Raw genomic sequence first — 70644 nt, 5'->3', positions numbered from 1 at the left:
ACTGGGTGTGAGGGGGATCACTGGGAAGGGGTGAAGCAAACTTCTCATCCGAAAAAACATGCCAGCCAGAAGAAAATGGAGTAGCATTTTCAGAATTCATCAGAGAAGCCATCTGATGCTCGGTTTCTCACGGTAAGACGTGTTCTCTTACACTAGTTCATTCTCCTGTTCGAGGTCTATTCAGACTTTTTGTTTTGCTTATTCTTCAGTCAGTGTTGGTATTTATGTTGAAGGGACCAACATTTGCCATCTCGGAGTTGCTCTTTTAGCATGCTGGTTTTAAGCTGTTTATGACGAAACAGACTCAGAAAGAACTTTTGACCCTCCCCGCTTTCCTGCCCAAGAGATTCAGACAGAAAAACCTGCTGCAGGAAGGGAATCTTAAGACATCTTGTCTAAGTTGAAATAAGTGTGGTAAGCAAGAATTGTCAGGTAGGGGCCTGTTGGCTACATCCTCCCAGTGTCCCATTGCTTTCTTGCCGTTTTGTTCCCTTGCTCTTCAACTACCTGTCAGTCACCCACTCTCACCCCTGAAATCTGACACTCTCTTGCCGCCTTTTCTCCTTCCTCCGAATTGCTTTTACTCAGCGTTGCCTCACTGCCTTTGGAATTTTCATGGACACATATTAAAATTTTGATTTTCTCCTGTTAATTGGCCTCTGCTAGTCTGATTATTAGCCCAGCCAGAAGAGATTAGAAGGTGGGTGGAAAAGTAGTCATATTTTCTAGGCCCCCCATATGTTTTCCTAGAACTATCTGCATTTCCTCTAAGTTATATAAAATGCCACCATTCCCTTGTTTGTAGCAATCCCTTGTGATACTTTTTATTTCTGTGAGGTCAGTAGTAATGGTCTCTCATTTCTGGTTTCAGTCATTCGAGTGTTCTCTCTCTTTTTTCCTTGGTCAGTCTAGCTACAGGTGTGTCTATCGTGTTCATCATTTAAAAAAAAAGGAAAAGGCTTTGGGTTTTGGTGATTTTCTTTATTGTTTTTTAGTCTCCACTTCATTTATTTCCACTCTATTCTTTATTATGTCCTTCAGACTGAGCGATCCAGTCTGGGTCGCGGCTCAGAGGACTGGTACTTTGGACCTTTGTTGTATGAAGCTTCACATTGCTTTTCCTAAGGAAAAACGTACACAGTCAACCCTTCAGGTACATTCCATGCTGAACGTGTTGAAGTGGCTCCGATGTTTTCATTCACTGGCACACAAAAGACAAAGGTGGGCATGGCATTAACTGAGGTGGTGCGAGTTGTTTTATAAGTGCATCACAAGTGCCACAATCAGGACATGACCATCTGTCGGTCCACCAAGCAGTGTGTGGAAAAAGCCGTTTATTGTGCCCCGCGGAATCATCACTCCCCATCACCGATGTGCTCCTGTTTTGTGAGAACCATTACACGCGGGTAGACACACTCTGCGTGGCAGTGTGGTGTGCATCCTTCGCTGGCTCGGCTATGACCTTGAGGAAACACCTTGGGGTCTCAATACTTCCAACGTAGATAGAAATACAATACACTTCTTACAGTGATCATGTGTCATGTGAGGAGTGTGTGGGAACTTTCATCACTCATCAGACATGCTCCAAATATTGTAGATCGTGGTAGTGTCTGACTGAAACTCTGGAGACATGCACGTCCCCAGGCTGTTAGGTAACCATGCATGTCTGGGGTTTTTCACGATCATCTTTAAAAATAAGCAAAGACACATAACAAGGGGAAAGAGGAAGGAGAAGGACCCTGACACTCATGCATTGGGTGGCTTTGTTAAGCCACAGAACTTCTCTTCACCTTCTTCGAATTACCAGTCCTGCTTCCGGGGCTGAGGTCTGGCTCAGTCGATCCTCCGGCGGCAGCAGAAGAAGTTCAGCTTGCAGACGCCAACCACCTTCTCGTCCTCCGTGCACATCCGTCTGCACTTGCCCCGGCCCAGTCTGCATGACTCACAAGCCGCAAACTCACCTGCACCGAGAAAGAACTGCTCCTGTGCCTTTCCTGGGGCTCTGGGAATGGGGACAAGGCCAGGGGCCACCAAGGGGAGGGGGTGTAGTTAGGATGCAAGAGCGTGTTTTCAAGAACTAGCCTAGATTTTTCAAAGAGCTCTGCTGTTTTCAAAAAGGAGTTGGAGACAGTTCATTTTCCAGCAAGAGTCAGGTAGCACCCCTGTTCTCCTTGTGTTTCTCAGGCTGCCTGGTCAAAGGGCCACCACCGGCATTGCAGAGATTACAGAACCTCACAGTACAGATGTCGTGTTGGAACTTACTGTGCTCCCTGGGGACTACCTTGCTTGTCCCTTTGTGAAGTTCACTGTCAGAGTCAAAGCCATTCCCCCACCTCTGCTCTAGCAAGCCCAGACTCACATCAGCCCCTCTTCTCCTCCATGCTGTGCACTCACCACAACTGGGACAAAAATTCCGGTGGCCTCTGAAACAAAGTCCCTGTGACTTTGCCTCTAGCCTACTTTGGAAACGAGGAAAGACTAAAAACTAAACTTCTACTGAAGACGCCCTTCTGCCAACCACAGATGCCACCAAAAGTCTCCTGATGACACTAGAAAGAACCAGTGTCTCTTCTCTACCCTGTACCTTCTCTGCAATACAATTCTGAGGCTCCAGGGGCCCTCCACTCAATAGCCAAATCTCAGACTCCTCAATTCCTTGTTTACATCTAGCTCCTACTTTTATGATTTTTCTACTGCTAAATGTCCATGTCCTTCCTCACCTGGGATCTTCTGTAGTACCTGCCATGCAGTCCCTGCTTCTGTAAGCTCCACCTCTCTTCACCTAGATTTGCTGAAGGCTGTGCTTTGGGGCCTCAGCCTGTCTTCCTGCGAGAGGCAGGAGAGAATCAGCATTTTCAGCCTTAGATGCAGGTAAGACATGAAATGATGTGGTGTTCCAATCTGGTCTACTCTGCAATACCAGGAATTATCTCTTCAAGGCCATGGGCAGCAGCACAAGAACACCCACTCTTCCCCTATCAGCCTGATAACCCTCTCTGGAGATGTTTATATGCAGGTGGTACCCAGTGGGTTGGGCGAAATGATTCTGAATGACAGCGTCTGCGCTTGTCAGGGAGTGTGTGGTCCGAGTGTTACATCCTGTGCTGCACGGTGTGTTGAGAACTCTGTGTGCTGCCTGTGCTTGGGAGTAGTGTCGGCGCCCTTCTACCTGGCTGAGAATCACACTATTAAAACTGAGGACTCTGATGTCTTCAGTCAGAAGCCTGGCTTAGCACTCATTATTTGTAACACCTGGGCAAAGTTACTTACTAGCTCACCTACTTCCCTGTTTCATTATCTGCAAAATGGGCAGTTATAACAGTACCTACCTCCTAGGGAAGTTGTGAAGATTAAATGAGATAATCCACATCGAGTTGTTAATAGACTGCCAGGTGCATAGTGAGAACACTCAGCGACTAGTATCAGCCTTAATTTTTCTCACTCTGAAATTCTGTCTGAACACTTTTCAATTCTGTTTGCAGTTCCTGAATAACATTATTTTTTTCATTTTGTTTATAATATGCTTTATTCCTGTATGAGTCCACCAAAAAACACAAACAAAAACGCATGGGCTCTCCATTAAGAACAGCCATTCTCTAAGAGGGGGAGTTTTCACTGAATGGTTCTAGAACACTCCTTTGTTGGACCTTCTTAGACCAGTAACATGCATTTGTTTCATGCTTCACTGGATTTGGGAAGGAGCCTGTAAGAGGTGGACAAGCAGTTCCCCAGGTCAATGCTCATCAGTCAGTCCAAGCTTAATCCTGTGACCTGGGTTTAGAGGTCGCCATGAGCTAATGAGAGGAGCCAACAGGTCCAAATCTCTGTGGCCAAGATTAAAATCCAGTCACACAGAGATTTCCCTGGGAAATAGAAAATCCAAGTAGGATGCTGGGAATAGGAGGAAGAAAAGTCAAGCCTTAGCGAAGTTCAGGCAGTTCTATCTTCACTGCTATCTCCATCGCTCGCTTGTCTCTGGAAGTGAGAGGGAGCTGACTGGCCAGAGTCCCTAAAGGAAAATCAGAACACGCAGGACTGAACTTACCTCCTGGGAAGGGCTGGGAATATTCGAGTCCTGCCGGGCACCCTAAATCAGAACAAAGCACATTTTGGAAATCAAGATCAATGCAGGGAATAGCACTGTATAAAACAGTATCCCCAATCCCACAGAGCTTCTGTCAGGGAGAGCCCGCATAGGGCTTGCAGATTGATTCTACTCCTGGTAAGCAGGGAGAAGTGTTTTTTTAAAAAAAGGAATAGCTGTTTGCTCTTAGAAAATTCCACAGCAAGTTCAAGACTTTCCCATGCAAAGCACAGCAGGGAGCTGACCATTCCTCTCAGTTTTAGGGTGGCACAGAGAAGAATCATCAAACCTTATGCTCTGCCATCAAATTCCCACCCATTCCCATTTACCTGGTGGACATTGAACCAACATGAAGAAAAAGACAAAGACAAAATACAACAGCTTCCTGTGCGGGCCCATGGCTGACGCAGACTCTTCAGAACAAGGGCGCAGGGCCTCTTTGAGAGGACAAGCAGCTCACTTATATTTGACAGCAATGTGGTCTGCTCCTGGTCAGTGAAGTGAATCAACAAAGAGAGCACACTTACATGCTCCATTTCCCAAGTTCAAGGGCAGTCATGATGGATAATAGCCCTCGGCCTCCCTCAAGCCTTACATTGTGGGGGACCTGCCTGGGGGAGTGGAAGGGACACCAGGCCAGGAGTTGGAAGACCAGGGCACATGAAGCAGTGCCCTGCTCTCCAGGAAGTAGGAGTGTCACCCTCCTTTACTGACGGAGAGCCCACTGCCTCTCCAGACTGCTGTTCGACTCTACTGTGATGACGAGACAAACGTGGTCAGAACATCTGGAGGGCAGAGAGGGAGGCCTGGCCCGAGCCCGGCAAGGTGAACTGTGCCTGTCCCACCTTTCGTTTCTACTGCTTGTACCTGTCCCACAGAGAAAGGAGGGAAAGCAACCAAGGTAGCCTGAGTCCCTGAGCCTGTAGCAACATCACGCACGATCACCACATCCTTCATGTTCACTAAGAACATGGTATCAGAAGCCGTAGTCACGTCACTGTACCCCCAAATCAGTCCCATCCCGTTGCCCATGCCTGCACAATGCTCCGTCCTTCGTTTCTGGAATAAAAAACAGGGTGATTTACAAATGTAGACTTGGACATCAGACAGATTGACTTTTTAATTACCTGACTTTGAACAAGTCACTTAATTTTTTTGAACCTCACTTTCCTCACCCTTAAAATGAGGATGTAAAAATGATACCTCCTTCATAGGATATGGGAGGGAATTATCTGAGATCACGTGATGTGCTTATCAGAGTGCCTGGCTGTTTCGACTAGGACTCCACTCACTTTTCTCTCTATCCAGCATGGAGCCCAACTGCTCTGTAAACTGCTTTGCAGGTCCACTAATTCCTGAGGAAGCTTTTCTGGAGTAGAGAAATCAACGGAGCCGATCGCTGGGTTTGCTTCGCTGCTTTGCCAGAGGTTCAGCCTCAGGAACACACGCTGATATGTGTGTGCTAGGGGTAGAGAGGAGCCCAATGCTTTTCCTCATGTAGGCATTTGTAGCGACCTGGAGCAGGCAGTCACGATGAATGTGGTCACACAGCCCTTCCCCGCCTTGGAGCTCACTACTCTGCACTCAGTGCGTGGAAATTCTCGAGTTTACCTTCAATGATCTGCTTTGTGATGAAGGCTGATGGGACCAGGAGCACGCTGGGGCCTTGGAGCTTGGCTACCATATGTTCCCATGGTCCTTCCATCCTCACCTTCCTGGGCGGGCTCCCACCCTGTTTCTGGGCCCACATGGCCTCCTCCTTTCTACTTCCTCCCAGGAACAGCTACCACCATTATCTATCCCGGCTGGGACCTGGGTGTCAGGACACAGCAGGGCCTTGATCTAGCCCTCCCTGAGACAGCAGGGCCAGAGCAGGTGTGAGCCTCTCCCTACCCTCAGTTCAGTACTGCTGCCTCACAGGCTGGGCTATCCTTGGGGGCCGCCCTGTCACCATGGTCGAGGTGGCAAGCCCATGGGAAGGAAAATGCCTGGCCTGACTTTCTCTGGGGTGGGGCACACTGGTCCAGCAGCAGCTGGCAGGAGGGGACAATTCAGTAGGCAGTGGGGCCCCACCTATATGCAGAGTGTCAACGTGGGCCCCCCTCCCAGACACCTGTGGGGGTCTGCAAGTGTTCCTCAAGTATCCCCGGGCCGAAGGGAGTGGGAGATTAAGTAGAACATAAAAAATATCTAGAGGAGGGGAGAAAACTTTCTGGGGGGACGGCATCTTTCCCCTGCTTTTGGAGCACGAGACCGTGAAGTTTCACTCTGCACTAGGCCCAGAAAATTATGTAGCTGCTCTTTACCGGGGCTGGACTTTCAGTCTCAGAAAAGTAAGATGGCTGTGGGTGTCTTGAAGCTGCCTGGCTATAAAGACTTGTCCCCACAAGGCTTCCTTGTTCGGTCACTGGCCACACCTGTGCCCTGGAGGTTGTTCCTTGCAGTGTTTACTTCTTTAGCTCAGAGCAACCTGGGCTGTGGTTCCAAACTCAAACTCTTCCATGTCCAATTGCTTTGAGTGTAGAGCAAATAAGCATTTGTTTAGCCATTTAGGGGCTGCCTGCTTTGCCTACGCCCCAAAACTGCACCCGCTCTGTGCAAACCAACCCTGTAGCCGTGGAAGACTCTTGACTGCTGCCACCTCTGAGTTCTCTGACCTCCAGCTCCCACCTTGCTGCTGAGCACCATTGGCTGCACACCTGAGCCCAGACTCTGCTGGGCCTTCCCTTGGCCTTTGGTTGATGGCCTCGGCTCACTGTTTCTAGGAGGTGCCCTTCTGAAGGGGCTGCTCCCCCCATGCAAACCCAATCACGCTTGCTGGGTGACCTCCTCCCCCTTGGTCAGCCCCCAGCCCTGGAACTCACCACACTCCTGTCCAGAGCCTTCACTCATCAAACTAACCTTCCCGTCCGTGGCGAGGTGTGAACAAGGAGGATTGCAGTGCTGTTCTTCCTTCAGGAGGGGGAGGTGGCTCTTTGTGTGAGCTCTGACCCTCTACATTGTGACCCGATGCTTGTGCCACACCCCTCCCCCTTATACTCATACACAATTCTAACATTTCAATCCTGACTCCCACAGTGATGGTGTTAGGAGTCGGGGCCTTTGGGAGGTGAGCAGGTGCTACTCCCTCATGAATGGGATTCCTATCAGGCCCTGATAAGACAGACCCCAGAGAGATTCCTGTCCCCTTGGGCCACGGGAGGACAGAAGGAACAGTTGCAGTCTGCAACCTGGAAGCCTGGCCCCCCGATCTTGCACCCGCAGCCTCTGGAACTATGAGACACAGGTGTTTGGTGTTTATAAGCCGCTGGTGTCTGTTTTGTTCCAGCAGCCAGAACAGACTGAGACAGTGGTCTTCCTGGTTTACAATAGAAGCCACGGGAAATCCTACCATGAAGGGGCATGTCCGTCGCCTGGGGAGCCATCACTGGTGCCGGAGTCCAACTGTATCAGGTTTGCAGCCCTCACTTGCTGTCGGAGACCCACTTTGTGACAGGGGAGATCGGTGAGCCACTGAGGTAATAAGGGAGATAACTGAAGCCGCGTGTAACTGAGACTGTCTGGGGTTTGTCTTTTCCTGTATATTTAACCCATTTTAGTGAGGTCTGAAAGGGAATAGAGAAAACCTGTTTTTTCAGCCTATCATCCTTAACTGGATTGGAATCCATATGCACAGAAAGTGCTTGACGAAAGTGTCATGGCAACAACCAAGGCTGAAGATAGATGGGTTGGATAGTCCATAACAGGCTTTTCAAGTGAAAATGGTCAGTTTGGAATGATTTCAGATTTCCTGAGAAGTTGCAAAGATAGCACCGAGTTCTCATGTTCCCTCCCCCACCCACCCCTAATGTAACATCCACGTTAATAATTATTAATGTTAATAACCGTGGTACCTGTTCTTATGTGAGATTTTGAAGGATACTTAGGTTTATATACATATCTCACAGTTAAAATACTATATATACACACACACAAAATCTCAGTCAAGCATCCACTAAGTTCTCGACTATCCAGGGATCCGTTTGAGAATTAACTGAGGTGATGCATGTGGCATGTAAAGTGTGCAGCACACGGGAGGAGTCACCTTTGTGAAAAGAAATGGTGACGAGAATGCTCAGTGAAGCAATCGCCGAGTGGGCACAGCTCATAAACGCCGTGGCTGGCACGCAGACTCCCCTGAGCCCTGGGCACCCCCTGCACCAATGCCTTGTGGCATCTTCATACACGGGAGCCCACTGAGGAGACGAAGGCGCATAGGAAGGGTCAGGAATCCCTGCTGCCAGGTTCCAGCTCTTGTGTTCCTGCTGACTGACGCACATGTGTAGGCTTGCTTGTCAGTGTACACCCCCCTCTATCCTCCCTCCATCCCCATTTTTGGTTTGGGAAGTTTCCAGAATAAAACAAGGAAACAAAAAATCCTGCTGAGCTGCTGACTGACACCCACTGAGGTCTGTGGGCTCTATGCAGCCGAGCGCAGAGATACCCCAGACACACCTCAGCGATCAAGACAGTGCTGGCCAGAAAGACGTATAAATGTGGGTGTCTGCCTCCCTGTCTCGTGCACACCGAGCTGACCCGAAACCGACTCGGGACCCTGCAAGTCATGAGGACGTTCCTCTTCCTCTTTGCTGTTTTCTTCTTCTGGCCCCAGGTAAAATGAGCGCCTTGGCAGGAGGGTATCAGAGGCGGTGGCCCAGCGAGGGGCTCTGCCTCAGGGAGGACGTGGCCAAGGTCAGCTCTGCAGGGGACCACTAGCTACAGGGGGTGACTGTCCCCTCATGTCTCTCCCATAAATCCTTTGCATTTCCCATTGTTATCCACAAGGGGCTGTCACTGGTGTGCAGAAATGCAGGTGTGCCAGGAAAGACGCCTTTTTTCCCCAGTCTCATGCTTACCATCCAAAAGAAAAAATTGTAAAAAAAAAAAAAAAAGATTAAAAGTGAAGGTAACCATCAGTGAATCTTTTAAAAGAATAGTTGTGTTAAAGATGAAGACACATAAGAAAGACAGAGACAGGAGGAGATGGAAGATGCAAGGAATGGAACTTAGAGACACTCTGTTCACACTGGCCACGGAGGTAGGTGAAAGAGTAAAGCCAGCTACCCTTCCTCAATCACGTGCTGGACTGCTGGACAGTGTGACATGGACTTCACATAGTTCTCCAGTGCCGGTGCCTTTGAGGGAAACTCCACCCTACTCTAGTTCAGTGACATTAGGAGCAACTCTTTTGGTTTGGAAGGACCACATAGCATCCATTTTGCAGACACAGAACTTGAGACACAGAAGGACTAAGCAGTTGCTCAAAGTCCCACAGATATGAAGGAGTGGCCAATGTTCGAGCCCGACTCTGGCTGGCCAAAATGAGGGTACGTAGCCATCCCCATCAGAACTCTCGCCCTTCTCCCTGCTCCTGGGAACCTCTGATGCCTGTAGTTTGGCCTCCCCAAAACTGAAGTCTAAGACTAGACTCGTGCCAGGTTCCAGGGAGCAGAGGAAAGGGCTTTGCAGAATTCACAGTGAGTCCAAGTTCGCACCCGATGCTGGTGAGGTCTCCCGGGCTCAGAGCCTCCTCGCCCACTGTGTGTGCCTCTGGGTGAGTGGATCTGCAGGAAGCCTGTGGGGGTGGGGGTGGGGGGACCTGGGGACCACAGTGAGTCATTCATTCCACTGGCCTGATGCACATTGGAAACTGACCGAAATATCGTTTTCACATCACTCACACTTAACATCTCACTAGTCAACACCATGAAGATACATGATATAAAGCTGCCTGATACAAGTGAAGGAAAACTTACTTACAGGTGTGACTGAGGTAGACACACCTGCACAAACAGCTACATTAACTTCTCGGTAGGAGCCTGGGATCCCCCACTGGGGGCCTTGGGGCCACAGACGCTCTTCCTCGTTCCAGAGCCCTTCTCTTCCCGGGCTGTCCCTGTGAACTGAACCCAAGACAAGGACTGCTGTCCCACTGAGGTCCAGCACCTCTCGCCTGAGACGGCCTCACTGTCAGGAGGGCGGGGGGTGGTGGCCATCGCTCACTGAGCTTTCCAGTACCGGGTTGTTTCTCCTTGTGGACTTGTGTGCTTATGAGACATGCGATTCGTGCACAGGCTGAGACTGGTCTATCGGGTTTAGTGAATGTCACTGCTGCATGTTGACATTAATCTCGGTCTGTGTCCATCTGACCCTTTGGCTGCAAATACCCAAACTAGGCCACTCAAAACTGTGACGTGTCTGTCCTTGACTTGATGTGGCCGCTATGGGTAAAGCCCTCCGGCCAGCCCAGGTCCTCTGTGCAGACAGACACAAGAGGAGGCTTGGAGAGCCCCCGCCACACTCCGCCCCCAGCTCTTGAGCACAGCTGGAGGAAATGGAGAAGTCAGATTGGCCCTTTCTTAGCAGTCTCTTCACTCCTACCACGTCAGTGAAGTTTTTTCTTCTATATATCATATTTATTCCTCTTCACCCCCATCTCGGGCTGTCCCCTCTTCTAAGGCTGTGCTCTCCCCTAACCAAGGAGCACTTTGAGAGTGTTTGGAAAGTTCCTGACTCGGAAGGTGTTCACAGGAATAAATTGAGAATGAATTACCCCCTGACACATTGTGATACAAGAATACTAGTGTCTGTTTCCCCAAGCCCCCAGAACCCTGGGGGGCAAACCTGTTCTTCCTGGGCCGAAAACTCAGGGAGAAATCTTTCCCCTGCCCTCTCCTGGGCTGGCAGGGGAAGGCACTGTGCCAACTTGTAAAGAATCTTCACCAACTCGTTACCTACCTGACTGCGCCTGGTAATGAGGCTTACCTGACAGGAGAATTAATCCAGGTGGCTCCTTCCCTTGTGTAGCCAGGAATGCATTTTTTGATGAGAAATGCTACAAGCTTAAAGGGAGATGCGTGCGTTCTTGTCAGAAAAATGAAGAACTTGTTGCTCTCTGCCAGAAGGCTCTGAGATGCTGCCTCACACTCCAGCCATGTATGAAATGAGTAACCCCGAAGACTGGGCTTCCCAGAGGCCAAGAAGCCCGGCGGTGCCTTCTTTTCCCCCAGCCTCTTCCCTTCCCTAAGACACTTCAATAAAAGTGAATAACTGGCTTTTCTCAGTTTGTCAAATGCTTCACTGAGTCGGGGAACGTGAGTGGCTAAGCTTGGTTGTCCCTCCATCCTGGGTTATTTTTCTGGGTTTGTTTTTTTTCATTTTGTTTTGCTTCTTTTTGGTAAGGGAATGGTCCGAAAGCCATGTGATATTTCTTTTAAAAGGGGACTCCAGCCCTGCCCGGTGTGGCTCAGTTGGTGGTGCGTCATCCTGCAAAGAGAAAGGTCATGGGGTCGATTCCTGGTCAGGGCACAGGCCCGGGTTTGGATTCAGCCTCTGGCCAGGGTGTGTGAGAGGCACCTAACTGATCGATGTTTCTGTCCCTCTCTGTCACCCTACCTCGCCCTCTCTCTAAAATAAATAAATAAATAAATAAATATTTTCATTTTTTGAAAAAGGGGACTCCAGGAGTCTAAAAATATACGAATCTCTGGAACAAACCTCTAGCTTGTTCTCAGGCAGTCAGCCACGAGCAACCCACTGAGATAGATTAGGTAGAGACACATTAGATAGAGATGGAGATGAGATATAGATGGATACAGATGTAGATGGATACAGATACAGATGGATACAGATATAGATACATAGATATACCGGTAGGTAGAGAAATGAACATCTATCAGGATGGATAGTTACACTAATAATAAAGAGACAGATAAAAATCTACTTATCAAAACTCTCATGTGTCACACATCTGTCTAAATTAACATCCTGCCTTTAATTTGAGATATTGAAATATTGCTTATGCATTTTTTCTACGTCGGTAATTCTGGATTCAATATTGCTGATGGACTAAGGGATCGGACCTCTCTAGCTCCACTCACCTGGTTCCTGGTCCAAAATAATTTTTTTTTTTTGCTCCCTGCCTGATCCTTCCAGAATTAGGAAACTATTATTTCTTCTTATTTGTATGTCATTACAATTATTTGCATGAGTTCAATCACATTATGTTCTCCTTGTAACAAGACACAATTGGGTGTATTGTTTATATAACCAAAGCTGTGACTGGAATGTCACGCTGGAGAACTCTGCGTATAGAATCCAGTTCAAGGAACTCAGCCGACTTTATGGAGCTGCGGTGTACCGAGCCCTTGCGGGAACACCAGCCTGGCCCCTGGCTTACGGGCTTCCCAGCATCACAGGTGAGCCACTTCCTGGCAGGCCCAGGAACCTGAGGAAGTTTGGGGGACCTCCAGTCCCTCCCCACAAAAAAACCCTTTAGCCAAACGTCTCACCTCTCGTCCTCCCACACAATTACTCCCACTGACCGACTTTGTCATTTTAGTGACAGGGGACCTCGATGCGGACAAGATATGTGGCTATGGAACCGCCCGCTGCCGGAGGAATTGTAAAGGAGTGGAATTCAGGATTGGAATATGCCCCAACACCTACCTGTGCTGTCTGAAAGGACGGCGCCCCCTCTCTGAAGCCCGGGAGACACCCAAACCCAAGGACTCCAGGCCCCTAGCCACAGCCGGACCCTAAGCTGGACCCTCCCCTTTATGAGGCCTCACAGCTAGAACGTCCAGGTGCCGCCCCAGGCCGGAGCCAGGGCAGCAGGGGGCAGCAGAGCACAGGGTCTCAGCGGTCTCTCCTTGGTGGGAAGGGAGGCTAGCGATGCAGCTGCACTGGGAGCTGCAACACTTTCAAAGCTTAACTGAAAAGCGATCTCATCAGCCACGAGCCTAAGCGAACGTCTTTTTGGGGAATGCAGGGCCAGGGCGGCTGAAGTATACCAATTGATCTTGATAACATTGGTTTGCCGATAAAGAAGTTCTGCTCAGCAGTTACGTGTGTCTTTTGTTCATTAAAATGGAAAATAAATCAATATTAAGTGCCACTCGTTTGGTATACACTAGAATTCCAAACATGAGCTTTCGGGGAGGGAAGAAAATGGTAACAGGATGAGAAGCCGGCAAACTCCGCAGGTGAACCACGCGGGAGTCTGGGAGGCGCACACCCAGCAGGTGGCAGCAGAGAGCAGCGCTGCCCGGGCCGTGCTGGGCGGGAGGTGGCAAACTCCGACCTGGCTTTCTGGTCCAAACTGTATTTCGGGGTAACCAAATGATTTATGACGAAAAGCTTCTCCGCACAAAAGTAGCCCAGCGAATAAATGACGAGAGGAGAACAGAATGAGCGTGTCACTATTTGGCAGGCGCCTAGGGCACTCCGGAGCTAGCCAGCTGCAGGAAACCAGAAGGACCGCCTGGTGCCAGGTGCCTCCCGTTGCGTGTACACAACGCCTCCTGTGACCTGTGGGGGTGACCCGTGCTCTTTGGCCAAACACAGCGGCACAACCTGCCTTCGCGGGGCCATCCGCTCCCAGCCTCATCCCTTGATAAGCTCCGCCTCCCAAGCTATTTCCAACAATACTCAAGATGCCCTCGCGCTCCCTAGGAAAAGGCTTCGGAATCTCTAACGCAGAGGAACGGACTCTGAAATGGAATCACAGTACCACTTCCACGTCCGGCACAAACTAACACCACTTTCTTGATGTAACTTAGTATCCATGGAGTGTTCCCAGGGCCCTGTTTCGTAAGCCAGTGCTGAACATTAAGATCCTAAAAAGGTCCAAGAACGGCGTTTGGTCTTTTGTGTCCAAGGCTTCTTGTTCGTATGGCGACGCCCACCTGCCACAGTGTTCCGCACTGTGCCCGAGACCCAGCGTGCGGTGGAGCCGGTCCCTGGGTCTCCGCCCAGCGGGTACGGCCCCCGAGGCTGCGACGCTCCCACCGCGGGAGACGGAACTCCCTGCGAGAGAAGTTCAGAAAGGAAGGCCGATAATCGTTCGAAACTAGGCTAACAAAAACCACCAGAAGGAAGGCTTGAGTTTGGACATTATTGCACTTTATAATTTAGACATTTTGTGTGATTTGGACATGAGAGGGAGCGAGCACGCAAACGTCCCCTGAGCAGCTCTGCGTCCAGGCCCTTATTGGAGAAGGAGTGCTCAGGGGTGACAGCGCAGACTGGGCCACCCCCGCTCTGGCCCGCCGAGCAGCGCTTGCCGCACCCCTGGAATGCAAGTGTGGGACGCAAGCAGATGCATCGCAGAGCACCATCGCTGGCCGTGCAGCCTCTGCCACTTTACTCTCCCCCATCTCCTTGGCTCAAAGGAATGAAAATCTCACACCCTGAGAGGTTCAGAAAGACAAACAATGCAATTTATCAGTTGCATGGACAAAATAATTTTCAAAAGAGGCAGAAGCAAGGACGAGAATGTTCTCGGACTGGGACCTTCCTGGCTTGCTGTCCCCTCAGGCACATGAAGCAACTCCTGTTACCCTGCACCCCGCTTGTGGCCCTGCTGTTTCCAGGTAGATTGGAACTGTGGCCAGGACCAGGGGACCGGGCTCTCTCTGCACTGGTCACCTTGGGGACAGGCGTCCAGGCTGGGCAGTAGGATGCTGAGCCCCGGGAGCACATTTTCTGGTTGAGATGTTGGGCAGGAGGCTCCTGGCTGCTCATCCCAGTAACACAATAAGCCGATGGCACCAGCTTCGGGGAGACAAGGCTCAAGCCCTGACCCCACTGTCTTACCCTGTAACATTCCCCTTGCCGAGGGGGACTGTCTGTATCAGGAAGAACCTGGCGTTTCAGAGGTCCCAAAAGCTGTGCTGGTGACGACACGCCAGGGAAAGCTATGTTTCCATGAGGTGCTCCGGCTCCATGGGGGGCCCCTTTCCTGGTGTCATTGCCCTCTCTCTCTCTCTCTCTCTCTCTCTCTCTCTCACACACACACACACACACACACACACACACACACGAGTCATTTGTCCCCACTTCCAGCCCACTCCATCCATCCTACACTTCCTCTTTTTCTGTCCAGTTTATTGAGGTGTAGTTATCAGACAAGGAAGAGCGCAGGTTTAATGTTCACATTTGGATGAGTTTGGGCACGAGCCAACACCGTGGTGCCGTCGCACAGCCAAGGGCACAGACCTGCCCAACACCCTCCAGCTTCCTTGTGCCTGTCCGCGTGTTCTGTCTGTTTTTTCTTTTTATCTTTGGTGAGAACCCGTACGGCAAGGTCTTCCCCTCTTAACCTGTTTTGACGCTCACAGCTCCCTACTAACTGCAGGTGCCGAGTGGTACAGCGAGTCCGGGAACTACTCACCTCGCGTAACTGAAACTTGGTGGCCACAGAGCTGCAGCACCCAGCCCACGCGCCCCGGCCTAGACCAGAACCGCCCCTGTGGGTCGTGCGCGCAGCATACTGGCTGCTGACCTAGGTGCACTGAGAGCTCTCTGCTGTGTGTTCTCTCTCACGCACGGTTATCCCGGGCTGAGTATGGGAACCCTGCCTGCGTCGCGGGGCCCGGGTCACCCATGGAAGAGCCCAGTGGACAAGGAACAAACGAGTCTCAAGTGTTCCGCCACCAAGTAAAGTGCCACTACTTAGCGCGCATCCCCCATTACCAGGGTAGGTGAGCACGCCTGTGACAAGGCCATCCACGCAGCACGAGTGTGAGTGGGGGAAGGTGGGTGCACAGGAAGCGGGGGCTGAGGCTAAGGGCAGGCTGTGTTGCGTGAAGACACTACGTCAGCTGCTCGGGCCTCCCTGCAGGTCAGAAAGGTTCGGGGGTGTCTTACGGCCTCTGCAGGGGCAGGACCACCGAAAATCTCATCCAACCAGGGAGTTGTCCCATTCCCCCTCCCTTTATTCCCCTCTGCCCTGCACACTCCCTCCCACCCTCCTTCCCCCCCTTTAGTTCATGTCTGTGGATCTTACATATAACTTCTTTGGCTTCTCCATTTCCTACACTATTCTTACCCTCCCCCTGTCTATTTTCTACCTACTATTTGTGATACTTATTCTCTGTACCTTTCCCCCTCTCTCCCCCTCCCACTCCCCTGTTGATATCCCTCCATGTGATCTCCATTTCTGTGGCTCTCTTCCTGTTCTAGTTGTTTGCTTAGTTTGCTTTTGTTTTTGTTTTAGGTGTGGTTGTTAATAACTGTGAGTTTGCTGTCATTTTTACTGTTCATATTTTTTATCTTCTTTTTCTTAGGTAAGTCCCTTTAACATTTCATGTAATAAGGGCTTGGTGATGATGAACTCCTTTAACTGGACCTTATCTGAGAACCTCAGTGTGTCTTAACAGACGCAATAGGGGCCCCTCGAACTACCCACGACCAGGTGGCTGGTGCGAGAGGTGGCGGGAAGAATGCCTTCCCGACCAATGGCGGCACCGGCGGAGCCAGCAGGCCCCAGTGCGTCTCCTCCCATCCAGGGGAACAGACTGTGACAGGCAGGGACAGGGAGCTCCCCGTGTCCACGCGGGGACCACGCACGCAGGGACGGGGACTTGAGTGGCAAGGAAAAGTGCACAAGAAGCCAGGCCGAAAGGCCAAAACCGCGGGCTCCCGCGAGGTGCATTTCCCAGCTCAGCAGCGCAGGGACGACGAGGACGTCGGCGGGGACAGCGGACAGTCAGGGTCTGCGGGGAGGCCGGAGGCGCTGCTGATGCCCAGACCCCGAAGTGAGGATGGGACCCGGGCGGGCGGGAGCAGGCGAAGGCGATGGGGCCCCGCCGCGGCGCCGCCGGCTCGGGGCCAGGGGACTCTGCGCTCAGCGCGTCCCTAGACCTCGGCTCTCACTGGGCCCACCGCCGCAGTCAGCAGGCGATGCAGAAGGAAACAGCACGAAGTCCCCAGGGGCTTGATTTTCTAACGGGAGGCACAGCTTCCGAGCGGGAAGCACCTGAGGACCAGAAGGTGCAGACCCTTGCAAAGCGTGAAGGACCAAGGTCAGGGCGTCCCTTCGAGACCTGCCTCCCTCCCTGGGGGGTATGCTAAAGTGATGAGCACCTGGCCCCTCCCTCCCCGGGGGGGTATGCTAATGGGATGGGGAGCTACGTGTTCTCGCGAGACCTGGGACCTCTATAAAAGCCCAGGAGGACTGGAACCTGCCCGGGTAACTTCTCAGCGCCAGCAAGGTGCACCGCTTCCCCTGGAGCTGGTCCGGCACCGACGGTTCTGACAATCCGCTGGCAGACCCGAGAGCCCAGGCGACTGCAGGTGGGTTTCCTTTCATTCGGGTCCTTAAACTGTTCCTCCGACAGTGGGGACACTAGCAACTAGGAATGGGGAGGCTTTAGGGAGTGGGGTAAGGGTTCTTCCTTGCATGGTGAATCTGAGCAGAGAGGTGGACAAAAGGCATCTGGTCAATGCTAACTGTTAGTCCGAGAGTCGATATCCAAGGTAGTGGACCCAGCGCTGTGATCTGTGGGAGCCGGCGTGGGGCAGGGGGGCCGCCCTTATAGAAACGGGGTGGCCCGGGCCATAACGGACAGGTTCAGACAGAGTTCAAACACAGTCATTTCACATTTATTGGAAACTCGTTAACAATAGAAAACGGAGGGCAAAGTTATTTATCTAAAAAAAGCAGATTAGCCTCTCAGCAGTGAAGGTTTCAGTCTAGCAGAGGAGAAAATGTTTTAGCCTCAGTGAAATTGCATTGGAAACTGCCTCCTCTTCTGTCCGATGGGAAATGCAAATTTCCCAGAGCAGAGCACCTTCGCTGTGCTTTTCTGCTGCGCGAGGCACGTTAGTCGGTGCGGCACCGATAACGGGGTGGGTGTGGGGAACACTGTCTTTCTGTCCCAGAAGGGAGCAGGGGCTCCAACTACCAAAGGCTCTTAGATCACTCATCCCATTTCACCTGCTGAGCCTCAGCTTAGAGTCCTGTCCTGGCAATAAAAAGTCTCCTTAGGGACCCAGAGGTCCTGGGTGTAGGCAGTCAGGTTAGAGCCCTGCCACAGGGAGTGGGGCAGTCCTGTTTGAAACTTGCCCTGGTGGGTGGGGCAGTCAGTTGTGAATGCAGCCCTGGGGGATGGGCAATCAGATTAGAGCCCCGCCATGGGGGATGGGCAGGGAGGTTAGAGCCCTGCCCTGGGGGTTGGTACTCAGGGGAGGGGGATCACTGTTCTGAGAAAGAGGGGTGACAGGGTTGGACAGGTGGTTGTCCTGAGTGGTCCTGAGGTCCCTTCATGCCCACTTGGGGCAGAAGCTGCTTTAGGAACTTTTCTCTCTGAGGGATTTTGAAGAGTTTTCTCTTTTCCCCTCAGGAGTCCTGCACATTTAGAGCTGAGCAAGACTGAGGCAAAGCTTCAAGTGGGTGTGGCAGATGGCAGGTCGTCACACACAGGTCAGGCCCCGCCAACCCCCGAGGGCCCAGAAGGGGCAAAAGCAGCCGAGGGCCCGGGTGACTCCCAGGGTGCCCCCAGCCGAAGAGGAGGATCCCAGGGTGCGTAGGGGCTTGGTGCTGTGGGGAGCCTGGGGGTGGCAACTGCCAGAGACAGTGAGTGTGGACATGGCAGGTTCTGTGCCCATCACTGATGGGTCCTTCTCCACTGAAGGGACAGCTGCCTGGGGCCATGCTCCCCAGGCAGGTTGGTCCCTTGGATTTCCTGGGAACAACCTCACTTCCTGGCTAGGGTCCTTGCCGCCCGTTTTGTGTCCAAATGATTCCATTTGCTCTAAGTGTCCCTGCTTATACTTGAAACTGTTTCTCCTGCGTTCCTCTCACTAACGCCGGCTGTGGGACCTCCCGTAATATCTCCAATACCTGGTCATCCCAAGACTTCTGCCCTTGTCCCTAACCCATATTCAAGGTCTAGAAGTCAGTCCTCTTAATCTCCTTTCAAATCTGCCTGAGGTTTGGGCTGACCCACTGTCCCCATTATCCACCCTTAGGTGAAATGCAAGGACTGTGGGGCCTTTGGGCACAAGGCAAGCAGCTTGAGGTGTCCCATGAAGCGATGGGATGGGGCCCTAATCCCCCAGCCCCTGGGCTCCCATAAGATGAAGGAGAACCGGAAACTTGGCACACCCCGGGACCCCGGGACTCCAGGGTCCGCTGCAGGGCCGGCGAGGGAGAAGGAGCAGAGGCCCAGGTGAGCACTGTGGGGGTTGGAGCCCAACCTTGGGGGAAATCCATGGGGCTGAGTCCCTTATGCCTCCACCATCTGCACTGCCATCTCCAGGCAAGGACAGGGACAGGGAGAGAGAGAAGGAGACCTGTTTCTCCAGGGACACACTCAGGCGGTCTTTCTCCCCCTGGGGGATCACTGGGGAAGTGGAGGTCTGTGGCAGCGGTGGGAGTGCCTGGGACTCTGAGATGGACAGGCAGAGAGGCCATGGTGTGGAACGAAAGTCCTTCATGGACAAGTCTGGAGGGCTCCCTGGGGGAGAGAAGGAGGGAGGGTCTGAGGTGAGGGGAGGGCCAGTGCGGCAAAGGCCCCTGGCCTCACTCCTGGGCTCACATGGGAACGGGGTAGGGCCTGGGCCACAGAAAGGTTGGTGTGCACTGGGGACAAAGGGTGGTGTGACTTTCACTCACCATATTCTGTCCTGTAGCCAAGATGACCAGAAGAGACAGGCTCTGCTCCAGAGATTTCCCAGAAGGCCCCTGGAGAGGCTGCAGGCACCCTGGAAGGATCACACAGAATCCTGTGACTACGTGAGGGTGAGTGTCCCTGGTGTCCCATCTCTTTTTGTCCTCGGGGTCACCTAGACTCCCCTCAGTGTGCTCCTGAGGGATTTCTACTGGGACCTGGCTGGTTCCAGGAAGGTAGTTTTCTGATGTCACCTTCCGGGGTGTCTCTGATTGTGCCTTACACTTGCATGTGGGCCGACAGTGTGCTGCTGGAGGGTGAGGTCATGATCTCCCTAGATGTTTCCAGAAGGTGCGATCCCTTAGGGGAGAATGGGCATGTGGAAACTGGGACCCCTACACCCAAAATACCTCCCAAGCTCATTAGTTTTCAAATTGCCCTCAAACACCCTGAGTTAGTCCTCCCTCCCCTGAACGCGGGAAGCACAGGGCTTGTTTCCCCTTCGCTAACAGGGGATGCTTGGAAGAACTTTGTTTTTTGACTGCTGGCAGGATTGGTGTGGGGGGGACTTGGTGACTTCTGTCCCAGTGACCAGCTCTGAGGTCAGCAACCTGCTCACCTGTACCCTGACTGTGGGCACAGCAATTTCTGTGTATGTCTCATTTCAAGAAATTCATTTTCCTACTGTTTTCTCTTATTTTGTCCTTGATGGAGGGGGCATTCTAATGTGTAAATTCTTGTTGTTTTCGCCTCCAGCACCAAAACCAGCCTCTGCCCGTCTACAGGACGCAGAGGAGATGTGTGGGAGACCCCGGTCTCACCAGTAGGTCCCTTGTCTGGAAAGCTGACATGACATTCACAGTGACTCCCATCCACAGAGCTGAGAGGAGCACCTACTCACCACGGGGACTAAGTCAGGCACAGCGAGTGCCTGTGACTGAGAGCCATCACCCAGAAGGCACAGGCTTTGTCCAGGGTCCTGGCTCCAAGTCACATGGGCCAGGTGATGCCCTCATCCCTCAGGCACAGGCCAAGCACCCCGATGTGAAGCCACCAAGCGTCAGACCTGCTGTTGCTCACATTTCTGGCCAGGACTCCAAGGTCAGCCTCAAGGCACCTGGCAAGAGGGCTGCACAGAGCCCTGTGCCCACCTGCCAGAACCCCCGAAAGAAGCCCAGACTCGGCTCCTGCCCACCCCCCCAGAAGAGCATGCCGAGAGCAGACCCGGGCTGTGTCCAGCCCCTCTGTCCTCCAGCAAGTGCTCCTGCGCTCAGACCTGCACCGGCACCTCAGGCACCCAGGAAGACACCTGCCCGGGGACGGTGTGCTGACCTGCAGCCTCCACACAAGGAAGCTCCCCGGGACACCATCCACAACTGCCTTGTGTCCGAGCACCCTGCGGCTCCCCAGGGACGAGGCAAGCCCCTCAGAATGGTCTTCACAAGGTTAAAGAGGGGCCAGTGGAGCTCCAGGCTCCTGACCACTCCCTCCGTGTGGCCTGCTGAGGAGCTGGCCCCTCCTGCTCGAAGCGCTCCCTCCCCAGGGACGGGAGAGGGACCCTGTGCCCACCTCCCTTCCAGTGTCCTGTATGAGGACCTGCGGGTCTCCTCCTCCTCTGAAGACAGTGATGACCAGTGAGCCGCCCGTCTGCGAGACCTCTCCTCCACACTGGGCATCCTGGGGGGGACTGTGGAACTGGGGAGGGGAAGTCACCAGGAGCAGCTGTTTCTGGGCAACCAGCCATGCCCCTGCTGTGCTGTGTGGACAACTGGTGGGAATCTGGATCATGTTTGGGGACACACACGTGTAAATATGGCTCTTTTTAATGGTGTGGGTTAAGTGATATTTCTCATGGTATTTGTTTATTAAGTCGTGTAGGTTAGGTGATATTGCTAACGGTATTTTTTAGTATGTGAAGTTAATTTTGTAAATTTAAATTGATTATATAGGAAATTAAGTAAGTTTGCTATAGTAGCTTTTAAACTCTACTGTAATTAGGAAGCTAGGTAATGAATTTCTAGAAGGTCTGCACCTGCCGCACTTTGGGGACACTGGGGGCAGGCTCACCTGTGTGACCTGCATGTGGAAGCAGCGCCTGTCCTGAGGGGAGAGTGTCCACTGCGCGGAGTGATTTCAGTGGAAAGCAGGGCGGGGCCCCTTCTGCTGACTTTGTACATTTGTCTATGAAACGTCATAATAAAGTTGTATTTACCAGTCCTTTCCATTTTTAATAAAATTCTACCAAATATATGTTGTAGTTGGTCTTCACTTTTGAGCATGGCCGGTCATCTTAAAACAGTGATTATTTCTCAAAGCGCATTTCACTGAGAGTGGCGGGGAGACTGGTAGGACAGAGAGGCTCCTGGCCGTGCAGGACCTCAGGTGCACTCGGCTGGACAGCGTCAGTACTTAAATATTCAAGATCTGCTCTTGTGAGTCTGATGTAGCTGGAAATGAGATTTGCTTGTGCGCAGGCTGAGTGTGCTTTCGGCCCACTTTGGGCTTAGTTGGTCGGTTTTCATAGACACTCATTCCTGAGTCCCACTCTAAGTAATTTGTAGGTTCTGTGTCTGTCAGAGGGTGGGGCACTAGGTATTTCAAAGTTCCCCAGGTGGTGGTAATGGGCTGCCATATGGGAGAGCCACAGAAAGTGAGGGTCTAATTATCATCTGAGTCATGCTCCCTCCATCCTCTACTTCAGGACAAGTTCAGACGAGGTCAGGGTCAACCCTATGGCCCCATAGAGAGGATTTCCTTAGAAAGAGCACGGGCCAGCTCCTTCCTCCCGCCCTCGAGGAAGCAATTTCTGGTGCAGTCCCGGGAGGGCGAGTTCCCATCATAGTCCATTGTGTGCATCGTCGTGCATTTAGCAGACTCCGCAAGGTCATTTACTCCTCTGCAGAATGTAGTGACGGTCACTATTAGAATTCTCATTATTTATGTCGCAGTGATGGTCATTTTGATCATGGTTACCTTCTCCCGTGATTTTGATCATTACCCTTTTTCTCAGGGGGAATTGTGGTGTGTGAGGTCACACGGCATTCTATGTGGTCTCTCTATCTTGCAGGGTGTCAATGTCATTACAGACCAAGTACACACAGCGGGTCCTAGTAGACATTGTTCGCCATGGTGTCCTTCCCGAGGTTGATCTCTTGAGGTTTTCACGTGCCCTTCGTGGCAGGGACTTTCTTGGGCTTGATGAGGAGACCTCAGTAGCACGTCCTCTCCTTCTTTCAGCTAGGGAAACACTCTTGGATCTCCTGAAAGACACGTGCATAAACGGAAGCCATGGAGTAGAACTCCTAGGACACACCTGTCCAATCCACTTTTGGCGGTTCCGGTTCTAATTGTCACTGTCAATAAATTTGTGGGACAGCGGAGCAGCACAAGGGCAGAGTCCACTCGGCTGCGGGACTCGAGGGACGTGCTCAGAAACGCTAAGTGTCACTGCAACTGTGTTCAAGTTGTTGTCTAGGAAACTCCCCTGCATTCGGTACTTGTGGATCCACACAAAGTTTTTCCTTTACGTATGTTAATCTCTGAATGTGACACAGACCCCTAGAGTCTGGGTGACCCAAGGGAACAAGGGGACGCAAGCGCTGAGGGCGGAAGTGTCCGTGGAAAGGCCGGAAAGGCCCCGCGGCCAGAGGATGGAAGCGAGGCCCCGCCCACCGCCAGCCCCGCCTTCCAGGCTCCGAGTCCCTGACCTGGAGCTTCCGGGTCACCCTCCCCGGAGCTCTGAGGGTCCCTCTGAACCGGAAGCCAGGTTGCCGAGTCGAGGTCATTCTCTGGGGTGTGGCTCTCACTATTGCTTTTCCGACCAGCAGTTTTCTGGCCCTCACCGCCCGTCCCCCAGCCCCGGCTTCTGGAATGAGTGGGCGAGAGGCCAACGCAGCGACTACCCTCCCCGCCGTCGGTGCTCCCGTTTGGGGAACTCCGTGCTGCCGCCGCAGGCCCCCAGGTGCCGGTTCCGCTTTCGGTTCTGTGTTCCCCATCAGCGCCGGCTTAACCTCCGGCACCGGCGCCCTCGGACTCGGGCTTTCTGCCGTATTCCTGCCTGGGGTCTCCTCTTTGCACCCGCTGCTGGGATGAGCGCCGCTGGGGAAGGGAATGCAGACCCCGTCTCTCCCCTGGTTGTCCAGCGCAGGGTCTCCGCAGAACCCCGCTGTCTCTTCGGACCCTCCATCCCTCACTGGATGGACCGGGAACAAGAGTGTAAAGTACCCTCTATAGGCACCTAAGGAAATCTGATCGGCTTCATAAAACGGCTTCATAAAAGGGAGACTTTAGTGCTGTTAGGCAGCGATTTTCAACCTTCTTCCTTTCATGGCACATAAACAGATTACTAAATTTCTGCAGCACATCAAATATATATATCTTGGGTTATCTGACAAAAATAGCCATCATTTTGATTTATATACAAATAGTACTAGTAGTAATTACCTACTCTTTTTGTTCCAAAGTGACTTTTTAAAAAAATCAGGTGACTAGACCTGTATATAAGGATTTCTGGTACCAAGAATTAACCAATGAGACGCCACCTTATTATGGACAAGACCAATAAGATGCAACGCTATTATGTGTGCTATATATTCATGCTTCCAGACAGGGCATCCACATCGGTGGCAGCGGGTGTGCTGGCCATTGTCATTTTCTTACTTGACAATCTAAGGGAAAAGAGGTCAATGCCCTGACTAAATAGTCAGGTGTTGCATGTTTAAAAAGTCTCAGGGCACACCGATTGAAAATCGCTGGTGTATGGCATCAGTAAAATTAATTCCTGACAAGAAATGCCGTAGGAAGACCATGAATTACAAAAGTGGTCCTGATACTAATGATATCAATTCTACTAATGTTACTATTGAGAATAACAATAAATAGGGAGGACAGGGTACAGAATACACTAAGTGCATGACAAGGTCACTCCATTGGGCCTCACGCGGTGGGTGAGGGTTGTAGCCCTGGGCCTGCTCCTGAAATATGTTACAGAAGGCAAAAACGAACAACCGAAGAAGAAGAAGAAACACAGCCTGGAGGAGGGTCTGGGACAACTTGGGGGACTGTGTGCAAACCTCTTGAGGACAGGCTTAGGGGGCAAGGACGTGTGGAAGCCTGGTCAGGGTGCTGCCTGCAGCAAGGGCACGCACCGGATTCAGGAGTCGGGCCCCCGTGATGCAAGGCAGGACTCCATGTGTCCACCTGGAATGGATCCGTCCGGCCCAGGATGGACGTCTAAGCCCCACCACTGCCTCAGCCCCGCGGCCCACATCTCTCCTGCATCTTTCCCTCTCAGGCCCTTGGAACTCCCAACTTCTCAGTTCACATCCTCAAACATTTAAAGAGATCAGATGTGCCTTCAGTAGGAGTGTTGCCCTTGGTGCTCCCATCCTACAAAGGACACAGCCTTCGGAGGGGCCCTGGGATCCTGAAGACTTGGGAAAGTTCGTGATTGCACAGAACTCCCCAATAAATGCTCAGAACACTTGACTGCATCTTGTCTAAGAACCAAAACTTGACAACAGTAAATAGATCTCAGGGAAAATAGGGCTTATATGCAGAAGGAATCCAAGTCTGCTGAGGTGGAAGGTAACATAAGGACTGATGACATCCCATGGATATTTGTTGGTGGTGGTTAGTACATTAGCACCCTAGCTAGAACGATGTCACAAATGAATGGAGACAAAAATGAGACTGGTGTGAGCTGAGGAGACATGCTATATTTTTTATTTATAGATTAAACTATACCTTCAACTTGGATTAAAAGAGACCAAAGGGCAGCAAATGGAAATAAAAGAAGTACGAAGTAATTTAATTTTTAATTCAAATTTCAGGTGTGGTGGATACCATAACCTGTTTAAATGCTAAGAAAATGGATCAGATTGAGAGAGAATCATTTCAGGTAAAGTGTAGACATGTTAAACTATGACATAAAATTAGTAATATAGCAGGAGGGAATGGGAACCAAACTCAAAAGTAGAAGTAAATTACCTAGCTGGGATTAAAAGCATTTATTTCCTGTTGTGAGGGAGATGGCGCAGCCAGTGAATGACAGTGCAGAAATATGTGAAATCGCGTGTTTGAAAGAATCTACCTGCAAAGTTACCTACTTCCCGGTGAAACAGTATCTAAACGACCTGGTGAAAGTGAGAGAAAAGAGGAGCCTGTGGAGAATGAATGTTAATGGCAAAGCTCTGAAATGCCCTCTAGTGAGCACCCGAGAACCATCTGACGTTGACCTGCCTGACCTAGTAGGGTGGCCAGGGAGTTTTTAAGAAGTGTGTCCTCAGATACGATGGACTACTTACTATGTCTCTGGTTTAATGATTTCCTCTTGGGAACCTGGAATTTTAAGCCAGAAGAGCCTCCCTCTACAGTCATAACAACTTCTTTCAAAGATACAAATCAACTGTGAATGACAAAGAAGTAAAATGATTTATTGTATTTTACTAACTAGTAATGTTTCTATTTCCCCACTACCCACAGAAATGAAGTATAAAGTCATCTTCTCAGGGTTTGGGTAGTTAATAAATTCTTAACATGTATTTGAAAGTTCTATGTGGCCAGTGCCCTCACACTCAAATTCTGCATCCCAGTACTGTATCTTGGATGTCACATTATTATTGGTGTTTCAGATTTCTTCATCTTTCATTTTATCTTTAAGTCCACATTTCCTACAGAAAATTTCACCCCATGTCCACAGAACCCCATTGTGGCTGATGCTCTGCTTCTGTTCCAAGACATGTAATATTTCCTATACAGAGAGTGTACTCAGAAAAACCTTTAAGTGAATAAAGGAATTAATGGATCTTTCTATTATCTCTTCATAATGTCCTTAGCAGCTTTGCCCTCTAAGCTCCAAGTTTGCGGCAGAGTTATAATCTCATACTCGTCTGGACAATCTAATCCAATTGAACAGAGTGTAGCCCACAGATAGAAGCCCTGTTGAGGTTGATTGTTATCAGTGCAATCAGGGTGTGTCCTCGGAATGTACCCTCCTGTATATTTACTAACTGTCTTCCCAGGATAAAAGGCAGTCAAACAGGTCCAAAGCCTTTGCCCAGGAAACAAGGCGCTGAGCAGTAGGGGAATTTGGAAGAAGAGGAATTGGCTTCTTTGTGGACCTGGCCTCCAAGCACCCATTTGGCATCACCACCTCCTCCAGTTTGGCGTTGTGGTGAGTTCTCCAATGCTAAGACATGAGCTGGCTCATCCCCTTAATATTTTATAAGTCATATCAAAGCTTCCCATGATCGTTCCATTTTATTGCATCAATGTTCATGCCATCCACCTCATTTCTGATCATTTGACTATTTGTGTTTCTTTCCCATTCTTGCTTTGAATCTATTTGCAATTTTAACCACTTACCTAGATCTTGCTTCCCAATACAGTAATTGCAGTAATTGCCAGAGGCTCAGACTCTGTAAGAGGCGGGATGCAACACTATTTCAGGAGTGTCAAGTGCTCAATCCTAGCATCTGGAATAGGGCTGGGCCATTTTTAGTGCAGAATGTATATAAATTGTGGGACCTGGTGGGGATTTTCCAGAATCTAAGAAAGATCAGCTCCTAGGTGTTCCTTTTATGGGCAGGTCTCACCTGAGCTGTGACCACCTTCCCTGCCTCCTGTACCCGCACAGGCACAGCTCAGGGGTGCCTACATACATTCTTGATTTCTACCCATAGGGCCACACTGTAGCACGTGATAGGGGGTCCCTGGATATCAAACAGGATTGACTGATAGATTCCCATCATTCTACAGAAGGAAACATTTGATGGTAAAAAATAACATTCCATTTCATCTAAATTTGCCTTGAAGTCAAAACTAAGCACAATTTCACAGCCAATTCCGGATTAGTTTTCCAAACCCTTCCCTCCTTATACTCCAATGACTAGCTAACCTTGTTTATTGTGTCCTCAGGCACTGTGAATATTCCTGGGTACTGGATGCATCCATGCAGTTAGAACATCCTGCACTCATCTGGGGCTAGTTTTTCATTTCTGATTGAAACTGACCCTTTGGGGTGATTGGGAAAAGGGCAAAAATTTGAGAGAAAACTTCATCAGAGGAGAGTATTATTTCAAGACAGAAAAGACATTGTGAGGGCAATTAATTGTGAATATATAGAGATGTTTCTGTTAATAGAGATTTCCAGGACTTGTAGCCAAGACAGAGGTGTAGGTAGATACACTGTACCTCCGGTGCCTTTGATCCCGCCAGATGGAATACAATGTGGAGTGCATGAACTTTACCATAAAATAGGTTCTTAGTTGCTTGGTATCCAGGCCCATGGGGAGTTTGAGACAGGACGGGGTGAGGGTCCAGAGGGCTCCATGGAGGTTGGAGAACCCCTGCAAGAATAATGACACCTGAGAAATTGTGCAGTGTTTACCTGCAGGTGGAAACCAAAGCCTACAGAGGGCGTGAGTCAGCAATTGCTGTGCTTGGAAATCAGGGAGGGAATTGAACAATTGTAGATATCATAAGCTCATTAGCATAGGAATCTCAGTCTTCATCAAGTTCTTACTGGTAAGATATCTGTGTTTTGACCTTCTTTGTAGCAACCACAGCTACAATCCTATTACAATTGACCCTGGAGAGCAGAGACTTCTGCCTGTAATTCTCAGAGTGCAACACGTTTCACATTGTCAGGCTGGGAGGGGGAACACACCCAGGTGAACACTGGGGCTTTGTGATGGGTGGGTCTGGAAATCATGCACAACACTGGGGTCTCATGGCTTCTGTCTCTGTGCCCAGCTTTGCCTGCTCAGTGCTCGGACCGTCTGTGAGTGAGAACCCAGAGAAGGACACCCGGCAGGCGGCTTACTGACCATGCAGCCCCTGGTGAGTAGCGGATGCCTCTTTCTGCTCTAAGGACACCCCCAGGGCCATCAGATGGGCAACTTTTTCCTATTGGCAAGGATGTCCAAGTGCAAGCACATGGAAGTCAGGCACCTGAGCTCCAATTAAGTTTGCCCAGAAGTGCGGGACAGCGATCATGAGTCAGGAGCTCAGCGGTAACGGACCTCCTTCCCCACACCACACACATTTATGCCAGGCTTCATTAAGCTTGCCTGTTCACAGAAGAGATAAGAGAAGTTTCCTTTACCTCACCCGGTCATGGCCTCCCTGGCCCATCACTAACTCATCAGTCCTGTCTTTGGTTGTGATGCGTTCAGGATGGCGATGATTGCAAATGGTAGAGATGGAGGAGGAGCAGAGCATGACAGGCCAGTAGAAAGGCCATCGAGTGAGCACATGCGAATAAGTAATCAGGGTTAGGAGACCCGTGGTGAGGGCCACTCGGTGTGGAGAGGAGCAGGAGAGGGTGAGTCAGCAGGAGGAATCGGTGGGTTTTCCCCCATTTTAACTCTCTTCCCTTTATCAGAATGAATTTGCACTTTTGAAAATTTCTAAGAAGTATAACTGAAGTTATAATTCTCTGTCTTGCCCAATCCCATTTTTATCTCTTAGTACAATATATACAAGTAGGGAATAGGATTTTCTTAATTGTGCTACATACAATGGAGAAGGGGTCTAATAGGTAGAGCAAAAGTTGGGCCCTAGGTAAATATTTGAAAAACTGGGTGGGCCAAAAGCAATCAAAAGACTTCTTTTATCCTTTAGCACGGAGATAAGATAAAGCCACCAGGGAAGCAGGGATAACTGCTGTTTGAGGTCCCAGATAAAGTCAAGAATGGGGAGGCCTCATCCCACAAAACAGTCAGCTGGGACTGTCCTTCAGCACAGCCTCTCAGAGGCCCTGGCCTGTGCTGCTGAACCTCCCCACCTCTTGTTTGTTATGCTCACCTGAGTCCTGTAGCTATAATAGAGACACACCTACTCGTACCACATTCTGCATAGACTTGTTCAGTTCTGAGGGACGCTAGAGATGCTTTCAAGGCTCTTTGACATTTTAATGATGTATAGAGCAATGTTTTGTGGTTAATGCGGGGTTGCCCGACAAGAAATTTTCATATATTAGTACACTGAATCTTTCAACACTCATAACAAGTAATGAAACCAGCTTATAGATGAGGAGCCGGAAATTCCCCTAGGGACATAATTTCAACCAATGGTTGGGGTTTTTTCTTTTTCTTTTACTTCATTTTTTTATTTTTTATTTTTATTTTTTAGTTTTATTTATTTATTTATTTATTTCCTGTTATTCAGTCACAATTGTCTGCATTTTCTCCCCATCCCTCCACCCCACCCCAGCCAGTCTCACCTCCCTCCCCCACCTTTACCCTCCCCCCTGATTTTGTCCTTGTGTCCTTTATAGTAGCTCCTATAGACTCCTCGCCCCACTATCCCCTCCCCACTCCCCTCTGGCTATTGTTATTTTTTTATTGCTGTTCAATTACAGTTGTCTGCATTTTCTCCCCTTCCCCCCAATGGTCATGTTTCAGAAGGACCACATCACGGTCATTGTTTGGTTTGTGATGAATCTATCGTGTTAATCACCTGTCTGGATGTTCTAACGACCAGGTCACTGAAACACCCTCAGGTCGTACTATACCACAGCTCATGCGAGGCGTCTTTACAATATATTATCACCAACTCAGTGTGTGTCTGTTTCTGTGAGTGTATCAGAAGGGCAGATGCCAGCTCAGCACTGACAGTTAACCGAGTAGAACCCCGAACACAGATTGATCTGTCCACACACCCAGCTCCCCTTCATTTCCTTGGTGCTGCTGTCTCAGCTTCTTCTGCACACTGGCAGCAATTGGCCTGTGTGACCTGAACTGTCCGTGGTCTTTTAGGAATCGGTGACCCTCAAGGATATAGCTGTAGACTTCACCCATGAAGAGTGGGCCCTGCTGGACACGTCCCAGAGGAGGCTCTTCAGAGATGTGATGCTGGAGAGCATCAGTCACTTGGTCTCCGTGGGTGAGTCGTGAAACCTGTGTGTATGTGTGTCTGTCTATGTGTCCATTCATTCACACACCGAGCAGGCACACAGAACCGCTGCCACTGTCCCAGCCTTGTCGCTGCCCTGAATCTCCCAGGACCCTCGTAACTGCTCAGAGGGAAGACGTTTGTTTTGCATTTTGTTTTCATCGCCACACTAGAATGTCACCTTGACCACAACTTCCTATCCTTTGGCTATTCTGTCTCCACCCCAAGAGCAGAATGGGAAAATCAGTGGATAGTGTTAATTCATAAATGATTGATCAAGTATTTTAAAATATTCATTATGTTCTCATGTATTTGGAGGCTTAAGACCAGAGCACTGAAAAGACAATAATTTTGATGATTCTTGTAGAACTTATGTTGATTTGGTTCTGTTTGAAAATAATATTCCACCCACTCTGGAGGCATTAACATCTCACCTTTGGAGAAAACTGAGCATTCTGAATTCTGTCTTTGAACTTGATCCCGGGCACGAGCATCTAACAGTCATCCTTGTTTCCGCCACTGGTCTGGACCTCTTCCCCGGCTGGCGGAGGAAAATGGCCATGTTTCCTTGTTGACACTGTTGTTGCAGGACTGACCTGCAGTCATCTCTTTACCCCTCCCCAGTCCCCTGCCCTGGCCTTGGCAATAGCAACGGTTCGTTAGCACAGAACCCAAACCCACATTCCTCCCGTCCACAAACAGGGTATCAGTACTGCCCATCAGATGTGACTTTCCAGCTGGAGCAAGGCAAAGAGCTGTGGGGGGAATGGCCTGGGTTTCACCCAGGCCAGAGTGCAGGTGAGCAGCAGGGGTCAGTGTGCCAGGTGGGCAGGTGTCTGCTCAGTGACTGAGTGTGTCCTGGGATGTCAAGGGAAGGTCTTGGGAAGTGAGTTACACATTCTGAAACATAAGGGCAGACATTGGGGCAAAATGCCTATGTCATCGTTTCCTGCATAAATCAATCATAAAGCATGAGTCCTCCTGCCATTTTCTTTCCCTTTAGGGGAAAGAATGATCCTGTGCTTCTTGCAGGTAAACTTTCACATAGTGATTCTCGTCCTAATCTTCCCATCTAAGTTTTTGCCACCATATCTTGACCAAGTTCCTTTTTTTCATATTTCAATTCTGATCTTTTTATCCTAATTGACAATGACCATTAAAGTGTGTCTACTACCCAAAATATTTCCTTTCTTATGCTTTCCCTCATGAAGTGACAGGTTTTGGAACACACCTACCTATATCGATGTTGGTGCATTTCTACCTTTCCATTCCCCTAATGCCATTCTAACCACTTATACTGTTTCAATCATTTTAGCAATGAGAGTTCCCCTTAAGAAACAAGAAATGATATTAATACACCAGATCAGGAAGGAAGGCATATCGCCCATGATGCCAATGGTAAGTTTCATAGCTGCGAAACTCAGTTATCTGGATTAAATACATGGCAATGAGTTAGTAATGAACACAACAGTCTGAATACAATTTTGTAATTAACTTGGGATTAAGCTCTTCCCAAGATAAAATTTTGAATAGTTTGAAATCAATGAAAAAAATCACATGAGCCAAAACAGTAACCTGGCATCTGAAAAAAGACAATATCATAAGATTTGTTCATTACCTAGTCATTGAAACATACTAAAGTCATATCTAAAACGTATCAGATAACTCCGTGGTAGGGATACTACAAAAGAGAAGATCCCTGTGCCTGCAGGGGAGTAACGTCACATGGGCACACCAGTAACACTGGAAACCTTTCCACCCGAGTCTATCACTGACAGATACTCTGGGATTTCTATGCAGAGAAAAGAATGGATGGATGGATGTGGGCAAACCATTAAAAGCTTTCCTTCTCCTTCCACAAAGCAGACATCTCACACTCCAGAGGATCCTGCAGAACATAGTGATTTGAGCAATGCACTTGCTCCTAGACATGCTCCAACTCGATATTCGTCAATTCGCACAGGAAAGAAACATTATGTCAGCCCACAGGGTGCAAAGCCATCTAGTGAGGAGTTCTGCGTCCATGGCCGCAGTCGCACTCACAGCAGAGGTAAGCTATGTGAGTGCCATGTCTGTGGGAAAGCCTTCAGCCACGGAACTGGCCTCAGACAGCGTGAGATGACTCGCACTAGGGAGAAACCATTTAAATGTCACCTGTGTGGGGATGTCTTTTCACAAAGCTCTGACCTTAGAAACCACAGTCGAGTGCACAGGGGAGAGAAGCCCTATGAATGTCCCCAGTGTGGGAAAGCCTTCAGTCAAGGTTCTTACCTTAGACAGCACGAGAAAACTCACTCAGGGGAGAAACCATATGCATGCCACCTATGCAAGAAAGTTTTCAGTCAAAGATCTTACCTTTGGAAACACGAGAGGACCCATTCTGGGGAGAAACGTTATAAATGTCATCAGTGTGGGAAAGCCTTTAGTCAAAGCTCTGGGCTTAGCCAGCACAAGAAAATCCACACGGGGGAGAAACCACACATATGTCTCGTGTGTGGGAAGGCTTTCACTCACAGCTCTGAGCTCACACGGCACAACAGGACACACACTAGAGAGAAGCCATATGAATGTCGTCGGTGTGGGAACGCCTTCAGTCAGCATGCTAATCTCAGACGACACGAGAGAACCCACACTGGAGAGCAGCCATACACGTGTCAGGTATGTGGGAAATTCTTCAGTCATTGCTCCTCCCTTAGACGTCATGAGGGAACCCAACACCGGACAGAAAATCACGCAGGCCTTCAGTAAATATTCTGACCTCACATGACATGGCATCACACACATAAGGAAGGTGGAGGAACATCCATCACAGCTTAACGTTTAAACACAACAGCAGACTGATGCATTAAAGAAACGCTGTGTGAACAATGCAGAAGATCCATTCATCATCACACTCCTCAGTCCAGAAAAGCATTTTACGTGGCACTGGATCCTTCTGTATGGTATCTATGTGCCAAAGCCTTCAGTCATTGGCCTGATCTCAGACACCATGACAGAACTTACAAGTGAATATTCTGATATAGATGTTTTCAGCAACAATGCTAAACATTAAAGACACTTGATGCCTTGTTCAGAGAACTACCTGTAATGCTCCGTTTATCATTTTCATAGACTGAGCTAACTTCACATGAGGAGCCCCTAGGCCTGTGACCACTCTTAGCAAAGAGTCAGCCAAGTGGCAGGTTTGATGTGCACAGAGAACTCAGTGAAGGACTGAGCACTAACACAGGACATCAGAGGGTGAGGCTTCTGGAAGAATACCCCCATTCTTCCCAAGCACTTGCCCTGGTGCAGTTATTCAGTGTCAGGTCACGGGAAGTCCTCCGTTTGTGTAGCAACATTCACGGTACCGTGAGGAATCACGGAGTGCAAGACACTCGCCGCACTGGGAAGGCAAGCCCTTCTGTGGTGGCTTAGGTCGCAGTCCTCTAGAGATTCCCACGCCAAGGAGAGAGCCATCCTGAGATCAGAGTAGAGAAATGTTCCATTAGATTTCATAGCAGAAAATACCAGCATGTGTGTGTGTGAAAACTTCCAAAAGAATCCTGTAACACCCAACTCAGTAAATACCCGAGACTTTGAGAAAACACCCATTTATAAAACTTGTGGCATAAAATGTAGGAGACTGAAGTGGTCAGAAAATATCGAGTGCAGAATTTTGTGCAAAATTAAACCTTTTCAATATAGCAATGCTCGCACAGAGTTAAACAATAAAATCTGTTGCTACTGAAGGTAAATGTTGGTGTTGTCCTTCCTTTCCTGGGTTTTGAGCACACACCCAGAGGCCTGCACCCCCGAGCACATGGGTAGGGATCCAGGCTGAGGCCCACACACCCCCTTTCCCCAACAGCTCTCTCCGCAGTCCTCAGTTCTCCCCTTCCACCTCCCTTCCTACAGAATCCCTCTCCGAGCTTCAGCCCTACACACTCGGTGTCTCGTGGTGCTGGGTCCCCGCACAGGGAACTCCATGCGGGCAGTATCACAGGTATCTCGTGTGAAACTCTTGGTGGGCCCTCAACGTATGTCTCCGTCAATGGAAGCAACACAGAGACAAGGGACAGACAGCGCTGCTCACCTGGCCCACAGAAAGTTTCTCTAATTTTGTTCCAAAACCTCTCGGTTGAGCTACCGGGGAAAAACAGGGAGCTCCACAACCCCGCCCCTTACTTAGATAAGTTCTGATTTACCCAGCCCTGAGTCATCCCTGATTAGACCACAGCCCTTCTTCCCTGCTGCAGCAGCTTAGAGAATAAAGCTGCAGTAAGATAAGTCCCTAATCCTATCAACCCCCAGGTAAGCTGCTTATGTATTTTTTAATAATTAACACAATGTGCTTTCCCCAAGCAAAACGGGGCTTCTCACAAAGGGGATTATTCCATTCTGTCCCCAGGGCTGGGAGTGTTGCACTTCAGCAGAGCTAACATTGAACCTCAACACCAAGGGAAACGCTCCCAAGATACCCTTGGCTCACCTGTGCTCTGACCAATAAGGCAGTCTCCAAGGGGGACTATATACAGATATACATATATGTGTGTGTGTATATATATGTCCCCAAGGGACTCCAAGGTTGCGGCAGGGTCGGAAAATGTAAAGCCGTCTGTGAGGGTGATGAGGAAGGAATTTTATCCTCTGCCTAAGAAAGTACACGTTTCCACCTCTGACCCCCCACATTGAAGTCAGCGGCAATTCTGACCTCCTGAGAGACCGAGCAACCTGTGTGATTTCCCTTCTGTGCTTCCCCTGGAAGCCAGGCCCACGTCAGCTTAGGTGCACAGGGAGCCACTGCTTCTGATGAATAATGGGCCCAAAGGCCATCCTGGGACTGTGCCTCTGGATGTTGTAGGTCACCTCAGGTGTCCAAGGAAAGGTCCCATCCTCAGCAGTAAATCTCAGAGAGGGCAGCCATCCCCCTGAAAACAGGCCGACATGTCTAGCTCCTTCACAGAGGCTCAGGATCTTGGGTGCTCGCTCAGTGTACCCCTGCTGTCCCCGGATCCCAGAGGAAGCTGCTGACCGAAGCGATGGGCTAAGATACCAGAACTGAGGAAAAGACCAGGTGAGGCTCCCAGGAGGACCAGAGGGCAGAGACCCCAGTCAGTTAAGGATGGCGTCCTGCTGGACACATCACGTGCAAAGCAGGTGACCCTCAGAGTCAGGGAGGGTCGGATATAGCCTAGGAGAGCCGCCTGCCCTGTAGAGGTAGTGCCCCCTCCCCCACCCTGACCTGAGACCCAGGGCTCTCCAAGGGCTGCAAAAAGGGTCCCAGTTGATAATTCAACAAAAAGAGAATATGTCCATCTTAAGATGGCTTTCTTTAGAAAATATCATCCTATAAGAAGTCATTGCTTCATTACATTCATTATACAAACATTCACTGTGGATTTCATAATTTACCAGACTCAAAACCCAATACCCTGCGGCACCGTGTCTCCCTCTGAAATGGCTGAGGAAGAGGGAGGTGCAGCTACAACTAAACGTACAGCCCAATTTGAATAAGTAAACACAATTTACGCAGTAGGAGGATGGGCGGAAAGGCGACGCTGACACAGCCAATAACACTGCACTGTGACCACGATCCCTACAGTTAGTGGGGTGCGCACAGTGGGAGTTTCAAAACACCCAGCCACTGCATTGTAGCCTTACATAACTAATGCAAGTTTGTATACCCATAGTCTTAAGTAACATATGCTATAATATGAACAATAATTACTGACGATACCCTCTACAAACAAAAACCAAAAAAATCAGTTCATCATGGACCGTTAGGAAAGCCTTTGGAGACTGTTTCGGAAAAAAATGTAAAACACCCTCATTGAAATATGAAACATTAAACAGAGGGTAATTACACATATTCAGAGGTAAGAAAAATTTTCACAAGAAAACATTATTGATGACATTCCAATTTCTAACAGATGCCCTCTGTAACAATTAGGAACCAAATGAACAATTAATAACTAAATTAGACCACACAGTGGGTGCAGCTTTGTTTAATTCCTACAGTAAAAGGGACATATTGTTCAGAGAGGACCCGATTAACCGCGCCTCAAAGGCTGATCCTGAGAGTGGATGATCGCACCTCGTTCAGGCGCAGGGTGGCCTGGCGTGAGTTAAGTCCATTGGGGGAATGATCACCAACAGGCAGCCTCTGCGGGAGGGGTGGCCAGACGGAGTCCCCAGCAGCTGTGGGAAATCAGGGCTGGTTCCGCGGAGCTAGGTGAGGAGCCGGCAGGGCGGGGTCCCTGTTCCAGGATTTGGACCTGGGGGTAGGTCAATCAAGAGTATATATAAGGTAAATGCAAAGCCACAGGGAGGTCAAATATGTGCAAATGATGAAATGCAGCCACCACCCAGGTGCCCACAGTATGGAGACCTGCAGAAGCCCACCTGTGTGGGCGCCAGTGGGGGCGAGGGGTGGCGAGCCTCTTTGGAGGGCGCCGCGGTCCGGGGAATGAAGTAGAAAGCGCCCGACCGCGGGATATGAAGCAATCCTAGGACAGAGTCCACGGACCTCAGGGGTCCCCTTACTGGGTCATTGTCATTGACGTAGGGGGTTAAATTTAATTTCCAACTATGTCGTAGAGTCTAACTGAAACATCACTATTACAGTTGTTTATTGCTGTGATCACAGTCGTTACTTTGGGTCTGTGTCACTCTTTTTATGGTAACTTTGCTGAGGAAGGACTTCAGTGGTTTTGGCTATTAGACCTTGAACAGACCTTTCCTGGGAGAGGGTTGGCTCTTTTTCTGATGAAGAGATGAAGTCGCCCGCACAGGCAGACACACACGCAGGTGAGTCCAGGCTACCTCTGCCTCACAACTTGAAACGAGGAGCCTGCCGACTGGGGCAAGGCAGTCCCTCCATGGCCCTCTGGTCTCCGGCCTAGCTGCTGTTCCCTCTTTCCTCTCAGCCTCTTCACCCTCTGGTCCCTCCTGTCTTCTGCACCGGTTTCCCCCCAGTTGGATCCATGCTCTCCTCACAGCTCACGTGCTAGCCTTTGATCCACCTCGGGAAACCGGGAGAGTCACCTTCTCAGTAGTTACCCAGGTGCCTGCTCCTTACCCGGGCCAGGTGCCCCTGTCCTGCCCCCTCTCCCCTCCCCACCCCTCCCATCAGGTCAGGCCCCAGGCCCCCTTGTAACCCAGCACCCCCATTCCTTTCCTTCCCTCTCATTTCCAAACCTCCCCTGCTCTCTTCCTTTCGTCTGCCCATGTCAAACCCTCAGGTCCCCATGCTCCCTTACCTGGGTCTTCAGTCCAATGGCCTCGGAAGGTGCCGTGGAGATTACTGGACTACACGCAGAGACCGCTTCCCTGTCTTCCTCCTCCTGTTAGCCTGGGCTTTCCCTCTGGCTGCACCATTGAGAAGCTCGTTTTCCTGTCTGGGACGATGCTTGGCCATACCACCCCTGTTTCTGGGTGGGTGAGTCACGCTGGCTGGCAGGGCACATTCCACTTCCCTGAGGTTGAACTCTGGCTTGGGTCGGGATGGCTCCTGGAGAAGTCCCCGCTGCTCTAAGGTCCTGCGCTTGACTGAATTCTCTTGCACAGGACATTCCGACCCAGGACCTGTGATGCTGGAGTGACTCTCAGGCCCCTGTTGGGTTGATCCCAGGACTTTCCGCTCCGACCTGAGGCACCTCCGTTTCCTGCTTACAGACACACTCGCACTGCCTCTCTCCAACTCAGTCTCCTGGACGTAGAAGAGGACATACGCACGTTGTCGCAGGGCAGAAGAAGCGTCACAGGCAGTGACCTTCGCGTCATTCATTTTGAACCACTGGCCGTCGGCAGCTTTCACGAAACAGAAGTAATGTCCGCTGTGACAGGACCGCCCAGCGTGGACCAGCACGGCATAGAGCTCGTACACAAGGGGTCCTGAGTTCGGCTGAGACAGGTACGGCTGCAGGTCCAGGCGCTCAGGATAGTCCACGACCTTCTCCGTCTTCCTGCCTGTGAAATGCGAGAACCGTTTCAAGGCCAGGATAAGGACCTTGGAGACAGTGTGCAAAGTCAAGGTCTTGGAAGCAGGCACCTTCTTGAGGCAAACGCTGCACTGATAGCAATTGTCACCGTCCAGCTTTTCGGGTGTCACCAGGAGCTCCAAGGCTTGGGTCACACTCCGAGCCCCCTGGATATCCAGGGCAACGTCCAGGTACGGGTCCAGGGTGTCAGACACGCTGTGGCAGCTGAGACACTGGATCTGAGATCTCCAGTACCCTCCGAATATCTGACGGATCAGGGTGGCGTCCGCGGAGGGCCCGGCCAGCTGCCCAAGCTCACGCAGACAGGCTTGCTGCATAGCGTCCATGGTGAACATGAGATACTCGTGGGCATCTTCTTGCTGGTGTGTGTGGAAGCCGGCAAGCAGCTCCTCCGGGGGCTGGATCGCGTCTCCGGGATGCAGGAGGGCCCGACTCACGTGAACTTGCATGGAACACAGGACGCAGGACGTGGGCTTCAGACAGGTCTCCGAGTGCCGCCGGGACAGCAGGTAGCGGGCCAGCGGCGGGGTGTGGGTCAGGCACTGCAGGGCCGCATTCACGTAGCATGTGTTCCCCAGGTTCCACAGCCCAGCTCCGACCCCATAGGGTGTCTTCCACGTCGGGCCGTTCTGGGTGGGAGCCAGCGCATCACGCAGGGCGCGCACTATCTGGGGCGGCGGCAGCGATGGGTTCTCCGAGCGGAGGCGTCCCGGGCGGGCTTCGGCTGCACCTGCGTTGGACCCAGCAGGGTTGAGTGTTGGAGAGACGTTGAGCTGAGACTCTTCTGCTCGGTCCAGAGATGCAGCCTCCATGCCTCCGCAGACAATCTTCATGAGGTTTGCCACCTGAAAGCTCCCGCTGCAGAGCGAAGCTTACAAGGCCTAGCAGGTCTTGCAATGAAGGGTGAGGCTGGCCCCTCTGCCCTTTTAAGGCCTGGCCCAAGGTCGACCCACCAATAAACTGCCCCCCCATGAATCACTAGGGTGTGGCCACGCCTCCATCCCCGGGAGGCAAAGGAACGCCTTTCAGATATCATTGACTTAAGGACCTCAAGAAGAGATTATCCCGAATTCAAGCACAACCTGGGATCCTAATACAGTTATTCTTATCAGGGAAAGAGAAAGAGATTTGAGACTTAGAACCCCGGCGAGGCTGGCCTTTGATGCCGGAGCTGGTGACTGGAGTTTGCTGTCCTGTGGCAGGGAACGTCAACAGCGACCAGCAGCGTGAGACCAGGATTCCCCCGGAAGTCTTCGGATGGAATGTGGCCCGACTGGCACCTTGGTTTGGACTTCCAGTGTCCGACTGTAAGGGGATAAATTTCTTCTAAGCCACCTTGTTCGTGGGAACCTAATGAAATCGATAAGATGTCCTCATTAAGATGTCCTGTAAGACATCTATTTTTCAAAATGATTGATCCAAGTGAAATCAGTTTTATTGTCGATCTGATCAGATTTTAGGTGAGAAGCAAATAATATAGACAAGCTTGAGCCATAAAGAAAAAATCCACAGCGAACCCCATAAACGTAGGTCACTCTGGAGAAATTCGGGTCTCCAACCCTTTGCTCCTGTAGTTACATCTGTAGTGACACACACACACTCTTTGACCGCAAGTGTGTCACAGCACCCGTTACACCCATTGGGCACCCCAGCATTACAGCAGCCACCACCTCCCGGCCGGCCTCCCGCCCTCCATGGCAGACCAGCCGGGGCCATCACAGGCCTGCGGAAGCCTTTCATAGGCCTGTCTGGACACCTAGAAAATGCAGCAGTTGCTGGATCAGGAGGGTGGGTCTCTTTCTCCATGGCTTGCAATGCAGCATGAGCATTTCTTGGGTGGATGAGGGTACAGTGAAGATTTAGAGAGGCTCAGGGAGGGCCTCAGACAACTGTGCAGGTCTCTCTTGCAGGCCATAGTGGGTCCCGGGCTTTGAGCTATGGCAGAAAACTTGGAAGGTGCTTACACAGCTAGTAACACCTTTTCCATCCCTTTCAGGGTAGCACAAGCCATTCCGGGGCACCCACGGGGAATCAGAAATATTTGGTGCACTTGGATGCTTTTCTGTAGACTCGGCCACCCTAAGGGCACTCTCCACTGGGCTTCAGGCCTGCAGTGCTCGGTACGTGCTTCAGGAGGGGGACAAGAGACATTCCAGAGGCCAGGCACAGGTGCGGGACCCAGAGTGCAGGGCAGAGCAGGGGCCTTGGGGGTGCCGGTCAGTCTGTAGGGAAGCAACAGACCTGGGCTCCAGGACCTGCCACCCCCACCCTATCCCCGAATGCTGCACACTCTTCGTGAGCAGAGACTGAATTCAAAGCTATATAACAAGACCACTGAGCTCATCCTCAGTGAGAGGCAGAGTGATAAAAACAAGGACGAGGAACAGCTGGTTCTTCTGTGCTTTGTAAGCCCAATGGCTTTGCTGAGGAAAATGGTATGTGGAATTGATGTAGAAGAAGTTTCTACAGAACGGGGTGAGACTTAATAGTCTCCCTTAGAACAGAGGCTGGGATTTATTCGTCTGTATGTCTGCAATGTCGAACAGATAGCAAACTCACTATCACCATCCTCACCGTCATTCTCACTCGCCTCCGATTCTGCATCACTGCCATTAGTAATTAAACACTATGGCCCTGGCCGGTGTGGCTCCGTTGGTCAGAACATCGTCCCCTAAGCAAAAGGTTTCAGGTTCCATTCCCAGATGGGATGCGTCCAGGAGTCAGCCAATCGATGTTCCTCCCTCTCCTTTCCTCTTTGTCTCTGGAAGCAATGGAAAAGTATCCTTTGGTGAGGATTTAAAAAAAAAGAAAAAAGATTTCTCCTAACATACACTTTCTCAACACCGTGCTCTTAACAGATATAAAATAAATAAATAAGTACTATTGTTACTTCTATGTCCACCACCTACATATTACTGAGCCCTAAGGCCCTGTTTCTCACGGAAACAATTTTATTTCAGGTATATTAATATCGCTTATGCCTCCCGGAATATACTTGGCCAGAAGCTTGAGATATTGGCCTGTTCCCCTTTCTGTGTCCAGTCCTTTCCTCAGCCACAGGCAGGAGGTCTGAGGGGGCTGCCGTAAGCCTTGTTAGAGAAGGAGGGTTATACCTCTCGTCTGTGTCTCTACCTCGAGTGCAAAGGGCACACTCAGTCTTCACTCAGGGTGAATCTCTCAGTGTAGGTTGTGTTTGGGAAGACCAGGGGTGGAGAGGCAACAAGCAGAGCCAGGGGTTGAAATAAAGCCATGGGGACAGGGGCAAGCCCCAAAGACCAGCAATACCAGGTGAGTTTTCTTAGCTCAGAGTAATCCTTACAAGTGGTCCCTACCACTTCTGTTTGAACCCACAGAGCTTCAGCGTGCCTCTCTCATGCCAGCCTCTTAGAACCACTAACTCCTGGAGGACAAAAGCAGAGGAGTCTGGGAGGTACAGAATGATTAAGAAAATGCCCACCTTCCATTACCCCTCTCCTATCAGTGGTGATGCAGAGGTGGTTCCAAACACCTGGAGAGCCTCTGACAGCGTGTCATCTAAATCAGTTTTCGCTTGACCTGGTATGTGGTTGGCACAACCAGAAGAGGTCATTCGGGGGTCAGGCGACTGCACTGCCCGTTACTGACTTTGCCAAGGGGCCCCTTCTTAGTGTGTATTCCCGGGAACTGGGTCTTGTGTGTAGGATTCTCTCAAGCTCGCAGATGCTCTGAAATTACGGAAGGTGTTTACCCGAGACTTGGTTCAAAAGAGAATAAAATGGCAGCAAGTGACAATAGTCCTCGTGGGCGATGGTGTCCATAGAGACAGACGGACAGCTGATGGCTTCACTGCAGTGAGCAGCTCCCTAGGACCAGGGGAGTGTCTCTGTTTGGGCAATAAGGACATTTTGATTCCCCATTAAGGATGTCCAGGGACAGAGGGGTTCCCTAGGGGCAGAACGGCCTTCAAAGGAGAACAGAGAGTCCTTGTTATTTTGGATGCTCAGTTCTCCAGGATAATGGAACTGGCAGTTTTGCATGAAAATAATTGTCAAATGGGAACGAAAGTTCATGATATATTGGCACCAAAGTGGAAATTGATCAACAACAATCCTTCAGTTTCAGTTACAATGGAATAGTCAAGGGTGCTACGGCCATTGGCTTAGACAGGGACAGGACATTGTGTCTGTGAACCCTCTCCAGGCTCCAATAACTCCGGTCAAGTCCATTGCCCCCAAGCCTGTTCTGAGTCCCACGGGTCTAGATCAGGTTGTAAAAGGTGTCACACTGTTTATTACTTTGCTGGGCACATGTCTGTCTTCGCCACTAAAGTCTGACCTTCTGTCCCTCTCTGCTCCTCACCGGAGGTGTGGGTCACCTTTGAGTCTCAGATGATCCTCTGTTCAGGGATCGATAGTGCTTGAACACTGCCACATACATTGTTTGAAAATTTCCAATTCTTAGTGTAAAGAGTTTCCAACTTGAAGGTGGTCGCATGGAGCTGGGAGCACTGATTTTTAGAAACAGTCAGTATGCAGTGAAATCAATTTAGTTCTGCAAACATGGGCTTACATGATCTCCAACGCTGCTTCTAGCTCTAGTGTTTTAGTGTGCTAAGTGTTCTCATACATCTCAGTGTGAGCCTTAGACTTGGTGGCTGAGCAACTGACATGGTGTGTGTGTGTGTGTGTGTGTGTGTAAAGGGGGGATGCATGCGTTCATGCATGTGTTCATACATGCACACATATACAACATGAGAAGGTGGAACTTACAGGGAACCGTTGCAAGCATGGGAAATGTGGCCCAGCCCCCACTCAGAAAAGCCCGTGGGGAGCGAGGTTGGCGGGCAGAACCCTCGTCCATGGATAGGTTCTCCCGTGGGGAATCAGGCCTGCATTGTACCTTGACTGCTATGACACTTGCTCTTGCTAAAACTCCCTCACCCTGAATTGAGGCAGCAAATGTTTACTGAGTATCTTTGACTTCTTAAAATCTGAGCTAGACGTTCCAAGTATGGAGCAGAACCGGTTTGGACCATTTCTCCCTTTACATTGCAAATATCCTTCTTTGATGTATTTAGCGACGTCCTCTCCTTTGTTGTCTGTAAAAGATAACTACCCAAAACAACCCTAGGCATAGTAAATGAGGACCATCTTTGATGGAAGGGGCCTAGAAAAGCAATAAAAGCCTATCCAGGCAGGGGTAGGCTCTCTCTCTAGCCCTCTCGCCATCTCTCACTTAGACAGTGGCCAGCCGTCCCTTTTTCTCCACAGGATTTCTGTAGTCTGTGTGTATTGGTCTATTGTCGCCACAGCACAGGATCCTGCGGGCAAGGATCCGCATCAGGAACTGTTCCTTATTCCTTGTAATGTCCAATCCCCAAACTGTGAGTAAACCTTATAAGGAGGATAATGGCAATGAGGATTGACTAGTTTCACAGAGCAATTAATAGTGGGGGCTGAGGATGATGAGGACCTGAACTAGGTCAATGTCAGTGAGGACAGAGAGGGAAGGAAAGAATTACAACACGGTTTCTGAATATTGATGAACAACTCGTGTAGGTTTATGTAATGAGTGGATTGTGTGACTTACACGGGAACGTAAGCGTGCCTGAGTGAGCCATCTTTAACCCGAGTGTCCAAGTAAATGATAACAACATCGACCAACGTTAACTGAAGATCAGTTGGAGAAAGGGATGATTTGCAATCAAGGCAAATCGCTTTCGAAGTACCTTTCAGAAATCCACGTGGACAAGACCAGCAGCCTAATAAAGTTCAGCAAGAAGTGGGAGTTAGAAGTCAGTGTGGAATTTTTATCAGACCATCCCGCTCCAGGTGCCCAGAAACGTCACTGGGGATTGAGAACGCAGGGGATTTGATTACACTGAACGGGAAGGCTGAAAGGGCACAGGGGTGAACGACCACTGCACTCAGTCATCCGCTCTGGGCCCGGAGGAGGGGGAGGGGAAGGCCATGTTGGGGGGCTAGTGCTCAGATCGGCGCAGGCAGTGGCATGCAGCTCAGGGTCGGACCTGGGAGTCTGGAGCTCAGATCTCTGAGTGGGGTGCACCCCGGGAAGGATGCTTAAGATTCTAGGGAAGGCGTACTCTGTGCCACGGGATCAGACACGTGGGGGAGGCACCTGCGGCCAGGGCTCAGACTTTGGAGCAGGAAACGTGGACCAGGAGGGGCGTGGGCAGCCAGGGTGCCCGGCGAAGCAAATCAGAGCCCTGCTGGTCCTCCTACTACCGAGGAGAGACAGTCTGCGCGGCGCCGGTTTCTGAGCATGCTCGGGAGTCCACCGCAAACGCAGAGGAAGTGGAGCCTGGAGCCAACCCCTGCTGCCATTGGAGCGCAGACCACCGGAACCGGAAGTGGAAACGGCTGCCCAGCCTCCTCGTCTTAATTTCCTCCTTACTGCGCCTGCCTGGCTTCCAAGTCCCCGAGAGGAAGGTACCTGACCGGGAGCTCTGGCAAATGCAGTGTGCGGGTCCGCGCGCAAGGTCGCAGAGTGGACTGCGGACGGGGGCTTGGAGCCAGAAAGGCTGGAAAATCGGTACTCGTGCCGCTGGGGGAAGGGGGGTTGGAACTCCGGGAGTGGGAGGAGGGAACAGAGCAGTCTGAGAGTGAGCGAGGAGGAAGACAGGCATCTAGGAGACTTAGGTCCTAGCGTGCAAAAGAGGGAGAAAGGAAGGAGACGGATCGCCCTGCCGCGCTTCTCAGAAAGAGCCGAGAGGGCCGATACTCCCCACCCTACCCCAACCCCCGCCACCCCAGATCACTGGGGTTGGTCCTGGAATCGTCCTCAAGAGACCAGTGACGAGGCCGTGCCTAAGCGGTCCCTGGTCTCTTTACTGAGACAGATTCCAGGAGCGTGATGCAGGCAGAAGACATTTCTGTGAAGCGATTACGGTCCAAAACCAGTGGGGACAGAAAATGCATACGACATTCCAAGTCGTTTGGCAGTGAAAGACAGAGGAAGGAAGGAAGGGAAGGGAAGGGAAAAGGCTTAAATACATTTAGATTCTCAAAGGCCATTTCTTTTGCCCGAGTCCATTGATGAGGAATTTGTGGCCAACGCACAGAACCTGGGCTCGTTTTCTGATTGCAGCACTTATTGCAGCTGCGCATCTCGCATAATTTTCAGAAAAAAAGTATTCAGCACCAGGACGATAGGTCGCAATATCAAACATTTTAGAAACATTTTTATTTATTTTTAAACCATTTACCAGGATTTTGTGTTTTAGTTTTTTTCTTTATTACGTACGTGTCTACGGGAAGCAAGCCTGATTGACTAGGGAAGGAAATTCTCTAGGGCAGAGCTGGGGGGGTGTTTCTCTTGGGTTCTGGAGAGTGGTTGAGTATAAACCGTCTATAATGAAAGTGGCCTGTGGAAGGTATTTTCCTCTGCCTGAAAGACATTTTGCTCTGGACTCCAAATCCTGGCAAAGCAGGGCAAAGGCTAGCCTCAGTTTGCCATCACCATTGAGCAGAATGTCACAGGACCACAGGGGCTTGGGGAGGCCTGCAGGGTTTTGCTTTGTTATATATTGGCCCTTGTTGTCTGTCCACATCTAGCCCACTCTTTCCTGGACATGCTGAGCACCCAGACCAGAAAGCACACAGATGTAAGTGAGCCGGTAACTGTAGGATCTCCCTGAGCCAGAGTCTCCTCATCTGCAATGAGGGGTCACTGATAGGCCTTACCTGACAATTCTCACTGTGGTGGCCAGAAGGAGGATGCTACCCCACCTACGGCCAGCTTGAGTTTGGGTGTGGGCCAGTTTCTTTGTGGAACTTGACATTCTAGATCAGACTTGGAAATATTCTCAATAATTCCTGTTGATGAAGGGGAGGAGGAGGAGTATGTGACAGGGTGATGCTGAGGCAGCCACAGTGAGTGTCCAGCAGATGGACGGTCCGTTTTCTGCACAGTTCAGTCTCCCTGGATTACAGGCACCAGACTCTCAGAAGAGAAGGCCCAAACTCACACGTGTGTTTGAAGCCAGGACTATAACTTTACAGTTCAAGTGGGCCATAGTCCTCCCTTTCCAATCTACCTATTTAACCTATTAATTCACTATCTCACTTTCTCAATAAATAATCAATAGGCCCCATAGCAGGCACTGTGGGTGCGCAGGTGACAAGATGAAGCGCCTTCCCTCCAGAAGCTCCCATCCTGGTGATGGCATTTCCCTGTAGCCTCGAGAACTGCACTGACCGCTTCGGAGAATCCAGAACCTGGAGGTCCAAGAACAAAGATCCAGAGAGGCTCAGTGCATGGAGGTCACAGCCGCCAGAGCCTCCCCACCCTTTTCATTTTTGTGGCCACAGTGTGTAGTGTTTACTTTTTCATCCTCTTTTTGCAGCAAAATGGTGTCAGTTCAGCTCTGCAGCCCCCAATCTTTACTTCAAAGGAAAGGCATTCCACCTCACAGCGGCCATCCATCTTTTCACAACGTATTTGCCTTTGAATTCCTCCCCTGGCTGAGTGGAGAAAGCAAGTAGTCTTCAGTTATCCAGCAATTAATTGCCAAAAGACCAAGTCATATCACCCAGACCAAATGCATAATCCCCCCGTTATGAATCTCCTGGAGGCAGAGTATAAGTCTCAAAGAAGCAGACGTCACCTGAGCAGCTATGCCCTGACTTGATGTTCACTCAGGAAAACCAAACAACAACTGAAAAGAGTTCCCTTTCTCACAATCATTTCTAATACACAGGAAATAGAATGTTCCTTCCTAGGAGGGAAATAATATACTTTCTCGTTTAAATAAACAATTCTTTCCAATAAATGGTTTCTTTTAACATCTGCAAATTCATAGTCCCTGATATGTAGCAAAAGGTAAAGCCCGTGCCGTTTACACTGCAGGCTGGCCAATGATGAGCAGTGTGCGTTGGCATGTGGTTGTGGAGTTTCACAGCTTGGGGTCCACAGACAGAAGGAATGTGGTACTGAGGTTACCCTCCCAAGGAGTAATGTTTACTATGTTCGTTCTTGGAAAGAGAAATTGGGGAGGGAAAGGTGCGTATTAGCTGTTATATACCTGAGGCATCACCACGCTGAAGGGACATTAAGCTCATTCATGTCCAAGTCAGGACTCAGATCAAAGGAAAGAAATTGTGAAGACTTAGATTTCTACCCAAAGTAAGGAGAAAAGATTTAAACAATCCAAAGTCGAACCTGGGGTATTGTGAGTTATAGATCATTAAAATGTATCAGGCATCTGCGCAGTTGCCTGACACAACACATGCAGGAGGTGACTTGGGGCAGATGATGAGAACAATAGTGACAAGCACAGTGAAAACAAGACCTAATGACAGTTAATTCCATCAGAGCACAGAGCACGTGCCTGGCACTGTTTCAGCAGTTCACATAAACAGAGAGGTTGTCAGACTGTCCCCAAGCAGTTGTCTTTCCCTTTACACTTTTGGTAATAGGTCCTGTGCGCTTTGGCTGGGCTCGTGGATACTTAGCTGAAGACATCAGTGCCTGTCTCTCCGTTTCTGTATGGACCAATGATGTACAAGTGAAAAGATGTGAGCTGCTTTTCTGTGGTCTTTTTCATCATGTTCTTTACTTACCTTTTAGCTTCTCCTGTAGAGCATCTTTAAAAGCAGACAAACAGTCACACATTTAGGATGGCGAAGTTGGCCTTCCTCCCTAGGGCCAACTTGACTTGAAGGACACAGCTTCGTCAGCTTGCCTATTTTTGGACTTTGACGTGAGAGGGAAATAAACTCTTTTTTTCAGCCACTCTACCTTGTTAAGACCAGTTGGCCTCTAATTAATATAACAAGTGTATTAACCTTACAAACAACCCTATTGCCCTTACCATTTATAGAAGGGAGATTGTGGGACAGAGTCATACAGCTTATGAGGACTGCAAATGAGATCGAACTCAGATACCTCGGCCTAATAGTTTGTTTGTATTACCTTGTATGTTGATCATTAAACTCACTTCCGCCTCTGAGAGTCTCTGGTCACTGCGGTGGTGGCCGTGGTCCTGCTCTGTGCCACTGTCCTTACTGCAGGCACTCAAATGTGTCTCAGCTGAGTGAGGGGTAGGGAGCTCTTGGGGACCTGTGTCCTGATGAAAAGGGTTGGAGAGGACAGTGCTTCCCCTCCCTGGACCCAGTCTGTGACCTCCAAGGAAAGAGACTGCAGAAGAAGCTAAGTGACTTGATTCTACAAGTGAGACTTGGAAATGCGAGGGCATCACTCTCAGCTCCCGTCTTCCTTCTCTCCTGGCTGCTTGCAAAATTGCGATGCTAATACCACCACCCAGGAAGCCCTTCCCAACCCCCCAGTGAGGACCCCGCTTCCACATCACAGCTTCTCTCTGACCTTGGCATCATATATGGCACTTACAAGAACCGTTCAGTGTTACAGTCCTTGTGCATCTTCCCGTCCTGTACATTCACTTTCTACATTTTAAATGTATCAACAGTTTTAAATGTTTCTACAGTTTGAATGCCTATTTACTATTACCCATTTCTGACCAACACAGAAATAATAGACCAATAAAATTCAAGCAAATTAAGGGCAAAAGCCATGCTGTACTTCCATTTTTATTTCCATTTTACCTGTCTTTGTTATGGTTCCCAGTACAGCTTCCCATAAGTGGTAGGCACACATTCAGTATCTATTGGTTTGTTAGGCCTCCTGAGACCCAAATGCGCAGTAAATAAGTGTAGATAGAAATCCGGGAACCACGGAGAGTCCTGTAGGGAGCGGCTTTGTAACAGGAGTGAAGGACAGTTGAGCAGGGCAGGACAGAAAATGTTCTCAGGGTTGGATTCCAGGTCTTACGGAACAGACAGAGACCATTGCAAAGGTCTCTAGAACTTAAAAGCAAACTAATCAAGATGTTAGTGCATTAAATGATGTAATTTTCCATGGGTGTGTGAGAGCTAGAAAGAAAGCCCAAAATACTCTAAGATTAGGAGCTTCAGACAAATTAGTGAGACATGGTTAAAATAGACTGTTAAGAACCTACTGCCATAAGTTCCTTGAAGCTACAAAGGCCGTAGTTCCTTAAGTTGCCAAGTGTGTTTGGAATTTGCCTCCGAGAGCTTCTCTCCGTTTGCAGCAATCACTTTGGCAGACACTGGAGCTGGGTGGAAGGATGCAGAGGAGGAAAGGGCCCTGAACGGAAAGGAGTCTGAACCCTTTGCAGAGCTTTCGGGGCAATTAACTAGATTCTCTCTGGTTAGAGACTGTCTGGGCCCGTGTGGTCCCATCGTGCTGAGTCTGACCTCAGGGAAGGATTTCCAGTAACTGGTCCCTCATGGGTCCTTTTTAAAATAAGGGGTAAGACGTGCACTTTTCTAAAAGCCGCACTTTCTTCTAAAAAGACAGATCCTGAACAGTCTGTCATTCTTACATTTATAAGAATTTCCTCCTTACCTGAGAAGATCTGAGCAAGAAGAAGGAGGCCAGCAATGGTTAAGGGGAAGATTCTCATGGCGCCAGGCGTCAGTGGAGAGAGGGCGAGGGAGGTGCTGGCACTGGAACTCAGCTCTTTGAACAAGAAAGTTGATTAAAACAACTTCCACAGCTCCGCAGGGGTGAGAAGTAACTTGGGCTTGTAGTGTTTATTAAGAATCAACTATGCTCCATGCCCCACTAAATACTGCGTGGGCTGGCGAATCGGATTTGACCTGCTAGCACTAATGGGCGAGAACGGCAGAGAACACTGTCTTCCTGCCTGGAATACTCCAGTCTGCATCTCTGCCTGGACGTCCCCTATTTTGTCTTCAAGCCCCAACTCAAGTACCACTACCTCTATAAAATCTATAACCACTGCTTCTTTTCTTCTTACCTAGGATTTCACACACAACTTACCCTCTTATAAAATTCACAGAGCAGTTACTAATCGGTGCTGGGAGTAATTACTGTTTAGAAAGTGGCCAATGCTGGGCCACTGGCTTACCTGCACCCCTCTCAAGCTGCTGGGGCAGGAACACTGCCCCCTCCTGGCAGAGGATGGAAATGACAGTGGGGTTGGCCAGGTGCCATATGAGACACACACACTGTAGCAAAGACAAAAGAGCCTTCTTTGGGCCTGAAACAGGGAAAAATATTTCCACACAAGCTGATAATCTTGGTCGAGGCTGTGTGAGCTCTTCCCTGTCCATAAGGAAGTGTCCCAAGTCACAAACCGATTCTTGAGTAGCTAACTAGAGGTCAAAGGGCTGCACCCATGAGAAAGCCCTTCCCACCTAAAATACTGCAAGAAAACATTATTAACACCTGTCTGCCTAAACAGTCAACAGCTTCCATAAAAATGGAAAAGTTCCTTCAAAACTTCAACTTACCAAAATTGACACATGAATTAGCAGAAAATTTGAATATCTCTTTATCTTTTTAAGAAATGGAATTTTTATTAATAAGAGGATGGCTTCTGCTTAGGATGTACAAAGATGGAAAGAATGCATTCCCACATCAACCCAACACACACCAAAATGCAGGGTGGGCTGCAAATACTTAGTTTCTGGAACTCACCAGAAAGCTGAGCCACCGCTGGCTTACCCTCCTCATGTCTAAGATTAAGGGGGAAGCTCCAAGAAAAATAAGACATGAGCACTCACTTGCCTGAGGTAAATTCCACCAGACACTGGTGAAACGATTCAGGTAAGTCTGTGAGGAATTGCTGAGAGCAAGAGTAAACTAGAAAGAGAACATGGAACACCTTTGACATCCAAGTTCTTTCTCACGGACCTCACCCGGTGCTCACACAAAACATAACAGACTGAACAGATCGCCCGAAAAAAACACCCTCCTCTGTGTAGGCTGGTGTGAGGGGAACAGTAAGTAGCCACAGTGAGACAGGCACAAAATTCTGCCAGAATCCTTTTCCCATATTGGAAAAAATAGCCTTACCATTCAGTGGGAAGGAACCAATGCTCTTTCCTAGTGCTTTAAGGGCAAACGTGCAGACCCTGTAAAAAAAAAAGAAACAAAATCAGGCTGGGGAAAGGAGATTTAAAACCACCACCACCACCAGACCTCCGTCACTGGCCAAAGGAAAGGCGCACAGAGGGGGTCCGTGACCACTGGGTGTGAGGGGGATCACTGGGAAGGGGTGAAGCAAACTTCTCATCCGAAAAAACATGCCAGCCAGAAGAAAATGGAGTAGCATTTTCAGAATTCATCAGAGAAGCCATCTGATGCTCGGTTTCTCACGGTAAGACGTGTTCTCTTACACTAGTTCATTCTCCTGTTCGAGGTCTATTCAGACTTTTTGTTTTGCTTATTCTTCAGTCAGTGTTGGTATTTATGTTGAAGGGACCAACATTTGCCATCTCGGAGTTGCTCTTTTAGCATGCTGGTTTTAAGCTGTTTATGACGAAACAGACTCAGAAAGAACTTTTGACCCTCCCCGCTTTCCTGCCCAAGAGATTCAGACAGAAAAACCTGCTGCAGGAAGGGAATCTTAAGACATCTTGTCTAAGTTGAAATAAGTGTGGTAAGCAAGAATTGTCAGGTAGGGGCCTGTTGGCTACATCCTCCCAGTGTCCCATTGCTTTCTTGCCGTTTTGTTCCCTTGCTCTTCAACTACCTGTCAGTCACCCACTCTCACCCCTGAAATCTGACACTCTCTTGCCGCCTTTTCTCCTTCCTCCGAATTGCTTTTACTCAGCGTTGCCTCACTGCCTTTGGAATTTTCATGGACACATATTAAAATTTTGATTTTCTCCTGTTAATTGGCCTCTGCTAGTCTGATTATTAGCCCAGCCAGAAGAGATTAGAAGGTGGGTGGAAAAGTAGTCATATTTTCTAGGCCCCCCATATGTTTTCCTAGAACTATCTGCATTTCCTCTAAGTTATATAAAATGCCACCATTCCCTTGTTTGTAGCAATCCCTTGTGATACTTTTTATTTCTGTGAGGTCAGTAGTAATGGTCTCTCATTTCTGGTTTCAGTCATTCGAGTGTTCTCTCTCTTTTTTCCTTGGTCAGTCTAGCTACAGGTGTGTCTATCGTGTTCATCATTTAAAAAAAAAGGAAAAGGCTTTGGGTTTTGGTGATTTTCTTTATTGTTTTTTAGTCTCCACTTCATTTATTTCCACTCTATTCTTTATTATGTCCTTCAGACTGAGCGATCCAGTCTGGGTCGCGGCTCAGAGGACTGGTACTTTGGACCTTTGTTGTATGAAGCTTCACATTGCTTTTCCTAAGGAAAAACGTACACAGTCAACCCTTCAGGTACATTCCATGCTGAACGTGTTGAAGTGGCTCCGATGTTTTCATTCACTGGCACACAAAAGACAAAGGTGGGCATGGCATTAACTGAGGTGGTGCGAGTTGTTTTATAAGTGCATCACAAGTGCCACAATCAGGACATGACCATCTGTCGGTCCACCAAGCAGTGTGTGGAAAAAGCCGTTTATTGTGCCCCGCGGAATCATCACTCCCCATCACCGATGTGCTCCTGTTTTGTGAGAACCATTACACGCGGGTAGACACACTCTGCGTGGCAGTGTGGTGTGCATCCTTCGCTGGCTCGGCTATGACCTTGAGGAAACACCTTGGGGTCTCAATACTTCCAACGTAGATAGAAATACAATACACTTCTTACAGTGATCATGTGTCATGTGAGGAGTGTGTGGGAACTTTCATCACTCATCAGACATGCTCCAAATATTGTAGATCGTGGTAGTGTCTGACTGAAACTCTGGAGACATGCACGTCCCCAGGCTGTTAGGTAACCATGCATGTCTGGGGTTTTTCACGATCATCTTTAAAAATAAGCAAAGACACATAACAAGGGGAAAGAGGAAGGAGAAGGACCCTGACACTCATGCATTGGGTGGCTTTGTTAAGCCACAGAACTTCTCTTCACCTTCTTCGAATTACCAGTCCTGCTTCCGGGGCTGAGGTCTGGCTCAGTCGATCCTCCGGCGGCAGCAGAAGAAGTTCAGCTTGCAGACGCCAACCACCTTCTCGTCCTCCGTGCACATCCGTCTGCACTTGCCCCGGCCCAGTCTGCATGACTCACAAGCCGCAAACTCACCTGCACCGAGAAAGAACTGCTCCTGTGCCTTTCCTGGGGCTCTGGGAATGGGGACAAGGCCAGGGGCCACCAAGGGGAGGGGGTGTAGTTAGGATGCAAGAGCGTGTTTTCAAGAACTAGCCTAGATTTTTCAAAGAGCTCTGCTGTTTTCAAAAAGGAGTTGGAGACAGTTCATTTTCCAGCAAGAGTCAGGTAGCACCCCTGTTCTCCTTGTGTTTCTCAGGCTGCCTGGTCAAAGGGCCACCACCGGCATTGCAGAGATTACAGAACCTCACAGTACAGATGTCGTGTTGGAACTTACTGTGCTCCCTGGGGACTACCTTGCTTGTCCCTTTGTGAAGTTCACTGTCAGAGTCAAAGCCATTCCCCCACCTCTGCTCTAGCAAGCCCAGACTCACATCAGCCCCTCTTCTCCTCCATGCTGTGCACTCACCACAACTGGGACAAAAATTCCGGTGGCCTCTGAAACAAAGTCCCTGTGACTTTGCCTCTAGCCTACTTTGGAAACGAGGAAAGACTAAAAACTAAACTTCTACTGAAGACGCCCTTCTGCCAACCACAGATGCCACCAAAAGTCTCCTGATGACACTAGAAAGAACCAGTGTCTCTTCTCTACCCTGTACCTTCTCTGCAATACAATTCTGAGGCTCCAGGGGCCCTCCACTCAATAGCCAAATCTCAGACTCCTCAATTCCTTGTTTACATCTAGCTCCTACTTTTATGATTTTTCTACTGCTAAATGTCCATGTCCTTCCTCACCTGGGATCTTCTGTAGTACCTGCCATGCAGTCCCTGCTTCTGTAAGCTCCACCTCTCTTCACCTAGATTTGCTGAAGGCTGTGCTTTGGGGCCTCAGCCTGTCTTCCTGCGAGAGGCAGGAGAGAATCAGCATTTTCAGCCTTAGATGCAGGTAAGACATGAAATGATGTGGTGTTCCAATCTGGTCTACTCTGCAATACCAGGAATTATCTCTTCAAGGCCATGGGCAGCAGCACAAGAACACCCACTCTTCCCCTATCAGCCTGATAACCCTCTCTGGAGATGTTTATATGCAGGTGGTACCCAGTGGGTTGGGCGAAATGATTCTGAATGACAGCGTCTGCGCTTGTCAGGGAGTGTGTGGTCCGAGTGTTACATCCTGTGCTGCACGGTGTGTTGAGAACTCTGTGTGCTGCCTGTGCTTGGGAGTAGTGTCGGCGCCCTTCTACCTGGCTGAGAATCACACTATTAAAACTGAGGACTCTGATGTCTTCAGTCAGAAGCCTGGCTTAGCACTCATTATTTGTAACACCTGGGCAAAGTTACTTACTAGCTCACCTACTTCCCTGTTTCATTATCTGCAAAATGGGCAGTTATAACAGTACCTACCTCCTAGGGAAGTTGTGAAGATTAAATGAGATAATCCACATCGAGTTGTTAATAGACTGCCAGGTGCATAGTGAGAACACTCAGCGACTAGTATCAGCCTTAATTTTTCTCACTCTGAAATTCTGTCTGAACACTTTTCAATTCTGTTTGCAGTTCCTGAATAACATTATTTTTTTCATTTTGTTTATAATATGCTTTATTCCTGTATGAGTCCACCAAAAAACACAAACAAAAACGCATGGGCTCTCCATTAAGAACAGCCATTCTCTAAGAGGGGGAGTTTTCACTGAATGGTTCTAGAACACTCCTTTGTTGGACCTTCTTAGACCAGTAACATGCATTTGTTTCATGCTTCACTGGATTTGGGAAGGAGCCTGTAAGAGGTGGACAAGCAGTTCCCCAGGTCAATGCTCATCAGTCAGTCCAAGCTTAATCCTGTGACCTGGGTTTAGAGGTCGCCATGAGCTAATGAGAGGAGCCAACAGGTCCAAATCTCTGTGGCCAAGATTAAAATCCAGTCACACAGAGATTTCCCTGGGAAATAGAAAATCCAAGTAGGATGCTGGGAATAGGAGGAAGAAAAGTCAAGCCTTAGCGAAGTTCAGGCAGTTCTATCTTCACTGCTATCTCCATCGCTCGCTTGTCTCTGGAAGTGAGAGGGAGCTGACTGGCCAGAGTCCCTAAAGGAAAATCAGAACACGCAGGACTGAACTTACCTCCTGGGAAGGGCTGGGAATATTCGAGTCCTGCCGGGCACCCTAAATCAGAACAAAGCACATTTTGGAAATCAAGATCAATGCAGGGAATAGCACTGTATAAAACAGTATCCCCAATCCCACAGAGCTTCTGTCAGGGAGAGCCCGCATAGGGCTTGCAGATTGATTCTACTCCTGGTAAGCAGGGAGAAGTGTTTTTTTAAAAAAAGGAATAGCTGTTTGCTCTTAGAAAATTCCACAGCAAGTTCAAGACTTTCCCATGCAAAGCACAGCAGGGAGCTGACCATTCCTCTCAGTTTTAGGGTGGCACAGAGAAGAATCATCAAACCTTATGCTCTGCCATCAAATTCCCACCCATTCCCATTTACCTGGTGGACATTGAACCAACATGAAGAAAAAGACAAAGACAAAATACAACAGCTTCCTGTGCGGGCCCATGGCTGACGCAGACTCTTCAGAACAAGGGCGCAGGGCCTCTTTGAGAGGACAAGCAGCTCACTTATATTTGACAGCAATGTGGTCTGCTCCTGGTCAGTGAAGTGAATCAACAAAGAGAGCACACTTACATGCTCCATTTCCCAAGTTCAAGGGCAGTCATGATGGATAATAGCCCTCGGCCTCCCTCAAGCCTTACATTGTGGGGGACCTGCCTGGGGGAGTGGAAGGGACACCAGGCCAGGAGTTGGAAGACCAGGGCACATGAAGCAGTGCCCTGCTCTCCAGGAAGTAGGAGTGTCACCCTCCTTTACTGACGGAGAGCCCACTGCCTCTCCAGACTGCTGTTCGACTCTACTGTGATGACGAGACAAACGTGGTCAGAACATCTGGAGGGCAGAGAGGGAGGCCTGGCCCGAGCCCGGCAAGGTGAACTGTGCCTGTCCCACCTTTCGTTTCTACTGCTTGTACCTGTCCCACAGAGAAAGGAGGGAAAGCAACCAAGGTAGCCTGAGTCCCTGAGCCTGTAGCAACATCACGCACGATCACCACATCCTTCATGTTCACTAAGAACATGGTATCAGAAGCCGTAGTCACGTCACTGTACCCCCAAATCAGTCCCATCCCGTTGCCCATGCCTGCACAATGCTCCGTCCTTCGTTTCTGGAATAAAAAACAGGGTGATTTACAAATGTAGACTTGGACATCAGACAGATTGACTTTTTAATTACCTGACTTTGAACAAGTCACTTAATTTTTTTGAACCTCACTTTCCTCACCCTTAAAATGAGGATGTAAAAATGATACCTCCTTCATAGGATATGGGAGGGAATTATCTGAGATCACGTGATGTGCTTATCAGAGTGCCTGGCTGTTTCGACTAGGACTCCACTCACTTTTCTCTCTATCCAGCATGGAGCCCAACTGCTCTGTAAACTGCTTTGCAGGTCCACTAATTCCTGAGGAAGCTTTTCTGGAGTAGAGAAATCAACGGAGCCGATCGCTGGGTTTGCTTCGCTGCTTTGCCAGAGGTTCAGCCTCAGGAACACACGCTGATATGTGTGTGCTAGGGGTAGAGAGGAGCCCAATGCTTTTCCTCATGTAGGCATTTGTAGCGACCTGGAGCAGGCAGTCACGATGAATGTGGTCACACAGCCCTTCCCCGCCTTGGAGCTCACTACTCTGCACTCAGTGCGTGGAAATTCTCGAGTTTACCTTCAATGATCTGCTTTGTGATGAAGGCTGATGGGACCAGGAGCACGCTGGGGCCTTGGAGCTTGGCTACCATATGTTCCCATGGTCCTTCCATCCTCACCTTCCTGGGCGGGCTCCCACCCTGTTTCTGGGCCCACATGGCCTCCTCCTTTCTACTTCCTCCCAGGAACAGCTACCACCATTATCTATCCCGGCTGGGACCTGGGTGTCAGGACACAGCAGGGCCTTGATCTAGCCCTCCCTGAGACAGCAGGGCCAGAGCAGGTGTGAGCCTCTCCCTACCCTCAGTTCAGTACTGCTGCCTCACAGGCTGGGCTATCCTTGGGGGCCGCCCTGTCACCATGGTCGAGGTGGCAAGCCCATGGGAAGGAAAATGCCTGGCCTGACTTTCTCTGGGGTGGGGCACACTGGTCCAGCAGCAGCTGGCAGGAGGGGACAATTCAGTAGGCAGTGGGGCCCCACCTATATGCAGAGTGTCAACGTGGGCCCCCCTCCCAGACACCTGTGGGGGTCTGCAAGTGTTCCTCAAGTATCCCCGGGCCGAAGGGAGTGGGAGATTAAGTAGAACATAAAAAATATCTAGAGGAGGGGAGAAAACTTTCTGGGGGGACGGCATCTTTCCCCTGCTTTTGGAGCACGAGACCGTGAAGTTTCACTCTGCACTAGGCCCAGAAAATTATGTAGCTGCTCTTTACCGGGGCTGGACTTTCAGTCTCAGAAAAGTAAGATGGCTGTGGGTGTCTTGAAGCTGCCTGGCTATAAAGACTTGTCCCCACAAGGCTTCCTTGTTCGGTCACTGGCCACACCTGTGCCCTGGAGGTTGTTCCTTGCAGTGTTTACTTCTTTAGCTCAGAGCAACCTGGGCTGTGGTTCCAAACTCAAACTCTTCCATGTCCAATTGCTTTGAGTGTAGAGCAAATAAGCATTTGTTTAGCCATTTAGGGGCTGCCTGCTTTGCCTACGCCCCAAAACTGCACCCGCTCTGTGCAAACCAACCCTGTAGCCGTGGAAGACTCTTGACTGCTGCCACCTCTGAGTTCTCTGACCTCCAGCTCCCACCTTGCTGCTGAGCACCATTGGCTGCACACCTGAGCCCAGACTCTGCTGGGCCTTCCCTTGGCCTTTGGTTGATGGCCTCGGCTCACTGTTTCTAGGAGGTGCCCTTCTGAAGGGGCTGCTCCCCCCATGCAAACCCAATCACGCTTGCTGGGTGACCTCCTCCCCCTTGGTCAGCCCCCAGCCCTGGAACTCACCACACTCCTGTCCAGAGCCTTCACTCATCAAACTAACCTTCCCGTCCGTGGCGAGGTGTGAACAAGGAGGATTGCAGTGCTGTTCTTCCTTCAGGAGGGGGAGGTGGCTCTTTGTGTGAGCTCTGACCCTCTACATTGTGACCCGATGCTTGTGCCACACCCCTCCCCCTTATACTCATACACAATTCTAACATTTCAATCCTGACTCCCACAGTGATGGTGTTAGGAGTCGGGGCCTTTGGGAGGTGAGCAGGTGCTACTCCCTCATGAATGGGATTCCTATCAGGCCCTGATAAGACAGACCCCAGAGAGATTCCTGTCCCCTTGGGCCACGGGAGGACAGAAGGAACAGTTGCAGTCTGCAACCTGGAAGCCTGGCCCCCCGATCTTGCACCCGCAGCCTCTGGAACTATGAGACACAGGTGTTTGGTGTTTATAAGCCGCTGGTGTCTGTTTTGTTCCAGCAGCCAGAACAGACTGAGACAGTGGTCTTCCTGGTTTACAATAGAAGCCACGGGAAATCCTACCATGAAGGGGCATGTCCGTCGCCTGGGGAGCCATCACTGGTGCCGGAGTCCAACTGTATCAGGTTTGCAGCCCTCACTTGCTGTCGGAGACCCACTTTGTGACAGGGGAGATCGGTGAGCCACTGAGGTAATAAGGGAGATAACTGAAGCCGCGTGTAACTGAGACTGTCTGGGGTTTGTCTTTTCCTGTATATTTAACCCATTTTAGTGAGGTCTGAAAGGGAATAGAGAAAACCTGTTTTTTCAGCCTATCATCCTTAACTGGATTGGAATCCATATGCACAGAAAGTGCTTGACGAAAGTGTCATGGCAACAACCAAGGCTGAAGATAGATGGGTTGGATAGTCCATAACAGGCTTTTCAAGTGAAAATGGTCAGTTTGGAATGATTTCAGATTTCCTGAGAAGTTGCAAAGATAGCACCGAGTTCTCATGTTCCCTCCCCCACCCACCCCTAATGTAACATCCACGTTAATAATTATTAATGTTAATAACCGTGGTACCTGTTCTTATGTGAGATTTTGAAGGATACTTAGGTTTATATACATATCTCACAGTTAAAATACTATATATACACACACACAAAATCTCAGTCAAGCATCCACTAAGTTCTCGACTATCCAGGGATCCGTTTGAGAATTAACTGAGGTGATGCATGTGGCATGTAAAGTGTGCAGCACACGGGAGGAGTCACCTTTGTGAAAAGAAATGGTGACGAGAATGCTCAGTGAAGCAATCGCCGAGTGGGCACAGCTCATAAACGCCGTGGCTGGCACGCAGACTCCCCTGAGCCCTGGGCACCCCCTGCACCAATGCCTTGTGGCATCTTCATACACGGGAGCCCACTGAGGAGACGAAGGCGCATAGGAAGGGTCAGGAATCCCTGCTGCCAGGTTCCAGCTCTTGTGTTCCTGCTGACTGACGCACATGTGTAGGCTTGCTTGTCAGTGTACACCCCCCTCTATCCTCCCTCCATCCCCATTTTTGGTTTGGGAAGTTTCCAGAATAAAACAAGGAAACAAAAAATCCTGCTGAGCTGCTGACTGACACCCACTGAGGTCTGTGGGCTCTATGCAGCCGAGCGCAGAGATACCCCAGACACACCTCAGCGATCAAGACAGTGCTGGCCAGAAAGACGTATAAATGTGGGTGTCTGCCTCCCTGTCTCGTGCACACCGAGCTGACCCGAAACCGACTCGGGACCCTGCAAGTCATGAGGACGTTCCTCTTCCTCTTTGCTGTTTTCTTCTTCTGGCCCCAGGTAAAATGAGCGCCTTGGCAGGAGGGTATCAGAGGCGGTGGCCCAGCGAGGGGCTCTGCCTCAGGGAGGACGTGGCCAAGGTCAGCTCTGCAGGGGACCACTAGCTACAGGGGGTGACTGTCCCCTCATGTCTCTCCCATAAATCCTTTGCATTTCCCATTGTTATCCACAAGGGGCTGTCACTGGTGTGCAGAAATGCAGGTGTGCCAGGAAAGACGCCTTTTTTCCCCAGTCTCATGCTTACCATCCAAAAGAAAAAATTGTAAAAAAAAAAAAAAAAAGATTAAAAGTGAAGGTAACCATCAGTGAATCTTTTAAAAGAATAGTTGTGTTAAAGATGAAGACACATAAGAAAGACAGAGACAGGAGGAGATGGAAGATGCAAGGAATGGAACTTAGAGACACTCTGTTCACACTGGCCACGGAGGTAGGTGAAAGAGTAAAGCCAGCTACCCTTCCTCAATCACGTGCTGGACTGCTGGACAGTGTGACATGGACTTCACATAGTTCTCCAGTGCCGGTGCCTTTGAGGGAAACTCCACCCTACTCTAGTTCAGTGACATTAGGAGCAACTCTTTTGGTTTGGAAGGACCACATAGCATCCATTTTGCAGACACAGAACTTGAGACACAGAAGGACTAAGCAGTTGCTCAAAGTCCCACAGATATGAAGGAGTGGCCAATGTTCGAGCCCGACTCTGGCTGGCCAAAATGAGGGTACGTAGCCATCCCCATCAGAACTCTCGCCCTTCTCCCTGCTCCTGGGAACCTCTGATGCCTGTAGTTTGGCCTCCCCAAAACTGAAGTCTAAGACTAGACTCGTGCCAGGTTCCAGGGAGCAGAGGAAAGGGCTTTGCAGAATTCACAGTGAGTCCAAGTTCGCACCCGATGCTGGTGAGGTCTCCCGGGCTCAGAGCCTCCTCGCCCACTGTGTGTGCCTCTGGGTGAGTGGATCTGCAGGAAGCCTGTGGGGGTGGGGGTGGGGGGACCTGGGGACCACAGTGAGTCATTCATTCCACTGGCCTGATGCACATTGGAAACTGACCGAAATATCGTTTTCACATCACTCACACTTAACATCTCACTAGTCAACACCATGAAGATACATGATATAAAGCTGCCTGATACAAGTGAAGGAAAACTTACTTACAGGTGTGACTGAGGTAGACACACCTGCACAAACAGCTACATTAACTTCTCGGTAGGAGCCTGGGATCCCCCACTGGGGGCCTTGGGGCCACAGACGCTCTTCCTCGTTCCAGAGCCCTTCTCTTCCCGGGCTGTCCCTGTGAACTGAACCCAAGACAAGGACTGCTGTCCCACTGAGGTCCAGCACCTCTCGCCTGAGACGGCCTCACTGTCAGGAGGGCGGGGGGTGGTGGCCATCGCTCACTGAGCTTTCCAGTACCGGGTTGTTTCTCCTTGTGGACTTGTGTGCTTATGAGACATGCGATTCGTGCACAGGCTGAGACTGGTCTATCGGGTTTAGTGAATGTCACTGCTGCATGTTGACATTAATCTCGGTCTGTGTCCATCTGACCCTTTGGCTGCAAATACCCAAACTAGGCCACTCAAAACTGTGACGTGTCTGTCCTTGACTTGATGTGGCCGCTATGGGTAAAGCCCTCCGGCCAGCCCAGGTCCTCTGTGCAGACAGACACAAGAGGAGGCTTGGAGAGCCCCCGCCACACTCCGCCCCCAGCTCTTGAGCACAGCTGGAGGAAATGGAGAAGTCAGATTGGCCCTTTCTTAGCAGTCTCTTCACTCCTACCACGTCAGTGAAGTTTTTTCTTCTATATATCATATTTATTCCTCTTCACCCCCATCTCGGGCTGTCCCCTCTTCTAAGGCTGTGCTCTCCCCTAACCAAGGAGCACTTTGAGAGTGTTTGGAAAGTTCCTGACTCGGAAGGTGTTCACAGGAATAAATTGAGAATGAATTACCCCCTGACACATTGTGATACAAGAATACTAGTGTCTGTTTCCCCAAGCCCCCAGAACCCTGGGGGGCAAACCTGTTCTTCCTGGGCCGAAAACTCAGGGAGAAATCTTTCCCCTGCCCTCTCCTGGGCTGGCAGGGGAAGGCACTGTGCCAACTTGTAAAGAATCTTCACCAACTCGTTACCTACCTGACTGCGCCTGGTAATGAGGCTTACCTGACAGGAGAATTAATCCAGGTGGCTCCTTCCCTTGTGTAGCCAGGAATGCATTTTTTGATGAGAAATGCTACAAGCTTAAAGGGAGATGCGTGCGTTCTTGTCAGAAAAATGAAGAACTTGTTGCTCTCTGCCAGAAGGCTCTGAGATGCTGCCTCACACTCCAGCCATGTATGAAATGAGTAACCCCGAAGACTGGGCTTCCCAGAGGCCAAGAAGCCCGGCGGTGCCTTCTTTTCCCCCAGCCTCTTCCCTTCCCTAAGACACTTCAATAAAAGTGAATAACTGGCTTTTCTCAGTTTGTCAAATGCTTCACTGAGTCGGGGAACGTGAGTGGCTAAGCTTGGTTGTCCCTCCATCCTGGGTTATTTTTCTGGGTTTGTTTTTTTTCATTTTGTTTTGCTTCTTTTTGGTAAGGGAATGGTCCGAAAGCCATGTGATATTTCTTTTAAAAGGGGACTCCAGCCCTGCCCGGTGTGGCTCAGTTGGTGGTGCGTCATCCTGCAAAGAGAAAGGTCATGGGGTCGATTCCTGGTCAGGGCACAGGCCCGGGTTTGGATTCAGCCTCTGGCCAGGGTGTGTGAGAGGCACCTAACTGATCGATGTTTCTGTCCCTCTCTGTCACCCTACCTCGCCCTCTCTCTAAAATAAATAAATAAATAAATAAATATTTTCATTTTTTGAAAAAGGGGACTCCAGGAGTCTAAAAATATACGAATCTCTGGAACAAACCTCTAGCTTGTTCTCAGGCAGTCAGCCACGAGCAACCCACTGAGATAGATTAGGTAGAGACACATTAGATAGAGATGGAGATGAGATATAGATGGATACAGATGTAGATGGATACAGATACAGATGGATACAGATATAGATACATAGATATACCGGTAGGTAGAGAAATGAACATCTATCAGGATGGATAGTTACACTAATAATAAAGAGACAGATAAAAATCTACTTATCAAAACTCTCATGTGTCACACATCTGTCTAAATTAACATCCTGCCTTTAATTTGAGATATTGAAATATTGCTTATGCATTTTTTCTACGTCGGTAATTCTGGATTCAATATTGCTGATGGACTAAGGGATCGGACCTCTCTAGCTCCACTCACCTGGTTCCTGGTCCAAAATAATTTTTTTTTTTTGCTCCCTGCCTGATCCTTCCAGAATTAGGAAACTATTATTTCTTCTTATTTGTATGTCATTACAATTATTTGCATGAGTTCAATCACATTATGTTCTCCTTGTAACAAGACACAATTGGGTGTATTGTTTATATAACCAAAGCTGTGACTGGAATGTCACGCTGGAGAACTCTGCGTATAGAATCCAGTTCAAGGAACTCAGCCGACTTTATGGAGCTGCGGTGTACCGAGCCCTTGCGGGAACACCAGCCTGGCCCCTGGCTTACGGGCTTCCCAGCATCACAGGTGAGCCACTTCCTGGCAGGCCCAGGAACCTGAGGAAGTTTGGGGGACCTCCAGTCCCTCCCCACAAAAAAACCCTTTAGCCAAACGTCTCACCTCTCGTCCTCCCACACAATTACTCCCACTGACCGACTTTGTCATTTTAGTGACAGGGGACCTCGATGCGGACAAGATATGTGGCTATGGAACCGCCCGCTGCCGGAGGAATTGTAAAGGAGTGGAATTCAGGATTGGAATATGCCCCAACACCTACCTGTGCTGTCTGAAAGGACGGCGCCCCCTCTCTGAAGCCCGGGAGACACCCAAACCCAAGGACTCCAGGCCCCTAGCCACAGCCGGACCCTAAGCTGGACCCTCCCCTTTATGAGGCCTCACAGCTAGAACGTCCAGGTGCCGCCCCAGGCCGGAGCCAGGGCAGCAGGGGGCAGCAGAGCACAGGGTCTCAGCGGTCTCTCCTTGGTGGGAAGGGAGGCTAGCGATGCAGCTGCACTGGGAGCTGCAACACTTTCAAAGCTTAACTGAAAAGCGATCTCATCAGCCACGAGCCTAAGCGAACGTCTTTTTGGGGAATGCAGGGCCAGGGCGGCTGAAGTATACCAATTGATCTTGATAACATTGGTTTGCCGATAAAGAAGTTCTGCTCAGCAGTTACGTGTGTCTTTTGTTCATTAAAATGGAAAATAAATCAATATTAAGTGCCACTCGTTTGGTATACACTAGAATTCCAAACATGAGCTTTCGGGGAGGGAAGAAAATGGTAACAGGATGAGAAGCCGGCAAACTCCGCAGGTGAACCACGCGGGAGTCTGGGAGGCGCACACCCAGCAGGTGGCAGCAGAGAGCAGCGCTGCCCGGGCCGTGCTGGGCGGGAGGTGGCAAACTCCGACCTGGCTTTCTGGTCCAAACTGTATTTCGGGGTAACCAAATGATTTATGACGAAAAGCTTCTCCGCACAAAAGTAGCCCAGCGAATAAATGACGAGAGGAGAACAGAATGAGCGTGTCACTATTTGGCAGGCGCCTAGGGCACTCCGGAGCTAGCCAGCTGCAGGAAACCAGAAGGACCGCCTGGTGCCAGGTGCCTCCCGTTGCGTGTACACAACGCCTCCTGTGACCTGTGGGGGTGACCCGTGCTCTTTGGCCAAACACAGCGGCACAACCTGCCTTCGCGGGGCCATCCGCTCCCAGCCTCATCCCTTGATAAGCTCCGCCTCCCAAGCTATTTCCAACAATACTCAAGATGCCCTCGCGCTCCCTAGGAAAAGGCTTCGGAATCTCTAACGCAGAGGAACGGACTCTGAAATGGAATCACAGTACCACTTCCACGTCCGGCACAAACTAACACCACTTTCTTGATGTAACTTAGTATCCATGGAGTGTTCCCAGGGCCCTGTTTCGTAAGCCAGTGCTGAACATTAAGATCCTAAAAAGGTCCAAGAACGGCGTTTGGTCTTTTGTGTCCAAGGCTTCTTGTTCGTATGGCGACGCCCACCTGCCACAGTGTTCCGCACTGTGCCCGAGACCCAGCGTGCGGTGGAGCCGGTCCCTGGGTCTCCGCCCAGCGGGTACGGCCCCCGAGGCTGCGACGCTCCCACCGCGGGAGACGGAACTCCCTGCGAGAGAAGTTCAGAAAGGAAGGCCGATAATCGTTCGAAACTAGGCTAACAAAAACCACCAGAAGGAAGGCTTGAGTTTGGACATTATTGCACTTTATAATTTAGACATTTTGTGTGATTTGGACATGAGAGGGAGCGAGCACGCAAACGTCCCCTGAGCAGCTCTGCGTCCAGGCCCTTATTGGAGAAGGAGTGCTCAGGGGTGACAGCGCAGACTGGGCCACCCCCGCTCTGGCCCGCCGAGCAGCGCTTGCCGCACCCCTGGAATGCAAGTGTGGGACGCAAGCAGATGCATCGCAGAGCACCATCGCTGGCCGTGCAGCCTCTGCCACTTTACTCTCCCCCATCTCCTTGGCTCAAAGGAATGAAAATCTCACACCCTGAGAGGTTCAGAAAGACAAACAATGCAATTTATCAGTTGCATGGACAAAATAATTTTCAAAAGAGGCAGAAGCAAGGACGAGAATGTTCTCGGACTGGGACCTTCCTGGCTTGCTGTCCCCTCAGGCACATGAAGCAACTCCTGTTACCCTGCACCCCGCTTGTGGCCCTGCTGTTTCCAGGTAGATTGGAACTGTGGCCAGGACCAGGGGACCGGGCTCTCTCTGCACTGGTCACCTTGGGGACAGGCGTCCAGGCTGGGCAGTAGGATGCTGAGCCCCGGGAGCACATTTTCTGGTTGAGATGTTGGGCAGGAGGCTCCTGGCTGCTCATCCCAGTAACACAATAAGCCGATGGCACCAGCTTCGGGGAGACAAGGCTCAAGCCCTGACCCCACTGTCTTACCCTGTAACATTCCCCTTGCCGAGGGGGACTGTCTGTATCAGGAAGAACCTGGCGTTTCAGAGGTCCCAAAAGCTGTGCTGGTGACGACACGCCAGGGAAAGCTATGTTTCCATGAGGTGCTCCGGCTCCATGGGGGGCCCCTTTCCTGGTGTCATTGCCCTCTCTCTCTCTCTCTCTCTCTCTCTCTCTCTCACACACACACACACACACACACACACACACACACGAGTCATTTGTCCCCACTTCCAGCCCACTCCATCCATCCTACACTTCCTCTTTTTCTGTCCAGTTTATTGAGGTGTAGTTATCAGACAAGGAAGAGCGCAGGTTTAATGTTCACATTTGGATGAGTTTGGGCACGAGCCAACACCGTGGTGCCGTCGCACAGCCAAGGGCACAGACCTGCCCAACACCCTCCAGCTTCCTTGTGCCTGTCCGCGTGTTCTGTCTGTTTTTTCTTTTTATCTTTGGTGAGAACCCGTACGGCAAGGTCTTCCCCTCTTAACCTGTTTTGACGCTCACAGCTCCCTACTAACTGCAGGTGCCGAGTGGTACAGCGAGTCCGGGAACTACTCACCTCGCGTAACTGAAACTTGGTGGCCACAGAGCTGCAGCACCCAGCCCACGCGCCCCGGCCTAGACCAGAACCGCCCCTGTGGGTCGTGCGCGCAGCATACTGGCTGCTGACCTAGGTGCACTGAGAGCTCTCTGCTGTGTGTTCTCTCTCACGCACGGTTATCCCGGGCTGAGTATGGGAACCCTGCCTGCGTCGCGGGGCCCGGGTCACCCATGGAAGAGCCCAGTGGACAAGGAACAAACGAGTCTCAAGTGTTCCGCCACCAAGTAAAGTGCCACTACTTAGCGCGCATCCCCCATTACCAGGGTAGGTGAGCACGCCTGTGACAAGGCCATCCACGCAGCACGAGTGTGAGTGGGGGAAGGTGGGTGCACAGGAAGCGGGGGCTGAGGCTAAGGGCAGGCTGTGTTGCGTGAAGACACTACGTCAGCTGCTCGGGCCTCCCTGCAGGTCAGAAAGGTTCGGGGGTGTCTTACGGCCTCTGCAGGGGCAGGACCACCGAAAATCTCATCCAACCAGGGAGTTGTCCCATTCCCCCTCCCTTTATTCCCCTCTGCCCTGCACACTCCCTCCCACCCTCCTTCCCCCCCTTTAGTTCATGTCTGTGGATCTTACATATAACTTCTTTGGCTTCTCCATTTCCTACACTATTCTTACCCTCCCCCTGTCTATTTTCTACCTACTATTTGTGATACTTATTCTCTGTACCTTTCCCCCTCTCTCCCCCTCCCACTCCCCTGTTGATATCCCTCCATGTGATCTCCATTTCTGTGGCTCTCTTCCTGTTCTAGTTGTTTGCTTAGTTTGCTTTTGTTTTTGTTTTAGGTGTGGTTGTTAATAACTGTGAGTTTGCTGTCATTTTTACTGTTCATATTTTTTATCTTCTTTTTCTTAGGTAAGTCCCTTTAACATTTCATGTAATAAGGGCTTGGTGATGATGAACTCCTTTAACTGGACCTTATCTGAGAACCTCAGTGTGTCTTAACAGACGCAATAGGGGCCCCTCGAACTACCCACGACCAGGTGGCTGGTGCGAGAGGTGGCGGGAAGAATGCCTTCCCGACCAATGGCGGCACCGGCGGAGCCAGCAGGCCCCAGTGCGTCTCCTCCCATCCAGGGGAACAGACTGTGACAGGCAGGGACAGGGAGCTCCCCGTGTCCACGCGGGGACCACGCACGCAGGGACGGGGACTTGAGTGGCAAGGAAAAGTGCACAAGAAGCCAGGCCGAAAGGCCAAAACCGCGGGCTCCCGCGAGGTGCATTTCCCAGCTCAGCAGCGCAGGGACGACGAGGACGTCGGCGGGGACAGCGGACAGTCAGGGTCTGCGGGGAGGCCGGAGGCGCTGCTGATGCCCAGACCCCGAAGTGAGGATGGGACCCGGGCGGGCGGGAGCAGGCGAAGGCGATGGGGCCCCGCCGCGGCGCCGCCGGCTCGGGGCCAGGGGACTCTGCGCTCAGCGCGTCCCTAGACCTCGGCTCTCACTGGGCCCACCGCCGCAGTCAGCAGGCGATGCAGAAGGAAACAGCACGAAGTCCCCAGGGGCTTGATTTTCTAACGGGAGGCACAGCTTCCGAGCGGGAAGCACCTGAGGACCAGAAGGTGCAGACCCTTGCAAAGCGTGAAGGACCAAGGTCAGGGCGTCCCTTCGAGACCTGCCTCCCTCCCTGGGGGGTATGCTAAAGTGATGAGCACCTGGCCCCTCCCTCCCCGGGGGGGTATGCTAATGGGATGGGGAGCTACGTGTTCTCGCGAGACCTGGGACCTCTATAAAAGCCCAGGAGGACTGGAACCTGCCCGGGTAACTTCTCAGCGCCAGCAAGGTGCACCGCTTCCCCTGGAGCTGGTCCGGCACCGACGGTTCTGACAATCCGCTGGCAGACCCGAGAGCCCAGGCGACTGCAGGTGGGTTTCCTTTCATTCGGGTCCTTAAACTGTTCCTCCGACAGTGGGGACACTAGCAACTAGGAATGGGGAGGCTTTAGGGAGTGGGGTAAGGGTTCTTCCTTGCATGGTGAATCTGAGCAGAGAGGTGGACAAAAGGCATCTGGTCAATGCTAACTGTTAGTCCGAGAGTCGATATCCAAGGTAGTGGACCCAGCGCTGTGATCTGTGGGAGCCGGCGTGGGGCAGGGGGGCCGCCCTTATAGAAACGGGGTGGCCCGGGCCATAACGGACAGGTTCAGACAGAGTTCAAACACAGTCATTTCACATTTATTGGAAACTCGTTAACAATAGAAAACGGAGGGCAAAGTTATTTATCTAAAAAAAGCAGATTAGCCTCTCAGCAGTGAAGGTTTCAGTCTAGCAGAGGAGAAAATGTTTTAGCCTCAGTGAAATTGCATTGGAAACTGCCTCCTCTTCTGTCCGACGGGAAATGCAAATTTCCCAGAGCAGAGCACCTTCGCTGTGCTTTTCTGCTGCGCGAGGCACGTTAGTCGGTGCGGCACCGATAACGGGGTGGGTGTGGGGAACACTGTCTTTCTGTCCCAGAAGGGAGCAGGGGCTCCAACTACCAAAGGCTCTTAGATCACTCATCCCATTTCACCTGCTGAGCCTCAGCTTAGAGTCCTGTCCTGGCAATAAAAAGTCTCCTTAGGGACCCAGAGGTCCTGGGTGTAGGCAGTCAGGTTAGAGCCCTGCCACAGGGAGTGGGGCAGTCCTGTTTGAAACTTGCCCTGGTGGGTGGAGCAGTCAGTTGTGAATGCAGCCCTGGGGGATGGGCTATCAGATTAGAGCCCCGCCATGGGGGATGGGCAGGGAGGTTAGAGCCCTGCCCTGGGGGTTGGTACTCAGGGGAGGGGGATCACTGTTCTGAGAAAGAGGGGTGACAGGGTTGGACAGGTGGTTGTCCTGAGTGGTCCTGAGGTCCCTTCATGCCCACTTGGGGCAGAAGCTGCTTTAGGAACTTTTCTCTCTGAGGGATTTTGAAGAGTTTTCTCTTTTCCCCTCAGGAGTCCTGCACATTTAGAGCTGAGCAAGACTGAGGCAAAGCTTCAAGTGGGTGTGGCAGATGGCAGGTCGTCACACACAGGTCAGGCCCCGCCAACCCCCGAGGGCCCAGAAGGGGCAAAAGCAGCCGAGGGCCCGGGTGACTCCCAGGGTGCCCCCAGCCGAAGAGGAGGATCCCAGGGTGCGTAGGGGCTTGGTGCTGTGGGGAGCCTGGGGGTGGCAACTGCCAGAGACAGTGAGTGTGGACATGGCAGGTTCTGTGCCCATCACTGATGGGTCCTTCTCCACTGAAGGGACAGCTGCCTGGGGCCATGCTCCCCAGGCAGGTTGGTCCCTTGGATTTCCTGGGAACAACCTCACTTCCTAGCTAGGGTCCTTGCCGCCCGTTTTGTGTCCAAATGATTCCATTTGCTCTAAGTGTCCCTGCTTATACTTGAAACTGTTTCTCCTGCGTTCCTCTCACTAACGCCGGCTGTGGGACCTCCCGTAATATCTCCAATACCTGGTCATCCCAAGACTTCTGCCCTTGTCCCTAACCCATATTCAAGGTCTGCAAGTCAGTCCTCTTAATCTCCTTTCAAATCTGCCTGAGGTTTGGGCTGACCCACTGTCCCCATTCTCCACCCTTAGGTGAAATGCAAGGACTGTGGGGCCTTTGGGCACAAGGCAAGCAGCTTGAGGTGTCCCATGAAGCGATGGGATGGGGCCCTAATCCCCCAGCCCCTGGGCTCCCATAAGATGAAGGAGAACCGGAAACTTGGCACACCCCGGGACCCCGGGACTCCAGGGTCCGCTGCAGGGCTGGCGAGGGAGAAGGAGCAGAGGCCCAGGTGAGCACTGTGGGGGTTGGAGCCCAACCTTGGGGGAAATCCATGGGGCTGAGTCCCTTATGCCTCCACCATCTGCACTGCCATCTCCAGGCAAGGACAGGGACAGGGAGAGAGAGAAGGAGACCTGTTTCTCCAGG

General features: G+C 50.4%; 2 protein-coding genes across 2 annotated transcripts; one reads left to right on the top strand and one right to left on the bottom strand.

Annotated features, from left to right (window-relative positions):
• The first annotated feature begins 16702 nt into the window (after positions 1–16702).
• Positions 16703–21156, top strand: LOC128779875 (putative protein FAM90A23). Its single transcript, XM_071220194.1, has 4 exons — positions 16703–16897; positions 18878–19077; positions 19541–19649; positions 20275–21156. The coding sequence occupies exons 1-4, from the start codon at positions 16703–16705 to the stop codon at positions 21154–21156; spliced, it is 1386 nt and encodes a 461-aa protein (XP_071076295.1).
• A 15301-nt stretch (positions 21157–36457) lies between these two features.
• On the bottom strand, positions 36458–39208 carry LOC128779873 (ubiquitin carboxyl-terminal hydrolase 17-like protein 6). The gene is made up of 3 exons (XM_053916713.2): positions 37816–39208; positions 36799–36902; positions 36458–36559 (listed from the first exon to the last, which is right to left on the bottom strand). Exons 1-3 carry the CDS (start codon positions 39206–39208, stop codon positions 36458–36460), a joined length of 1599 nt encoding a protein of 532 aa, XP_053772688.2.
• Positions 39209–70644: the final 31436 nt, after the last annotated feature.

The sequence above is a fragment of the Desmodus rotundus genome, chromosome 13 (genome assembly GCF_022682495.2).
Source record: "Desmodus rotundus isolate HL8 chromosome 13, HLdesRot8A.1, whole genome shotgun sequence".
Classification (NCBI taxonomy): domain Eukaryota; kingdom Metazoa; phylum Chordata; class Mammalia; order Chiroptera; family Phyllostomidae; genus Desmodus; species Desmodus rotundus.
Note: the sequence above shows the minus strand (reverse complement) of the source record. Positions and strands in the feature narration are given on the sequence as shown.

What these genes read in the sequence shown, in the direction of transcription:
- LOC128779875 (XM_071220194.1), top strand. Translation starts at nt 16,703, where the DNA reads ATGGGGCCCCGCCGCGGCGCCGCCGGCTCGGGGCCAGGGGACTCTGCG. An exon ending in AAGCACCTGAGGACCAGAAG is followed by an intron (nt 16,898 to 18,877) that starts GTGCAGACCCTT and finishes ATCCACCCTTAG; the next exon opens with GTGAAATGCAAGGACTGTGG. An exon ending in AATCCTGTGACTACGTGAGG is followed by an intron (nt 19,650 to 20,274) that starts GTGAGTGTCCCT and finishes TTTCGCCTCCAG; the next exon opens with CACCAAAACCAGCCTCTGCC.
- LOC128779873 (XM_053916713.2), bottom strand. Translation starts at nt 39,208, where the DNA reads ATGGAGGCTGCATCTCTGGACCGAGCAGAAGAGTCTCAGCTCAACGTC. An exon ending in CCCACCCAGAAACAGGGGTG is followed by an intron (nt 36,903 to 37,815) that starts GTATGGCCAAGC and finishes ACTCTGTCCTAG; the next exon opens with GATTGCTTCATATCCCGCGG. An exon ending in CCCCACTGGCGCCCACACAG is followed by an intron (nt 36,560 to 36,798) that starts GTGGGCTTCTGC and finishes CCCCTCCCGCAG; the next exon opens with AGGCTGCCTGTTGGTGATCA.